General features: G+C 38.9%; 1 protein-coding gene across 1 annotated transcript; it reads left to right on the top strand.

Annotated features, from left to right (window-relative positions):
- The first annotated feature begins 32,234 nt into the window (after positions 1 to 32,234).
- KCNMB2 (potassium calcium-activated channel subfamily M regulatory beta subunit 2) lies at positions 32,235 to 62,428 on the top strand. Its single transcript, XM_082394250.1, has 4 exons — positions 32,235 to 32,353; positions 47,371 to 47,541; positions 49,937 to 50,132; positions 62,141 to 62,428. Exons 1-4 carry the CDS (start codon positions 32,298 to 32,300, stop codon positions 62,423 to 62,425), a joined length of 708 nt encoding a protein of 235 aa, XP_082250376.1. The 5' UTR covers positions 32,235 to 32,297; the 3' UTR covers positions 62,426 to 62,428.
- Positions 62,429 to 72,089: the final 9,661 nt, after the last annotated feature.

Below are 72,089 nucleotides of genomic sequence, written 5' to 3'. Positions count from 1 at the left end.
CTAGGGCTTGACCGCTGGAATCCACTCTTTCTTTCCTAAAGGGCACTGTTGTGGCTACTATAGCCCCTCACAAGTGTTATCAACCATACGCTGGAAAGAGATGCCTGCCATCTTCCAACGACTCTAGCCCCCTCCTTAAGAGAGGAGCTAAGAGGAGACTCGTCACAGCCTTGCTCATTTTCTGTTTTATAAAATAAAACCGCCTCCCATTTCTTGTAGACTTTTCACATTCTACCTTCTTTTATTTTTCTAAAGGGAGCATGAGACATGATAAGAAAAGGACATTTACTTTAGTAAACGGGATTCAGCTTGCCTCCTACACAACCTGTCGCCAATTCTTCTCCCACAACCCCACCTCCTTCCTCTTCAGCCGATGCCAGTCAGGCTTCTAGAACAGCTCTGCCAGAATCCGTTTGGTTGTGTGTTTGTGTGTGTGTGTGCCTGGGTTTGGCGGCACAAGGCTGAAACTATAGCCTTTCTGGTTTTGTACAAGGCAATGCTTTCATTAATCACTTGTCTGTTCCCTAGTCCCCAGAGAGAGCCCCTCAAAAATTCCTATTCTATACCTTCTCTCTGTTCGTCAGACCCTCAGTCCCATCTCTGCTCCCTTCACGCTTAATTAAATGCCCTTTCTCCTACTTCTATTGAGAAGATGGCAGTTCTAAGACACAGACTATCCTTATCCTTCCTACCCAAATATTCTATACTCTACCTTCCTTTGTCCCCTTCTCCTCCTTCCTTCTTTCTTCTCCAATACACCATCCCTACAATATACCTAATGTTTTTCTTCCTTTCCACATCTACCTCTGTATATCTTCACTCCTCTCTGCCTCTCCAAATGTTATTGAAACATAAAGATTCATCTCAAATCCCACCTCACATATAAAATCTTCCCTCACCTTCCCTGACATCACCCTCTTCTAGATTCCAATGAAAAATATTTTTTATAACAGTGATTTGGCAATTAATTTAACTGCCTTGTGACAACTGCACTATTATCTTGGAATGCTGTTTTATTTTCATATTTTGTTATTTTATTTTCATATTTTGTTATTTTATTTCTGCCATGTCTCTCCATATGTTGCAAAAAGAAATACAAACCAAAGTCTTAAAAAGTAATTATTTGTGTAAAACTCTTGAAGAAATGTCAAAGGTAGGAACTTACTGTACAAGGAGTCAGTGCCTCAAATATCCTCTTCATCCATCTACAACCCTTGTGAGTGGGACTAGAGATTAGGTCTTATTTTCAGATTTAGGATCAGGGGTCACAGCTAGGACCACTGTTCTCCATCCACCTTCTCTCCCTCCTCACCCACAAAATCTCAGTCAAGACCAAACTGATGATCTTTGACCCAGTGCCTAAGGCTGTATGCAGGTTTGTGCCTCTTTAGCCCTGAGAAGATGCACTCCTTACACACACACACACACACACACACACACACTCCACATTGGGCCAATCCATCAGACAAGGCTTTTGTCCAGACACTTTCTCCTTTGATCTGATCATTTGCCTCACCTCAGGCTGCAGTGTCCTCATTCAATTTGGCTGATGCCCAGTCTGGCTCTTGCCAAGTCTCTTTTCCCAGGGAGGATATCCTCCCCCATTATCCACTGCATGCAGATAGGAATCTAAGTACAGACAGATTCCCCCAGAACAATTTATTCAAAGATTCTTTCAGCAACCCTTTATTAAGCATCTGCTCTGTCCTGGACCTCAAACCTTGATGCCTGGGCCATCTTGCTTCCCTACGACCATGGCAGCCTCTCTCCTAAGCCCAGTTTTCCCCAATCCCTGTGCTGCCTTGGCTCATGAGTTTCTGCCTGACCCTGCTTCCTGTCCTTCACCAACTCCATAGATTGAGATCACCACACACATCGCAGACCAGTTTACTTGCCACCATTTTTTCCATCTTGCAAATTGCAGCACCCTTAAGAATTTTAAAGCCGTAAAATCTTGAGAGCAGTTTGAAGACTATACACTGTGCTCTAAACAGTGACCTCAAATTGAAGAAAGAATACATAAATGGTTCGAAAAAATGTATATTCGGTATTTGTTTTGTTTTGTTTTCTGTAATATACATTATCGAAAGTAGAACTTGACAGAATTTTCTCGGCTGTCAAGGTCTCTTGGGTTCCTGGACCCACTTTCCACATGGGGGAGTGGAGGGGGTTCCCACACAATGCCAAGCAGTTTTGGACACCAGCAGGGTGTCCCACAATTCAGCTCAATTCTGACACTATCTACCCGGAGATAGCATCAGATTCCACGGGTTAAGAGTTCAATCCTACAAGACTGCCCCCCACCTTCAGATGCCACTCACAAACCTCTGCTTCTGACAGACCAGCTACAGAATGGAGGTTCCAATGACCCCCCTCCTTGGCAACTCAATACAGACTCCAGTTGCAGGCTCAGGCTGTTACCTGTACTTCTGACTGACTGGCTATAAATCAGAGGTTCCCAAGACCCCCTCTGTGGGTTCATCAGAGAAACATTTTACTTACTAGATCACTAGTTTATTGTCAAAGGATATAACTCAGGAACAGCCAGATGGAAGAGATACATAGGGCAAGGTATGGGGAAAGGGCGTGGAGCTTCCATACCCTCTCCAGGCTTGCCACTCTCCCCAGTCTCCATGTGTTCACCAATCCAGCATTTCTCCAAACCCCGTTCTTTTGGGGTTTTATGGAGGCTTCGTTACATAGGCATGATTGATTAAATCATTGGCCATTGGCAACTGATCCAATCTCTAATCCCCTCTCTTCTCCCTGGAGGTCAGGGGGGTAGGACTGAAATTTCCAACCCTCTAATCACAGAGTTGGCAATCAGTCCCTATCCTTAGGGTGCTTTCTAAAAGTCATCTCGTTAACATAATGAGAAAACATAACATAACCCTTAGGAAATTCCAAGGGTTTTAGGAGCTCTGTGCCAGAACAGGAGGGAGATCATTTATCTGCTTTATATTATAAATCACAATATCACACAAGACTAGTCTGAAACAGAATGAAAAGCACTGCAGGAGGAATGGATTTTAAAAGGGCAAGAAGCACTGCTCTCAAGATACCTGCTTTGCCATTTTACTTCTCTAAAGGAGCTCTGCCTTTACTAGGGAGAAGCAATGAGCATGTACTTCTCAGGCAGCAGTTCTGCGTTTTCTCCTCACTTATCCCACTGACCTGTGTCTTAATTTCCCTCACATAAACAAGGAGAATAATAAAAGAGTCCCATCTCTAGCTCACAGAGCAAATAAAAAACTAAGCCAGACTCATCAATTCAGTGTTTCTAATTTTCACACATTTATTTTCGCACGAGTGAAGCCTGAAAGGGAAGGATGCCCAATGATGTACTAACATTGAACAGTAAAGTGACAGCAACATCCAAAATTTCCCAGAGGGACTCGCTAATGTTCAAAATAAAACAAACCCAACAACACCACCGATCCCTCCCCTTAGGAAGAAACCGTTATATTTACACGATCTGGGAACATTAAACAAACCCGCAGAAAAATGCTGAAAGGTAGCATGCCGCTTGCAGTGCAAAGACTCCTTCCGTTTTCCAAATGGGCCTTCCTTAATTGACCTTATCAATTTAGCTCTTCACCCCTGGCATGTATGGTCTCTAATCTACCTTGAATTCATTGGAACCATTTGATTTTTTGACCATTATTTTCCCATTACAGAATGTATCATGTAAATGCATTTTCAGGTTCACTAAGAGTAGAGAAGGCTTGCACTGCTTAATGAAAGTACATTTTACCATGTCTTGCATTTATCCCTGAATGTCCGTTTCTTATATCAGTTCATGGAGAGATGGAAATGTCCAGGGCCTCCCTGCTGGGGTGGGATAGAAACAGGGTCTGACCCAGCTGAAGACCCTGAAAGATGGTGCAGTTTATGCAAGGCATGAGATCCAGTATGTAGTGAAAATAATAACTATGGAGAGAGGCAACAAATACAACCAGTGGGATATCCCAAAATGTGAATAGAGCATGAGAATTACAAATCCATGGTTAGCAATGATACCTAGAATTCCAGGCAGGAAGGCAGGAAGTACAGAAACATTTGATTTGGTAAAAATGTTGTTTCTCCCCAAATTAATCCAAAAATTCAGAGAAATTCCTATCAAAATCCTAAGATTTTTTTTTTTAATCCTCAGATTCCTAAAACATAAATCTGGCAAGCTGTTTCTAAAGTTTATCTGGAAAAATAAATATTAAAGAATAGCCAAGAAATTTTTGGTGGGAAAAAAATTAATGTACTAGTTCTTGCACATATTAAAATATACTGTAAAGCTAATTTTCAAAACTTTATTGATGCCAGAATAAGAAAATTATATAAATGGACCAAACTACAATTTAGAAGCAGATCCATGTATTATATAAAATTTAGTCTCTGATCAATTAGCATTTAACAGAAAAACATCTGTCTGTAACTCAGTCGGTAGGTTATACAATTTATTGTCCAAATCAGGACAATTTGAGAGTGAAAGGAAGTACCAGTGAGATGCTGGGATGACCGCCAAAAATTGGACTGCCCTATGCAAATCCAGACACATGGTTATGGAGTTAAAGATAGGGTTGTCCCTGCATAATTATTAATAGCTCCCTATTCATTCTCAAAGGTGTTCCAATTTGGACAGTAAGTAATAAAAAAAAAATTTTTTTTAATAAATAAAAAATAAATTTTAAAAATCCTATGGCTGCTCTAGTTCTAGGGTCCTGGTCACCAGGCAGGTATTCAAGAACCAAGCTCCAGGTTCTGAGAGAAGCTGTGACAAGAAGAAGGCAGATCCCCAATTCTCATACAGGAACAAAAGGTAATATTTAGATTACATCTATAAGAATTGGGGGGTAGCAATCAAGGCAGAATTCTAGTTTTGATGACTTAGAAATACAGGAGACAGAGCACCAAGGATACTTGATATTGAATGCCAAAGTTCTGATCAGGAGGGGCTGCCTCAAGTCAGGAGACGCCAGAAGGTAAAGACCAAGGTTGGCATTGTGCAGGGCCTAGAACAGTTTTTACTTAATTACTTTTATTTACTTTATAAATATCACACATTTTTAGTGAAATTTTTGAGACAGATTGGCCATTATTTTTTTTTTCACACACACACACTGTATTTTATTTTTACAAGAGATAAATAGACTGACACTAAGCATTGTACATGGATGACCACAACAAAAGCAACAATGATTGCAATTACCAAACACGAAACACACTCATACTATGTCATAATATTCACATTCAGTCCAGTAATCCTCCACTGTAACAGCTCCTTGACTTTGCAGTGAAAATTGATTTGTATATTTTTTGCCTCTGAGTCCTCGTGGGATTTTTTTTTTTTATTCAAACAGAAAGTCACAAAAATTATAATCATCCTCATCAGTTCACTCAGTCCCATGTAATTAATTTTGTTTTTCATCTTGATCTTTTGTTAGCACTTTTATGAATTTATCAGTTTTCCATTAGAGTTCTGAAAATGCTTATTCATTCAGTTCAGCAGTATAGTCAGTTACCAGAAACCTGTACCTGTCAGAGTCTTTTCCATGAATACCTTGAAGATGAAACCCTTTTATAGGAACATTTTTGTGAAAGCATCAGAGTACACCCAGAACTGCCTGTAAATGACAAAAGTCTTGAAAATGACCACAGTTAAGACTTGATGAAAGTTCATAATAATGCAATTGACAAGGAAATTTAGTTATTTCTGAGATATACATTTTAAAGTAATAACTAGAATTATGACTTATAACATTATCCCAGAACATATAAAATTTTTAGAAATTTCATGTAATGTCTGAAACATTTATATTAACATATTTCCATACAAATAACCCAAAGAAAGTTTAGTATTCGTTGTTTTTTTTTGTTTTTTTATACTGCAGGTTCTTATTGGTCATCAATTTTATACACATCAGTGTATACATGTCAATCCCAATCGCCCAATTCAGCACACCACCATCCCCAACCCACCGTGGTTTTCCTCCCTTAGTGTCCATACGTTTGTTCTCTACATCTGTGTCTCAACTTCTGCCCTGCAAACTGGTTCATCTGTACCATTTTTCTAGGTTCCACATACATGTGTTAATATACGATATTTGTTTTTCTCTTTCTGACTTATTTCACTCTGTATGACAGTCTCTAGATCCATCCACATCTCAACAAATGACTCAATTTCATTCTTTTTTATGGCTGAGTAATATTCCATTGTATATATGTACCACAACTTCTTTATCCATTCGTCTGTCGATGGGCATTTAGGTTGCTTCCATGACATGGCTATTGTAAATAGTGCTGCAGTGAACATTCGGGTGCATGTGTCTTTTTGAATTATGGTTTTCTCTGGGTAAATGCCCAGTAGTGGGATTGCTGGGTCATACGGTAATTCTATTTTTTGTTTCTTAAGGAACCTCCATATTGTTCTCCATAGTGGCTGTATCAATTTACATTCCCACCAACAGTGCAAGAGGGTTCCCTTTTCTCCACATCCTCTCCAGCATTTGTTGTTTGTAGATTTTCTGATGATGCCCATTCTAACTGGTGTGAGGTGATACCTCATTGTAGTTTTGATTTGCATTTCTCTAATAATTAGTGATGTTGAGCATCTTTTCATGTGCTTCTTGGCCATCTGTATGTCTTCTTTGGAGAAATGTCTGTTTAGGTCTTCTGCCCATTTTTGGATTGGGGTGTTTGTTTCTTTAATATTGAGCTGAATGAGCTGTTTATATATTTTGGAGATTAATCCTTTGCCCGTTGATTCGTTTGCAAATATTTTCTCCCATTCTGAGGGTTGTCCTTTCGTCTTGTTTATGGTTTCCTTTGCTGTGCAAAACCTTTGAAGTTTCATTAGGTCCCATTTGTTTATTTTTGTTTTTATTTCCATTACTCTAGGAGGTGGATCAAAAAAGATCTTGCTGTGATTTATGTCCAAGAGTGTTCTTCCTATGTTTTCCTCCAAGAGTTTTATAGTGTCCAGTCTTACATTTAGGTCTCTAATCCATTTTGAGTTTATTTTTGTGTATGCTGTTAGGGAGTATTCTAATTTCATTCTTTTACATGTAGCTGTCCAGTTTTCCCAGCACCACTTATTGAAGAGACTGTCTTTTCTCCATTGTATATCCTTGCCTCCTTTGTCATAGATTAGTTGACCACAGGTGCATGGGTTTATCTCTGGGCTTTCTATCCTGTTCCATTGATCTATGTTTCTGTTTTTGGGCCAGTACCATATTGTCTTGATGACTGTAGCTTTGTAGCATAGTCTGAAGTCAGGGAGTCTGATTCCTCCAGCTCGGTTTTTTTCCCTCAAGACTGCTTTGGCTATTCGGGGTCTTTTGTGTCTCCATACAAATTTTAAGGTGATTTGTTCTAGCTCTGTAAAAAATGCCATTGGTAATTTGATAGGGATTGCATTGAATTTGTAGATTGCTTTGGGTAGTATAGTCATTTTCACAATATTGATTCTTCCAATTCAAGAACATGGTATATCTCTCCATCTGTTGGTATCATCTTTAATTTCTTTCAACAGTGTCTTATAGTTTTCTGCATACAGGTCTTTTGTCTCCCTAGGTAGGTTTATTCCTAGGTATTTTATTCTTTTTGTTGCAATGGTAAATGGGAGTGTTTCCATAATTTCTCTTTCAAATTATTCATCATTAGTGTATAGGAATGCAAAAGATTTCTGTGCATTAATTTTGTATCCTGCAACTTTACCATATTCATTAATTAGCTCTAGCAGTTTTCTGGTGGCAGTTTTAGGATTCTCTATGTATAGTATCATGTCATCTGCAAACAGTGACAGTTTTACTTCTTCTTTTCCAATTTGTATTCCTTTTATTTCTTTTTCTTCTCTGATTGTCGTGTCTAGGACTTCCAGAACTATGTTGAATAATAGTGGTGAGAGTGGACATCCTTGTCTCGTGCCTGATCTTAGAGGAAATGCTTTCAGTTTTTCACCATTGAGAATGATGTTTGCTGTGGGTTTGTCATATATGGCCTTTATTATGTTGAGGTAGGTTCCCTCTATGCCCACTTTCTGGAGAGTTTTTATCATAAATGGGTGTTGAATTTTGTCAAAAGCTTTTTCTGCATCTATTGAGATGATCATATGGTTTTTATTCTTCAATTTGTTAATATGGTGTATCACATTGATTGATTTGCCTATATTGAAGAATCCTTGCATCCTTGGGATAAATCCCACTTGATCGTGGTGTATGATCCTTTTAATGTGTTGTTGGATTCTGTTTGCTAGTATTTTGTTGAGGATTTTTGCATCTATATTCATCAGTGATATTGGTCTGTAATTTTCTTTTTTTGTAGTGTCTTTGTCTGGTTTTGGTATCAGGGTGATGGTGGTCTCATAGAATGAGTTTGGGAGTGTTCCTTCCTCTGCAATTTTTTGGAAGAGCTTGAGAAGGATAGGTGTTAGCTTTTCTCTAAATGTTTGATAGAATTCACCTGTGAAGCCATCTGGTCCTGGACTTTTGTTTGTTGGAAGATTTTTAATCACAGTTTCAATTTCATTACGTGTGATTGGTCTGTTCATATTTTCTGTTTCTTCCTGGTTCAGTCTTGGAAGGTTATACCTTTCTAAGAATTTGTCCATTTCTCCCAGGTTGTCCATTTTATTGGCATAGAGTTGCTTGTAGTAGTCTCTTAGGATGCTTTGTATTTCTGCGGTGTCTGTTGTAACTTCTCCTTTTTCATTTCTGATTTTATTGATTTGAGTCCTCTCCCCCTTTTTCTTGATGAGTCTGGCTAATGGCTTATCAATTTTGTTTATCTTCTCAAAGAACCAGCTTTTAGTTTTATTGATCTTTGCTATTGTTTTCTTTGTTTCTATTTCATTTATTTCTGCTCTGATCTTTATGATTTCTTTCCTTCTGCTAACTTTGTATTTTGTTTGTTCTTCTTTCTCCAGTTTCTTTAGGTGTAAGGTTAGATTGTTTACTTGAGATTTTTCTTGTTTCTTTAGGTAGGCTTCTATAGCTATAAACTTCCCTCTTAGAACTGCTTTTGCTGCATCCCATAGGTTTTGGGTCATCATGTTTTCATTGTCATTTGTCTCTAGGTATTTTTTGATTTCCTCTTTGATTTCTTCAGTGATCTCTTGGTTATTTAGTAACGTATTGTTTAGCCTTCTTGTGTTTGTGTTTTTTTACGTTTTTTTCCCTGTAATTGATTTCTAATCTTATAGCGTTGTGGTCAGAAAAGATGCTTGGTATGATTTCAATTTTCTTAAATTTACTGAAGCTTGATTTGTGACCCAAGATGTGATCTATCCTGGAGGATGTTCCGTGTGCACTTGAGAAGAAAGTGTAATCTGCTGTTTTTGGATGGAATGCCCTATAAATATCAATTAAATCTATCTGGTCTATTGTGTCATTTAAAGCATGTGTTTCCATATTAATTTTTTGTTTGGATGATCTGTCCATTGGTGTAAGTGAAGTGTTAAAGTCCCCCACTATTATTGTGATTTCCTCTTTTATAGCTGTTAGCAGTTGCCTTATGTATTGAGGTGCTCCTATGTTGGGTGCATATATATTTATAATTGTTATATCTTCTTCTTGGATTGATCCCTTGATCATTATGTAGTGTCCTTCCTTGTCTCTTGTAACATTCTTTATTTTAAAGTCTATTTTATCTGATATGAGTATAGCTACTCCAGCTTTCTTTTGATTTCCATTTGCATGGAATATCTTTTTCCATCCCCTCACTTTCAGTCTGAATGTGTCCCTAGGTCTGAAGTGGGTCTCTTGTAGACAGCATATATATGGGTCTTGTTTTTGTATCCATTCAGTGAGCCTGTGTCTTTTGGTTGGAGCATTTAATCCATTCACGTTTAAGGTAATTATCGATATGTATGTTCCTATGACCATTTTCTTAATTGTTTTGGGTTTGTTTTTGTAGTTCCTTTTCTTCTCTTGTGTTTCCCACTTAGAGAAGTTCCTTTAGCATTTGTTGTAGAGCTGGTTTGGTGGTGCTGAATTCTCTTAGCTTTTGCTTGTCTCTAAAGCTTTTGATTTCTCCATCAAATCTAAATGAGATCCTTGCCGGGTAGAATAATCTTGGTTGTAGGTTCTTCCCTTTCATCACTTTAAGTATATCATGCCACTCCCTTCTGGCTTGTAGATTTTCTGCTGAGAAATCAGCTGTTAACCTTATAGGAGTTCCCTTATATGTTATTTGCCGTTTTTCCCTTGCTGCTTTCAATAATTTTTCTTTGTCTTTAATTTTTGCCACTTTGATTACTATGTGTCTCGGCGTGTTTCTCCTTGGGTTTATCCTGTATGGGACTCTCTGCGCTTCCTGAACTTGGGTGGCTGTTTCCTTTCCCATGTTATGGAAGTTTTCGACTATAATCTCTTCAAATATTTTCTCGGGTCCTTTCTCTCTCTCTTCTCCTTCTGGGACCCCTATAATGCGAATGTTGTTGTGGTTAATGTTGTCCCAGAGGTCTCTTGGGCTGTCTTCATTTCTTTTCATTCTTTTTTCTTTAGTCTGTTCCGCAGCAGTGAATTCCACCATTCTGTCTTCCAGGTCACTTATCTGTTCTTCTGCCTCAGTTATTCTGCTATTGATTCCTTCTAGTGTAGTTTTCATTTCAGTTATTGTATTGGTCATCTGTTTGTTTGTTCTTTAATTCTTCTAGGTCTTTGTTAATCATTTCTTGCATCGTCTCAATCTTTGCCTCCATTCTTATTCCGAGGTCCTGGATCATCTTCACTATCATTATTCTGAATTCTTTTTCTGGAAGGTTGCCTATCTGCACTTCATTTAGTTGTTTTTCTGGGGTTTTTTCTTGTTCCTTCATCTGGTACATAGCCCTCTGCCTTTTCATCTTGTCTATCTTTCTGTAACTGTGGTTTTTGGTCCACAGGCTGCAGGATTTTAGTTTTTCTTGCTTCTGCTGTCTGCCCTCTGGTGGTTGAGGCTATCTAAGAGGCTTGATGGGAGGCTCTGATGGTGGGTAGAGCTGACTGTTGCTGTGGCGGTCAGAGCTCCGTAAAACTTTAATCCACTTGACTGTTGATGGGTGGGGCTGGGTTCCCTCCCTGTTGGTTGTTTGGCCTGAGGCAACCCAACACTGGAGCCTACCTGGGCTCTTTGGTGGGGTTAATGGCAGACTCTGGGAGGGCTCATGCCAAGGAGAACTTCCCAGAACCTCCGCTGCCAGTGTCCTTGTCCCCACGGTGAAACAGAGCCACCCCCTGCCTCTGCAGGAGACCCCCCAGCACCAGCAGGTAGGTCTGGTTCAGTCTCCCCCAGGGTCACTGGTCCTTCCCCTGGGTCCCGATGCGCACACTACTTTGTGTGTGCCCTCCAAGAGTGGGGTCTCTGTTTACCCCAGTCCTGTCAAAGTCCTGCAATCAATTCCCACTAGGCTTCAAAGTCTGATTCTCTAGGAATTCCTCCTCCCATTGCCAGACCCCCAGGTTGGGAAGCCTGACGTGGGGCTCAGAACCTTCACTCCAGTGGGTGGACTTCTGTGGTGTAAGTGTTCGCCAGTCTGTGAGTCACCCACCCAGCAGTTATGGGATTTGATTTTACTCTGATTGCGCCCCTCCTACCGTCTCACTGTGGCTTCTCCTCTGTCCTTGGACGTGGGGTATCCTCCTTGGTGAAGTCCAGTGTCTTCCTGTCGATGATTGTCCAGCAGCCAGTTGTGATTCTGGTGCTCTCGCAAGAGGGAGTGAGAGCACGTCCTTCTACTCTGCCATCTTGGTTAATCCCCCGGCCATTATTTTTATCAATAAAAAAAAAAAACCCTCCATAAAATGGTTCTCAGTTAAAAGCTACAGAGGTTAAAATAAGATAAAATATGTGAAGGGGTTGCAGAGGGCTGACAAGCTTTCCAAGAGTGGCCATACATGTGTTATTATCACTGAAATTTACAGGCAACATTTATTGCTAGACACTTTACATACATTACGTTATTTAGCCATAACCAGCACTCCAAGTTGATTTTGTTAGCTTCATCTAACAGAGTAAGCTAAGCCTTCCCGAAAAGATACCTCACACCATTGCTAAGTGGCAGAGTCAGAACCCAGTCTGTTTGGCTCTTATTGGTACCAAGGTTACTCTTTGGGTAGATAAACAGAGATGCCTAAAAACACAGGGAAAGTTCAACTGACACTTACTCTTGGAAAAAACAATTACACAAAATCTAGTCAGAGATTTTAAGAGCATAGATAGTCATTAAATTAGAATTATCTGTTTGCTTGATAATTTATGTGTTTACCTGTAAGAGCAAAATTGCATATTAATCTTAGAATCATCCTTGCCTCCTCTAGTTTCACACACTCTACAATCCACTCTCAGCAAATTCTGTCAGCTCTACCTTCAAAATATTTCCAGCCCCTCCACTGCTACCGTACTGGTCCATGAGTCTATCCTCTCTTGTCTCAACTGTTTCTACAACCTCAAAACAGGACTCCCTGCTTCAGTCCTTGCCCTCTGCAGTCTGTTCTCAACACAGCAGGCAGAGTGGTTCCAGTAAAGTCTACGTTAATCATGTCTCGCCAGTGCTCGAAGTCCTGTAATGACTCCCCATTTCACTCAGAGCAAAAGCCAAGTTCTGACCACTGCCTACAAGCCCCGTTGTGATCTGCTGCCTCTTAACTTTCTAACTCACCTCCAACCATATCCCCCTAACTCACTTTGTCTCCTCTCTGTTCCTCAAAAACAATAGTACACGATCACCTCGGCCTGTTTACACTTGCCATTCCCCTGCCTTGGCTGTGAAATCTCTTACCTCTCACCACTGGCTAAATCCTTTACCACCTCAAGTTTTCACCAACATGTCAGTTTATCAGTGAGGTTTCCCTGGCTGCTGTAAATAAGCTATCAACCTCCTCATCCCACAGCATCACCCGCCTTACCCTGCAGAACATTCTCCCAGGCTTTTATCACTGACATGATATAGGTACAGTCTTATTTATCTTACCTCTTTATCCCCATTTGAATGTATTAGGTTGAGTCATATGAAATTACCATTTGCATAGGTCAAAAATGATCAACTATCTACAATTTCATCTGGTTTAATTTAGTATCTTTATGAGGATCTGTTTTATCTCTTTTAAATTTCCTTATGCAGATAATAATGCCTTGCATATAAATAACAAGTGTTTTGATTTATTGTTTAAATCAAGCGTTTTGATTTATTGTTTAACAACAATAAATACTTGTCAAAAAATGATTTATTTGAGGCAAAATTTAAATAACTAGAGGATACAGGAGTACTCAAGTGTCTTATCTAGCTGGTAGTAATCACTTTCCATCTCAGCTCAGTTTGGTCCTCGGATACCATCTCATGTGCCCACCCAATCAGGGAGTTGGTCTGCCCTGAACTCCCCTCGTGGTTTCTTTGGAGCTCAAAGCCAGAGGCAGCCATACCACTTGCCTCTGTCACTTCAAAGACTTCAAAGCTCTGAGCTCTGCTGACAGTTTCAGAAAGAGAAGGTATCTATTACTTTTTGCTGCTGATTCCCCTTGGGTATTCTATACTTGCAAAAGGGAAACCTGGCATAGGCAAGGGCATCTCCAGGCTCCAGGCAGGCATCCAGATCAACCAGTCATGCCTGCTCTTCTGAGTTAGGAATAGGAACAAGATAAAAGGCCTAGAGTCTTCCATTTCTGCTCTCTTTGCTCAAGGCTTAGAGATTCCTGATTTCCAGTCTTAATACTTATGAAACACATTTTACTTCCTCTCTTATTTCCTTTTATTTATTCTCAGCAATTTACTCCTCTCTTTGCTTTCCTACTAGTCAATATGACCTTTACATATTTGCATGGGTGATTACTTCTTTACAGTAGTAAAAGCTCAATAATCTCAGCCCACTTTTCCCCCCTTTTTGAATTTGAGTTCAGAATAATTAAATAGGCTTCACCCCTTTGTTCAGGCAAATGTATTTTTAACAGAACAGAACACTCTTACATTCAGAACGTGATCATAACTGGATGCAGTGAGGAGAACGTGCATGTCTTGGAAATGACTACAATGCATGTTCACTGGCTTTTCCTCCTCACTCTTCTCACTAATCCAATCTCCAGACCAATTTCCCCTTTTGGGACTCTAGAAATTCACTGGGCACATTCGTCTGAAAGTTTATGATACCTCATTTTCTTTTACTGAAATAATTGTTGAGCTGCATGAGGTGAGGAGTTCCTCATTCGCCAGTTCTCGTTTACAGAGAGAAAGCCATCTTCATTTCAGCTGCAGAGCAAATGTTCAGTGTGCCCCTATTCAAAAATATTAACTCAGCTTTTTTAGGATAGGATTTTCTGCTTCAGTTATAGTCCTAGCCTTCACTGCTACACCTTTCCTTCAGACTGAGCCCTGGGAAGATAGAGTGCAAAAGACGTAAGGATGAGCAGGGTAAGAAACAGATCTCCAGAGCACTTACTATGTCTATCTTAGTCCATTCAGGCTGCTATAACAGAATACCACAAACTGAGTGGCTCATAAAGAACAGAAATTTATTTCTCATGTTCTGGAGGCTCGGAAGTCCAAGATCAAGGCGCCACCATATTCGGTGTCTAGTGAGGATCTGCTTCCTGATAAATAGATGGTCCATCTACTCATTGTGTCCCCACATAGCAGAAGAGTTGAGGGCATTCTCTAAGGTCTCTTTTGCAAGGGTACTAATTCCATTCATAAGGCCTCCACCCTATGACTTAATCACCTCCCAAAGGTCCCATCTCCTAATATCATCACCTTTAGAGTTAGGATTTCAAGTTATGAATGATAGGGGGACACTAACAGTCAAACCACAACAATGTCTCAGGTCCCTGTTCCATAGATCCCCTTGTTTCCATCTCACACTCTTGAGAAATTGGTTATATCTGGAGAGTCTGAGGAAGAAAAGACCTGGGGAATAAGATGGTTCAAGACAGTGGCTTTGTGAGAAGCTATACAGAGAGGAACTCTAATCCATTGTGGAACTGTAAGTCCTCTGCTCTCATTTATATTCCAGGAGCAGTGTGGGCAAGAATTACTTCTAGAAGCGCTAGAGCTTCCTTTTTCTCCACTCAAACTTGGAACAACTTTACCATCCTTCTCTCCCCCATTGTCATTAAGGGCATATCCAAAATCAGCAGACAGTAGGGATAATAGCTCACAACTATACCAACAGTTTGTCATTTTAAAACTTAGGGCAGTTTTAAAGGTCAAATGTGTGTTCCTTCTAACTACCATCTCAGTATTTTCCTTGTCTCTTTGACCTTAATTTTAACTAGAAGCTCTTCTCTAAGGTAACAAGATTTCAACTTCCAGAGGCTACAGGTCTTTCAGAACCATCCTCATACAAATGCAGGTAATAGCACTGCTTTCTGAACCAGGCTCACTTTTCTCTCTGCCATGTAATATTTACAGCCTGATTCCAGAAATGTATCCAAAGTTCAGAGACATATTGTAGCATATTTGACTTTCTGGAGCAAGAACTAATATGCAACTCACACAAGAACAAGCAGGCTATTAAAGATGGTCAGAAGTTCACCAATTAATATTTGTTGCCGGGGCTTCCCTGGTGGTGCAGTGGTTGAGAATCTGCCTGCCAATGTAGGGGACACGGGTTCGAGCCCTGGTCTGGGAAGATCCCACATGCCGCGGAGCAACTGGGCCCGTGAGCCACAACTACTGAGCCTGCGCGTCTGGAGCCTGTGCCCTGCAACAAGAGAGGCCGCGATAGTGAGAGGCCCGCGCACTGCGATGAAGAGTGGCCCCTGCTTGCCGCAACTAGAGAAAGCCCTCGCACAGAAACGAAGACCCAACACAGCTAAAAATAAATAAATAAATTTATTTTAAAAAAAAATTTGTTGCCAATTTACCAAGTTCATTGTTATGCTTAAGCACTTGATTTTTATTAAGACTTCCCATACTCCTAATACTGGTCAAAAACAGGGAATTAAGCTCTAACATTTAGTGTGGTATCTGATACCTAGTACATTCCTAACAAATATTTATAAATGAAGGTATCAATAAATGAAAAACTGTTTAAAAGATAAAGAAAAAGAGAATACCTTTTTAGAGAGGATGTTGAGGAGGAATGACCTAAGACTTATATACTAGATAAAACAGAACTTTTAACTCCTACTTTACTGAAACCTAAATTTCCTGTATTTCATACTAAAATATTAGATTCTTAAAATAGAAATTTTTTTTCTTGAGAGATAATCACTTACCATCATCAGACATATCATTTACACCAAATGGTCACCCTGCTAGAGTATTTGGGGAACATTTTGAAATGATGAATAAGGCTCTTGTCAAACATGTTATTCCTTAAGTAAATACAAATTCATTTATAATTGACAAGGTGATAAAGAAAATTAGAATCATTTTGCTTGAGTTTTGACACAGGCAGACATAAAGGGCAGCTCAGGGACTTTATCTTCCGGGGCTCCCAAGAACAAAAGCCAAACCTCAGCGTGTTGTCTACACCTGCCCTTCCTTCTGAGTCCTTGCACACATCCACTGTCTGCAGCCCTTTCCCCTGGGTGTTTTGCTTAGAGTTTTCTTTATCCTTCTCAATCCTTCTTCCCTCTCCCCCTAAATCCATTCGCCCCACCCCTGTCCCAGAGCACCACTCCTTTCACTATATTCCCCACTGCAGTTAATGATGCCACCATCCATACAGTCCCTAATGAGAAACCTGGACATTGTTTGCAAATCCTCTTACCATCACCTTTTCTCCCTTTAATCCAATCAGCCGTCAAATCCTGACCTCACATCTTCCAAACACTGCCTGGATCTCTTAATTCTCTGTTGTCCCCACTTCCTTCAGCTCTGGCTTGGATTATTGCCATCACCATCTAATTTCCTGCTTATTGTTTTGTCATGCTTAATTTAACCTCAACACTACCTTCAGAATAATATTTCAAATATATAAATATGATCATGTTGCTTGCTCTCTTGCTTAAAAAATGTACAATGAATTACAAAATTAAAAGATTTTTAAAATGCATATTAGGACTCCATCATCTTCAAGATAAAGCCCAGGACCTCTTCACGGCCTTTGCAAAGCAAGTGTGGAATTCCAGGATCTGACTTGACTTTCAATTTCCTATATGTACCACAGTCAACCAAACCAGCCACGAATGTTAATGTGATCTCGGGATACATAAGTGGAAGGAAGTTATAGTTTTGCCATCCTCAGCACTAATCAGATGACACTAGAAGTACTATATACAGAAAAACAGAATTTTACATTGTTTAAGAGTGCAGCCTCTGAATGTAGGCTGCCAGAAGTCATATCCTGTCTCCTCTACTTTCCAGTTCTGTGACTTTGGGCAAATTATTTAATGTCCTTATGCCTTAGTTTCCTCATCCGTAAGATAGGAATGATAACAGTACCTGTCTTACAGAGATTTTGTGGCAACTAAATTAATTAAAATATATAGAGCACTATTAAATAATAAATTTTACTAGTATTATGTCCATGGTACTTTAGGAGAGACATTAACCAACGGATCATGGCCTGAGGAAATGACTAGAATAAGAAAAGAAACTGAGATCATGTTATGTGAAGAACAGTTGGATAACATGTAGTTCGTAGTGAAGAAGTGTTGGCAGAATAATACAGCTGTGCTAAAACATCTGGAAAACAATCCAGAATGTAGAATCAGGAGCAATAGTGAAACTCTATGAAGATAGATTCCAGTTCAAATTATGGAAACACTTTCCGTTAGATAGAAACGTCCAAAAAGAGGAGGAGTTGTCTCCAGAGAAAGTAGATTCCCCACCACCAGAGTTGTTTAATCAATAGTTGGATAACTCCTTGTTTAGAATATTCTAAAGGGATTGAAGCACCAGATAGAAGGGAGAGGAATAATTTCTAAAGGTCTTATGAGTCCCAGATCACAAAGGGCTTAACCTGTCAATTGACAGTAAGTAGGTATTTCTAGTAATTGATTATTTCTGGTAAATTCTATAAAGCATAGATATTTGTAACACTAACATCCGCTTAGGTTGATTTGTCCGCCAGTTTCCCTCAATAAACAGTGCCATGTAAACTCAAGGTCTGGCATATACCCCAGCATCTGAAACAATCTTCCTGGCCCCATGATTCATGATGGACAATTCTAGCCAAATATCTTCAAGTGGCAGCTATCCCTAGCTATTGCAGCTGCATTTCCTTTTATTTATTACAAAGTTCCTTGAAAGAAACAATGACAATTTTCCTTTACTACAACTTGCTCGCAGTGCTTATTTTCATTCATTGACATGTTTTAAAAGCGATATGGCAAAGGTGAGTTTGAGAAGAGCTTTACTTTGACCTTATGTATCAGTTTAAATAAGGTGAGAAACTTCAGAAACAAAGAAATGGGTCATCTTTTGATGTTGACACAACTTGAAGCTTTGAGATAAATTCATTAAGAAGAGCTACTGGGTTAAGTTCCTTCTATGTGCCAATAGTTCCATTTTAAAAATAAAGAAACAGGCTAAGCTATGCTTAATTGCCAACTCAAAGCCATGTGATCAATAAGGAGGAAAGCAGAGAGTCACACAGTGACCAATAAAGATGGAATGCACTTGCTTCCAAGTCTGTCTCAGTTGTGCCACGACCCTCTCCTTACTTGTTTCAGGCTCATTCTCTGTATCATCAAGCCAAGCAAGTCTCAAATCCTCTCAAATCTTCAGAGTAGGGAAGGCCAGCTTGTTGTTCTCCATGGTCCTAAAGCACATTTCTCCCTTGGGAATACAGTGAGGCCAGTCCTTAAATCTGAATATAGACCTTGACGTTAGAGTTTGTACTTGCACTTCACTCTTTGACCTGGATTTGTCCACTGGCTCTGGACTAGCGAGTTAGGATGTCTCCCCCATATAGCTAGCACTCAAACTCAACTCCTGGCACCTGCCACTGGACTCTTCCTTACCAACACCATCACAAGAGGGGTGTTATAATTTAATCATTAGTTTTCAGCCAGCGTGACAAGACACATTATGCTGTGATTGATTATGAATGGCACAGTGTTAAAGTTGGTGCATAACTGGGAGTCTATGCTGCAGCCTGACCTTCAGAACTTGGTAATGCCCATGGAGTGGCGTGCAAGAAAATGTATGTCATGAAGGGGAAAGGACCAAGAATCACTGCTTTGAAAGAGAGGCTCATCTTATGTTGATACTTGAGAAGCGAAAGAAAAGTGCAATGATGAATCCCACTGTACCAGTTATCAACTCCTCCCAGATTTGGTTTTCACAGCTCTTCACACTACAGCTATATAACATGGACCCTCTACTTCAAGAACTTCCAATTTCTCACCCAACCACCACATACTAGGCTCACATCAGTGAGCCTATTCAATTGCCCTTTTCAGAAAGTCTTCCTAACATTCTTCCTCTTCTTTGGTTGTCAATTTCCCCTCCTCCAATTGTTGGAGGTAGATATTACAACCTTCATTTTTACAGATAAGGAAGTTGAGATTCAGAAGGGTTAATTAACTCATTCCACGTCACAGTGCAAGGAAGGAATGAAAGTGAGAGGTAAAAGCTGTTCCATCTGCCTCCTTGATCCATGCTGCCTCTTTCCAATTTAGGGATAGACAGGAGGGTTGAAGAATAAATAGGATTCCAAATTCTGTCAGTCACTCATCTTCTTAGGTGGTTTATCTTAGTCCCGTGCATTCTTAGTACCTAATGTAGAGCCCAAGATCTTATATGTTACAAAATGTAAGAGATGTGAGCTCTTTAATCAAACTCTTCCAAGGTATTTATATTATTTATGGGGTTTTCTCAGTAACTAAATCATCACCACATAAGGCATTTTCCAGATAATTGTGAAAACTTAGGTTTAAAAGAGGACTAAATATCTAGTTTAATATTTCTAAGAGTCTTTCACCATAGAATCCAAGCAGTTTGAATAGGTTTTTCTTCAACCTGTATCCATCAAAAAAGAATCACTATTCCTATTGCTGAAGTTTTTCTTTTTTCCTTTTATCTTTAAGTACAGGGCCTTCCACTAGGCCAAAGCAGGATTTAGAATTTAAAATATCTTTTCCTTTGCTTGCTTTGTGCCTTTTGCATTGTAAAAACTTACTTTTACAATTAGAGCCATTTGCCTTTTACCTGCAGCCTTAAAAACCTATCCAAGAAAACCAAAATACACAGTCTCAATATTGGCATATGACCTAGAATATCTCTGATAGCTCTTCCAGCTTTAAAATGCCAGTATTCAATGACTTCTCTGAATTCTGTCTCAAATCCCTTCAGTGAAAATAATGGCCTTAATTTGGCATATTAGATATTTTAGAATACATAAATAAATATTTATTTATAAACATATAAATAAATAGCTGCCAATAATGTCAAATTCATTATTTTAATTAACCCTCACAAAAAATTTTGAAGGTTGCGTTAATATTCCCACTTTATAGATAAGGAGATTGAGACTCAGAGAAGTTAATTAGCTTGCATCCAATGTAATACTGATAGAAAAAGAGCAGAAATGGAGCTTGAACTCAGTTTCTCCTGCTTCCAGAGTTCATGATTTCTTTTTTTTTTAAAGTTTGCTTTATATTCTTTTATTTTTTAAATTTTTACTGGAGTATAATTGATTTACAATCTTGTGTTAGTTTTGGGCATACAGCAAAGTGAATCAGTTATATATATATCCACTCTTTTTTTTCCTTCTGAATTTTTAATTTATTTTTAATGGATAAAACAGTTATGATCCAGGACTTCCCTGGTGGTCCAGTGGTTAAGACTTTGCCTTCCAATGCAGGGGGTGCAGATTCGATCCCTGGTTGGGGAGCTAAGATCCCACATGCCTCGTGACCAAAAAATCAAAACAGAAAACAGAAGCGATATTGTAACAAGTTCAATAAAGACTTTAAAAATGGTCCACATCAAAAAAAACCTTCAAAAATAAAAGAAAAATTTTTAAAGTTATGATCCAAAATTTTAAAAGTACAAAGCAGTACGTAGTGAAGAGTCCCCCACCGCAACACCCATCCCAGCTGCTCAATTCTCCTTCTCAGAATCAATGATCAATTCCTAGTATATTCTTCCATACATATTTTTATGCAACTACAAACAAATGCTTTACATTTTCCTTCTTTTAATTCAAATACTAACATACTGTTCAAACTCTTATGCACCTAAAATAGAGCTTGGAAGCAAATCTTAAAATTAAACACACATAAAAAAACAATGAAATAACTCTATCTCAGATTGCTATCATATCAGTACAGAGAAAGAAGGAATTTCACTAACTTATGAACCCAGTATATTCTGACCCTATACCCTTAGGGAGACATGTTTTAAGGATAAAAAGAACTGTAAAGAAATCAATTTTACTTATTTACTTGTTGTTTGGTAGTGGTACAGTGTAGTTATTCGGAAACTATTTTGAGAATATTGTGGAATAGAGAAAAACAGACAAATTGATGTAATTGGGAATCATGGGTTCTCATGTGAGAGAGGGAGATACAGATATGAGAAAAGTGAGAAAGAAAACACTGTGCTGCCGGATTAAAATGATATTATGGACTGAACGTTTGTGTCTCCCCCCTCATTTATATGTTAAACCTCTAACATTCAATGTGATGGTATTTGGAGGTATCCACTCTTTTTTTTAGATTCTTTTCCCATATAGGCCATTCTAGAGTATTGAGTCGAGTTCCCTGTGCTATACAGTAGGTCCTTATTAGTTATCTGTTTTATATATAGTAGTGTGTACATGTCAATCCCAATATCCAAGTTTATCCCTCCCCCCTTACTCCCTGGTAACCATAATTTTGTTTTCTACATCTGTGACTCTATTTCTGTTTTGAAAATAAGTTCATCTGTACCCTTTTTTTAGATTCCACATATAAGCGATATCATATGATATTTGTCTTTCAGAGTTCATGATTTCTTACCACTATTCCACTTGGCAATAAAAGATATAAATATATCAAAGGAATCTTTGTCCCCCTGGCAAAAACAAAGGGCTGGGCTACTACATTTGAGGCCGAGAACACTGAGTTCTGGATGCTGGTTTCCTCCAGGAGTAGAATCTTACACATATCATCAGTAGCCAGTTCAGAGCACCTACTGGGAAAGACAGTGGACAAATTTGATTATAGTTCACCCAAGACCTCCACAGTTAGACGGAGTAGGACCTATGAACCATACTTTCTTGCCCCTCAAATATCTCCCTCACCAATCTGCCACAGCACCTAAAATTTCCACTATCACAGCTCCCCTTTGAGATAGAGTGGTGGTTTTAACAACCAGGTTAGAGAAAGAAGGGGTTGGGGTGGCGGGGGGTGGGGGGCGAGCGCAGCATAGAGAGTGGGAGAAATCATGTAGAAGAGCCTGTTGGAATCCTGACAACAAAACAAGCTTTCTACCCAAGACATCTGGCTCTATAGCTGTGCCTAGATCTATAGAAATCCTTTCCAAGGATCGTTAGGAGGCTCTCATTTTGCCTTTCCACTGGGTGCTTACTCTCTCTCTACTTTACTAGATTTCCCATGAGCATTACTGAATACTGCATTTAAGACATGAGCAGAATGTAAAATAGAAAAAAATTACATCTAACCAGATACAAATTAGAAGTCAAGTAAGTCATGGGAACAGACCTTGATTACAATTTTCCAAAGCAGAACAAAATAAAATTTTTCAGATGAAAAGAATCTGAGAATCATCTCCGTCAATTCTCTCATGTTACATATGAGGAACTGGAGGCCAGAAGGCAAAGGGCCCCAGTTACAGATGAGTCAGTGATTCCATGGCTTACTCTTTTCTCCACTGTTCTTGCCACAGAAAATTAAAGATCACATTTATGAGTGTCTATTGAATATATTTAACTGTGTGGACTTTTATACAGATTCTATTATTTTCTATATTTAATGTATATTTAACTTATTCCCAAGAGGTAATAATAATAGCATATGCTTAATTCCTCCCATATTGTACTTTTCATATATTAACTCACATATATTAATGTCATATATATTCATATACTAACATAGATACATATATTAACTTGCATATGTTCATGTTATATATACAGTGTACTGATATAATATGTATGACATTATTACATTATAGTATCACAAAGCATATATCACCATGTATATTAACTCAATCTTCACAAAAACTCTATGAAGGATATACTATAATTACAATTCTCACTTCACAGAATAGAAAACAGAGGTGAAACGGTATTAGAAATTTGCCTAAGGCCACATAAATAATAAGGAGCAAAACCTGAGTTGGGGCCCACCTGTCCATGTTCTTACTATTATGTTTTGCTTTCTTGCCCTTTTCTCACACCTGCCATATTTTTCTACAAACTCTCATTTTCCCTCTCTTTGATGTGGGGAAGAATGTGGTACTCAAAGAAGAAATAAGTCAATGTTGCCACCATCATTTAGCACTCATTATGTATTTGATATGGATTTTTGCACTTGGTTTGCCTAGCAAAAACTGTACAGGTTGAGACAGCATGGAAGGCTTTTTCTTTGTGTGTTTTTTAAATTTTTTAATTTTTTAAATTAATTTTTATTGGAGTATAGTTGATTTACAGTGTTGTGTTAGTTTCTGCTGTATAGCAAAGTGAATCAATTATACATATACCTATATCCACTCTTTTTTAGATTCTATTCCCATATAGGCCATTACAGAGTATTGAGTAGAGTTCCCTGTGCTATACAGTAGGTTCCTATTAGTTATCTATTTTATATATAGTAGTGTGTATATGTCAATCCCAATCTCCCAATTTATCCCTCTCCCCCACTTTCCCCTTTGGTAACCATAAGTCTGTTTTCTACTTCTGTGACTCTATTTCTGTTTTGTAAATAGGTTCATTTGTACCATTTTTTTTAGATGAGAGCATGGGTTTTGGAGTTGCACAGGCTTGGGTTGAAATTCTGACTTCACCATTTAAGAGCTATGTGACCTCAGACAATTTACTTCCTTTTCTGAATATCAGTTTCCTCTCCTGGTAAATAGAGCTCTCATAAGGGTTACTGTCAGAATTAAATAAAGCAATGCATATAAATGCATTATTTATATAGGTCTAAAGAAATACTTCATACCTTTATGTTTATTATTAGCATTTTTAGTTCTTCTCTAGTAAAAACTTTTATTATAGTTTATCTCCCTTGATTTTCGACTGAAATGGAAGCAAGAATTGAACCACGTTCACCAAGGAGAGATAGATGGTTTCATCATAAATCTGTCATTTGTACCAATCTAGAAGGCACATGTGAGTTATGAGCAAGTCTTCTCACACCAGCTGTGTATGTGTGATGCCCAATAGAGTGAATGTTTAACAATTAAACTGGTTTTAAATATGCAGCATGAAGGGAATCAAACTGAACACCAGATGTGATTATCCACTTGAAAAGCTCATTAAGAAGCGAATTATGGAATAGTGGACTAATTAAGACCACGTAGAAATGTGTTTTCCATTTCTGCATAGAACTTTTAAAACAATGAATCAAACAGAAGGGCCATTGGTATGGCCAATTTGGAAAAAAAAATTTTTTTTCTCCTACTTCCTCCAAATGGAAAACACTAACATTTGCTGAGTGTCTACTCAATGCCATACATTATTTTAAATCATCAGTATAGCAGTTCTTTATGATATCTGTTATGACTTCGATTTTCTTTTATTTTTTTTAATAAATTTATTTATTTATTTTTGGCTGCATTGTGTCTTTGTTGCTGCACGCAGGCTTTCTCTAGTTGCTGCGAGCGGAGGGGCTACTCTTCGTTGCGGTGCATGGGCTTCTTATGGCGGTGGCTTCTCTTGTTGCAGAGCACAGGCTCTAGGTGCACGACCTTCAGTAGTTGTGGCTCGCGGGCTCCAGAGCGCAGGCTCAGTAGTTGTGGCACATGGGCTTTGTTGCTCCGCGGCAAGTGGGATCTTCCTGAACCAGAGCTTGAGCCCATGTCCCCTGCATTGGCAGGCGGATTCTCAACCACTGAGCCACCAGGGAAATCCCACTACTTAGATTTTCTTGATGAGAAACATGAGGCTCAGGGAAGTTTAACAGTGTATTTTGGTTATGTAATTAGTATATTGTGGAGCTGGAGTAATTATGAAGGGATTTCAACCTCAAACTAATTTGAATTTCTTTCAGTTAAGCCCTGAGATCATCATTTCTGATAGCTGTTATGACTGTAGCTGTGATGCAAAATTTACTTCATCTCATGCACATGCATAACAACCTTATATTAAAGCCCCCCATCCACACTTGTCTGACCAGTCTGTCTCTGGTCCAGATAGACCGTAAGCTCCGTAAGAGAAGGGTCATGCAGTTGTGTTCATCAATATATCCCCAACACCCAGGCTCAGTGCCTGCCACATAGTTACATCTTCAATAAGTACTTGTTGAATGAAGAAATGAATGCTGATTTAACTAAAAGAATAGAGTTCAGCTCCACAGTCATCCTTTCACAGGTGGCAACACTGCAGGAGGGTGTGGGTGTGCGTGGGAGGAAGGAGTGTTTTGTCTGCAGTTATGCAATTACTCAGTGACAGAATGGAATATTAGAAGCCCAGAGCCTCCAAACAGCTGAGTTCAATGAGCCAAGTTACTAGCAGGCTAAAGGACAGGTACATTATTTAACTTGAGTTGTGTCCTCCTGAAGCAGAAATCAAGCACATCACAATTACATGAACAACAGTTGGCCCACACATGTCACAGAAGTCATAGGTGCCTCCCACACCCGTCGCCAGCCACAGGAGTCCATACGTGGTCAACCCAGCTATTAAAAAGCAGTCTGAGGACAGGAATAAAGACGCAGACGCGGAGAATGGACTTGAGGACACGGGGAGGGGAAGGGTAAGCTGGGACAAAGTGAGAGAGTGGCATGGACATATATACACTACCAAATGTAAAATAGATACCTAGTGGGAAGCAGCTGCATCGCATGGCACAGGGAGATCAGCTCGGTGCTTTGTGACCACCTAGAGGGGTGGGATAGGGAGGGTGGGAGGGAGACGCAAGAGGGAGGGGATATGGGGATATATGTACACCTATAGCTGATTCACTTTGCTATACAGCAGAAACTAACACACCATTGTAAAGCAATTATACTCCAATAATGATGTAAAAAAAAAAGTAAAATAAAAAAAATAGAAAGCAGCCTGCACTAAAAATTCAGAGAATCATTCTTATTTGATTCTTCTCAAAGAGGCTATAATGTTCAGGGATACACTTCTTTACTTCTACAGGTGAAGAGCAAAGGGAACTATTCATTCTGTCTTCCAGGCATCAAATGGGGGAGAAAGGTATTACATTCCTGTTACGGCATTATCAAGCGACTATTCAGTAGCACGTGCTATTCCTCCAAATGATATCATTTAAGCGGTGGACAGAGAAACAGGAACCCAACAAAGAAATGGAATGAGCAGCTCAGGAGTGAGAAAGAGAACCAAGAGAGCATTGTTCTGTAAGTCAAGGTGGTAAAAGCAATTTTAGAAGAAGGAAACAACCAAAAATATCAAATTCTGCAAGCTGAGAGGCTAAATAAGGTGTGGAAAGACAAGAAGCTATTGGACATACCCACTGGGAAGTTGTAGCACCCTGAGAAAGAGCAGTTGTGGTATAGCGCAAATGTCGTTCATTATTTTGACTCTTCCATGAACTATCTTAGAAGCAGAAATGGGTGGCTTGGTGCCTGCACACAGAACACACATATAAATGCTGTCAAACGGACACCCGAATGACTTAATTAAAACAAAGTATAGTGGTTCATTGTGGAAGAAAACATCCCAAAGATATTTAAAACTGCTCTTAAGAAGTACCAATGTTTTCTAAATTCAATACCTAGGTCTAAAATTATCACCTTACTTTTGGCTTCTCCCTCCAAAGGCCCTGGAGCTGAAACAACTCAATTCCTAGGGAGAACATATAATTTGCCGTCTGCAAATGATAAAGTCTCAAGCATTAGAAGCATTCCTAAATTTCTGTGCTTTGAGTGGCCTTTTAAGTTGTTGCTGTGATGTCATTAGTGTTACAATTTTACACAAGATTAGACATGTAATTAGGTGTTAAATAGTTCCACTGGCTCCTGCTTGCTGTTTAATAAAGCAGAGTGAATTAAGAGTATCCCATATGCGCAGCTCAAGGCCACTGACACCAGAAAACCGCATCTACTTTGCTCTTTCCCTGCCTCGTATGCCACTTGTCCTTGCAGCTGTCACCTCGAAGCCTCAGCACCGATAGGAAATGAGAAGCCACTACACACAGTAGCACTCATAGAACTGTTACTCTCCAGCTGAAGCTTCTGGAAGCAGGGGGAGTCTCCATAAAGAACTCAAATGAAACCAGAACCTGAGAGTTTGTAGCAGTGTTTCCCACCTTGGCTGCACATCAGAGTCACCTGGGAAGCTTTTTTTTTTTTTTTAAAGAAGGGAGTCATTATTTTTTAAAGTATTTGTTTATTTATTTTTTTATGGCTGTGTTGGGTCTTCGTTTCTGTGTGAGGGCTTTCTCTAGGTGCGGCAAGTGGGGGCCACTCTTCATCGCGATGCGCAGGCCTCTCACTATTGCAGCCTCTCTTGTTGCGGAGCACAGGCTCCAGACGCGCAGGCTCAGTAGTTGTGGCTCACGGGCCCAGTTGCTCCGCGGCATGTGGGATCTTCCCAGACCAGGGCTCGAACCCGTGTCCTCTGCATTGGCAGGCGGATTCTCAACCACTGCGCCACCAGGGAAGCCCTGGGAAGCTTTTTTAAAAATTCCAATGCCAGGGACACACCCCCAGAGATTCTCACGGGTCTGGCTTGAGATCTAGGCCCCAGGATTTTTTTTAATTCTGCCTGATGATTATACTGTTCGGCCAGTGTGCAGAGTCACCGCATTTATGCTCCTCTTGCTCGGGATGGGTATCAAGGTGAATGAGGAAGTATTTCAGATGTCATTATCTCAATATCTCAGAAAACTGTTTTCTCTCTGCCACTGACCCATAAGAAAAAAAATCAATAGTCTCAATGTACAACTACAAAGCACCTTAACTGGATTTTTTTTTTTTACAAAAATATAAAATCCAATTCATTTGCTCTTAAAATTATTAACAAGGGGAAAAGAAGTAAACTAATGTTTAGCATGTGCCTTGATTTACCTTAGGTACTTTTGCATCTATTAACCCATTAATCTTCCAAGCAACCCAGAAAGGCAAGTATTATTATTCCCATTTTCACAGCTGGGGAAACTAAGACACAAAGATGTTAAACTGACTTGTCCAAAGTCACACAGTTGGTAGGTGGTGAGGCCAAGAGGCAAACAAAGAGTCCCCGTCTGACTCTCCTGCTCATATTCTCATTAGATCATGCTGCCCTTTCTAAAGAAAACCTTACTGAGTGATAATTCAGCAAGCAACAGAAACTTTCTGTCCAAGTCAATAAAAGAGACAGAGGGAGCAGGAAAATCAGGAGAAGGAAAGAGAGGAGGTGGGGAGCGGGAAGAAGGAACGGCATCCCGAACTAAGGAAAGGATCTGGAAGGAGAGGGTGGCTGCAGCCAGCAGCAGTGAGCCACAACACAGGAGGCCGACGTCAGTACCCATGGTCTTGTTACCAAGCAAGGGCTCGCTGCCCAAAGCCCATAAAAGCCAACACAATGGCAGCAGCTTTTGAGAAAAGAAAGAGCTTCACTGTGAGGTTGACCAACAAGAAGACAGGAAGCAAGGCTCTCAAATCTGTCTCCCAGATCCAGGGATCAAGGTGAAATTTAAAGGGTTAGAGGAATTTCAAACTTGGAAGCTGACTGACAAGTCTCGAATCAGTCCATATAAACTACTGGTGCTGCTGGAAGACAGATTTTTCTTATTGAAGGACTTCTCGCTTCATAAAGGTCTCTGGTGGCAAATGTCTATTCTTTGAGTTCCACAGACTGAAGATTCTTGGTCCAGGGTCATCCTGGAGACATGAGTTCCTGTCTTGCACACGCAGTGCTGTCTCTGTAAAATAACTCCAGGTCTGATTAATCAACAACATGTTTTAGGGAAACAAAACTAGTTTAAGCTGGTCAATGTTTTATGTATGCACTGTTTCAGTCATGCTTTCCAATAATAGACACTTATATGGTCAAGGCAGGCAGCAAACACAACCAGTGTGTCACTGTGTATCCCGCATTGCGCTAAAAGATGCATAAGACACAGCCCTGCCCTGGAATGCATTGCTCTAACAGAGGTAAGAACCAAGAATTGGAAGCAGAGCTGAGGAAGCTGTTTGTGTGGGTCAGAAAAGGCTTCACAGAAGAGATGACATCTGAGATGGCCTTGGAAACAGAGGTACGCACTCACCTGGCAGGAAAGGCAGGCAGAGAGAACGTGTGAACTGAGTCAGGGAGGTAGAAGCCCACCGAGGTGTGTGCCTGAGAAATGGAAAGGGGCCCTTTATCAACTCCTGAGGCAAAGACATTGTTACATTCTCCCTGACTCCTGCTTTCACTCAAGGCCGAGATTATCTCTTTTAGGACATCTAGTTTTCAAACTATACTCATCTGCAATCATATAGTCATGGCTCAGCCAGGTTCACCCCAGTTCCTAGGTCATTTAATGATGGAATTAGATCCAGGTCTCCTCCCCTTGCCCTCGGCCCTGGGCATCCACTAACATGGATCTCTTTTTCATGCTAAGATTCCAAATTACAAAATTTTATAAAGTGCTTTCTTTGTCTCTATATCACTTTTCTAATCACAATTCAAATGAGATGCTCCTTGTCTTATAAAGTGAGCAGAGTTGAGGTGATTACTTGAGGAGCTCAGGAGGGCTGCATTTGAGCTGAGGGAACCGCCAAACCAGCTCCCGTTAACATATTCTCAGTGTTTCTCTGAAGCCTGGAACTTTTTTCAACCTCCACAGAACCATTATAGTTTTATCCTTAAAGCAGCTACTCCTTTCAATTTTAATTAACAACAAACTTAGCAGGTTTTAAATAATGGTTTGTCTCTGTGAAAGAAAACTGGGGTGGAAAAACTCCAAATACACTTCTTAGGATAAGCTGAGGAGTCATTAAGTCCTTTCCAACAAATTTTAGACAGTTAATTAGAATAAGTATACCCTTCATCTCTTCCTTTCTGTATCATCTTCAAACAACAGAGCAAGGGTGCAATGCTGAAATAATGACACACAGTCTGAAGAGTATCCTAAGTATATTAAAATCACTGCAATCCCTTTCACTTTGAATGATTTCAAAGCATTTATAATATGGACTGTGTGTCTATTAAATGCTGGCTAATAACCAGTAACAGGACGGGAGCTCAGTAATTTATTGCTTTCCCTGAACTGAACGTGTGACACTTTTCTTTGTCTGCTCCAACCCAATCCTTGAGGAGTGACTAAAGTGATCAGAAGATGCCACCAGAGTCAATGTTGAAATAGCTTCCTGAAAGTTTAAGCCAATCCTCATTCTTATGAGGTAGTTCATCCAGCTTACATTAAAATCATTCTTATTTCCTGAAAACTGATTAGTTTTAACAACAAATTTAATTCCTATTCTATTTTATGTGTTTTAAAGATATTCAAAAGGAAACCTAAATAACTTTAAATATCCCACATCCAAGTCATTTAAAGAGCTAGCAGATTCAACTTCTAAATCTTTCTGAAAATGTCTAGGGCATCCATTCAGGTGTATCTTTTCATTCCGGTCATTCATCCTGGGAGACCAAGGTGGAAGTCTGACTTCTTACATCTATACTGGTTGTCAAACCCCAGCCATCTCCCATGGCCTCTGTTCCTTCTATCTCTGATGCTGACCCAAGGGTTACAGAAGGAGATCTACTTCCAGACCTATTTCCAGAAAGTCAGTAGACAGTGATTTAAAATACGCTTCCATTGATTTTTCAATTTACTGAGTCACAAAATTTTGGAGCTGAGAGGGATTTCAGATGTCATCAATTTCAAACTTTCCATGTTACAGATTAAAAACAACTAAGCCCTAGAAAAGATAAGTGACTTTCTCAAGGCCACACAGCTAGTTAGTTTAAAAAAAAAAAAATGGGGCCAATAACCAACTACTGACTCTGAGTACATGCTCTGAGCCCTAGCTGCTTAGTGTTTCCTGCAGACCAGCAATATCAGCATCACTGAGAGCTTGTTAGAAATGCAGAATCTTGGGCCCCCTCCCCGGACTCACTGAATCAGAATCTGCATGATCACAAGATCCCCAGGTAATTCGTATGCACATTGAGAATCACTGGGCTAGACCGTAATGTGTCTTTCCCCAGAAAGCATGAGGATTGGAGACAAGTAGACGTGGGTCCACCTTTTCTAAATCTCCTAGAAGCATCATTTTTAATCTAAAAATAATAGCATTATCTACCTGGCAGGGTTTTCATAATATGAGCATAACATAGATATAGGCATATACATTTCATGATATATACATAGATAATATATGCAAACTGTCTGGCATGTAGTATCTAATACAGTATATAGTAGTTAATATTATTTCCAATCTCATGCTTACCATTAATACTGTGCTCAACCAAAAGGAAAGCCACGAGCGACTATGCATCCATGAAGGAATCACCTTTCTTCCTTCCTTTGTTCTATTTGTTAAATATCATTTTAACTTTTATATGTAATTAAGATTTCTATGATATTTCATATTTATAACTTCAAGATGACAGAACTAATCCCCAAGCCAAGTCATGACCGAAAGAATACAACAGTCCTCTAGTATCTTGACTCTGGATCCTATAAACCTGGCCATTAGGAGCCAGAGAATACTGCTGCCGCTGCTGCCATGATTTTCTCCGAGACTCAACTGCCAAGGGATGAACCTACAGATTTGGCAACAATTGAACACATTTAAAAGATGATCTCTCGTCAGTAAGATGTCACATCTGTCAGCATCAAGGAAAACAGTTTGAAGAGGAACAGAGAAATAGAACAAAAATAGAACCAAACCTGAACCAAAATTTTGGAAAAATACAGAATAATAAACTGTACCAAATTATATTTTTGGAGGAGACATCTTAGAGGGAATATGGTAATAACATCAATTAGAAAACTGTGTTTCCCTAAGGCAGTGGCTCTTAATCCTAGCAGTGCATTAGAAACAACTAGGAGGCTTTAAAAAAAATTGAATGCACATTTCTGAGGGAGGGACCCAGGCTTCAGTGCTTTTTAAAAGATTCCCAGTTGATTTTAATGTGCAGCCAGGGTTGAGAACAACTGCCCTACAGCAACAGAAACCTGGTCTTATTTAACATGAGTTACTGGTTGCTACTGATACACAGTTCCCCAAACTTTAAGTACTGGATTTAACTTCAGTGTGTACCTCTTCTAGGTCTTTTCACCATTCTTCCAGGACTTCCACCATAAGGAAAGGAGCCCCTGGACCAACATCCTCTAAGATGTTTATATGGACCAGTGGCCGGACCTCTTCATCTTACAGACATGATGAGAAAAGGTAAATCACTGGGACTCTGGAGGCTTTTCAGAATCATTTAACCTGAATACCCAGAGAGTATGCCAAAGAGAAAGCATTAGGCAACTGAGCTTTATATTTTGCAAGTGTTAATGTGGGATGGGCTCTACATTGAGGGAATAGGGTTTTAGACACTTTGGCTGTCCTCCTCCTTGCATTCTCCTTGCTCACTCCTACCACGTAGCTTTACAAAGGCTGTTCCCTGTCAGAAATGCCCTTTACACATGCACATATACACACACTGGTCACTTAGCTAACTCCACCTCTGCCTTCAGATATCCATCCAATCAGAACTACCCACTATCCTCTTGACCATCACAGAATTTGTGTTTTACTCTCCCCTGAATTTTCACCTCCTACCACCATACCTGGCACACAGTAAGTGCTCAATAAATGCTGAACTGAAACAATGAAAATTGCATTTCAAGGCAGTGGACATATGGAAGGGAAGGAAAGCAAAAACTAAGAAAGAATGAAAAAAGGATAGAGAAGTCCATGGAGCCCTCAAACTCCTTGGAAGAATAGCCTGGGGTCAGGGAGAAATGGGGGAATAAGAAAAAAAATTAAAGGGCAAAAGCAGTGATAATGAAAGACAAAATGACAATTATGCAGCTCAACCCAGCCCTCCAACTTGGGAGTAAATACATTCATAAAATTCTCTGGCCATTTTTAACATTTGGTTTCTCTTTCTTTTTTTCTTCTGCATCTCTCTCTTTCTTATTGACCTGATACTATTATTTGGATTTGATGAAGCTAAATTTTAAACACAACTGCCTATACCAACATATTGCAGCTTAGGCAAGGCTCACCTGCCTGCAGAATCTGACAGAAATCAGGATTGATAAATGGTGTTGGGCACAAGAAGAAGGACCTGAGGGAGGTTTACTTGAGTGTAAATTTTACAGCTGGTACTTCTATTTTTCCTTTTAAAAATCTGTATTTCCCTACAGATAAAATCCTTTAAAAATTCTGAAGGCAAAATTGTTCTTCACAATAATTACATGTTACAGCAAAAATTTGGAAGCAACTTTAACATTCACAATAGAAAATCTGTTAAATAAATCATGGACTGTAATATATCACTTAGCAGTTAAAAATGTTTTGGCATAATATTAACTGACAAATCAAGTTGGAAAAGTGCATACATACTATAATTGCAGCCACAAAAAAAATATATACATAGGAAAAGGCGTGGAAGGAGAAGTATGCTTCTTACTCCTGCATTTTCCAAATGCTTTGTAATATGTTATATTATCTTAACTATGGAAAAAATAATGATATGTTGTTTAAGTAAAATTACAGCTCAGAAGGCAACTAGTGTTTGAACAAAGTCTTGGTACTCATCATGACACAAGCAGATCAACTGAAAATTTACTGTCTTTGTTCATCTCTAGGTTTTCACATGCTTTTTCTCAATGCTTAATCAAGTTACTTTTCATTTGCTTTCAAGCAACTAAGTTGAATCATCTTTCAGCAAGAGCTTTACTATAAGACTGAAATTTTGTGTCATTTTTAAATTCCATATTTTGTATGAAATTTCCTCATTTCTTTAAAAAAAAAAAAAAGGTCACTACCATTGATGGTGCAGAAAGGCAGAGATTTTGTTGCCCTACAGGAATAGTGTGACTGTCAATGGCCAGTCCTCCTTAGATTTTGAAGGTTTCATCAGAGCAGGTGAAGCATGATGTATTTGTTTCAACTTCTATTTATTCTCAATGAGTAATTTAATTAAATACATTTTTCTATATATATAAATTTTTTACATACAAAAGGATTAACATTTAAGAAGCAATTACTCTGCACTGCATGTTTTCATAAACTGTTCTCTTCTAATTTGTAAGATAAGGATTATTATGCCCATTTTACAGTTGGGAAAGCTGAGGCTTAGAGAGTTTAAGTAACTTCCAAGGGTGCAACAACTAGCCACTGATTGAATCAAGATTTAAACCCAAGGTTGTACTCTCTCCCCCGCACCCCATGGCTTACATAGGCCCTTGTCAAACGTGAGATATTTGGAGCAGCAGTGAACAACCAAGCCCACAGGGGGAAACTATGATAAAATAGAGTTGAAAATTGTATATCACAGGAGATAATAAATATGTGAATACGATATATTGGCAATATTTGTGGCATTAAAAGGAACAAATAATTAGCTTCATATCCTACACCAGTAAGACTCTATAAAACTCTTAAATTACTACTTTCATGTTTTTATTTTCAAAGCATGATTTCAGTTACTATGGGGTTTAAAATAATTAAAATATTGACTCTAAGTAAATCATTTTCAGCAAGTTTTATTTATGGGATGGGGATGCCAAGGCTTATGAAATCAATCTGCATGACTTTGGCCTACAAAATCAAAGACAAATGGAAAAACAGGCAAAGAATACAGCAATAGAATCTGACACTAAGCCAGTATCCTTAGTTTGATGTTGGTTCATTTGCCTGTACCTCTTTCTTAACCACATCTCTGTCTTCACCGCCTAATTCACAGACTCTTGTAGAACAAGGCTCAGATTTTAAAACTGACTTTAAATATCAGCTATTGCTCTGCTTAACACTCTTGGTGGCAGTAATCATGGCGATAAGGAAAGTAATGATGGTTGATAATAAATCTAGATAATTAAGGTCCTCAAGTTAATTATTTGCAAATAAATTAACTAGGTTGTCTGGAAGCACTGCCCAGAACTGCTGGTAATTGTTCCACCCTCAGTTTCTTATTCTACAAACCTGGCCTCTGTGTGTTCAGCTTCTCCAACTGTGTTCCCCCGGGCAATCCCAGAGGCCAGGCAGCCAAAAACCCTTGGCTCCACTCCACATTGCCTTACTCTGAGACCAGAGACAAACTTGTCAGGATGTCAGCTTCCCTAGGATTCCTCAAGAGATGCAACATCAAGAAATAAGCTTATAGACAGGCAGAGCGACTAAGTAGAAGTAAAAGTCCACTGAAAATTCTGAAACCTAATTTTTATGGCTCGAGGGAAGTTGAAGTCAACTTTACATTTTTTTCATTATTTTAATTCAAAGCCAGTCCTTTTTCTGATCATCTGCTATATGCAAAACACTGGTTTCTATCCTTATCCTCCATTCCACGTGCCCAGCAATGTGAAGGAATACTTTTTCTTCTCTGAACAAATTTCTTTGTTAGGTGAGCCAACGTTAATCTCTAAATCACAGGAGGCAAAATAAAACAAGAGCAGCAATAACTAATTTAAAAATTAAAGAGAGAGGTTATTAGCCAAGGACATTACCTCTGAGTGTTTATCAAATATTCTTTGGATTGTTTATATTAAATATTGAATTGGTATAAAGGAACATTTATCACATGTTAACATACAGAGAATGATGATATAATAAACATCTGAGTACCCTTCATTAAGCTTAAAAACTAAAACGATCAGAATTTTTGAAGCCCTTGAGGGCGCTTCCCTAAGAGCGTCCCCCTCCTTATCCCTGCCCCCACCCAGAGATAACCACCCTCCTGTTTATCATTCCCTTGCTTTTCTTCATGAGTTTGTCACATCTGAATGCTTAAACAATACATTGTTTACTTCTAAATGTTTGGAGACTTTAAATAAATTGAATCATACCATATGAATTGTTCTGCAACTCGCTGTTTTCACCAAACATGGTCCCATGATTTATCAATGCTGATGTGACTAGCTGTAGCTTATTTCGTTTGCTGTGTAGTACGCCATTATATGAATATACCACCATTTATTCATCCAGTCTGCTTCTCATAGACATTGGCGTTATTTCCAGTTCTTTTTGTACTGACAATGCTGCTATAATACTTTTTGTTCATGTCTCCTTGTACATACGTACAAACATTTCTTAGGTTTTACACCTAACTTGGGAATTGTTGATTCAAAAGTATGCACAGCTCCCACTTCACCAGGCAATGCCATTGCTTTCCAAAGCAGCTGTAGGTATGATTCCATTGCTCTAGAGTTTTAGGGGTTTTAATTTTCATCAGTCCAGAGGGTATTGTGCTTTCAATTCCCATTTTTCAGATTAGTAATAAGATTGAGTCTACGTCCCTAGTCCTTTTCTGTAAAGTGCCTGTTCTAACATGTGGCCCATTTTTAATTGGATTTTTGTCTTTTTCTTATTGACTTGTAGGAATTCTTTATAAAAGTCTGTTTTCTTTCATTTAAAAAATTTAATAGAAGATAGAAAGGTAACCATTGAGGATGGCTGAAAACAAAATGAGAGAACTGGAAGATAAAGTGAAAGAAATATCTCAAAATCCAGAGGAAAATTACAAAGAGATGGAAATCTTAAGAGGAAGGATCAGAAAGTTACATGTGAATGATAAGAGTTCCAGGAGAGGGGAAAGAGATGGAGGAGAGAAATAACAATGAGACTTCCTTTTCTGACAGTACAGTAGACCAAATACACCAACCCTCCTGCAGCAACAATTTAAAATGCTATATAAACTATTAAAAACTTTTATAAAAGTCTCTATTAACCCTTTTTCTGTCTATTGTGTGCAAACAGCTTCTCCCAGTTTACTTGTATTTTCACTTTCTTTATGATGTCTTTTCATAAACATGGTCTTAATTTTAATGTGTTCTCAGCAATTTTTCAACATTTTGAAATCCTTTCCTATCCCAAGTTCAAAAGGGTATGCTCTGGTACAGTTAATATTTTGTAGGTTTGCCTTTCACAATTAAGTCCTTAATCATCTGAAGTTTACTTTTGTGTGTGGTGTGAACTAGGCATCTATTTTTTTCTGTATAGATAACCAACTGTAGAGCACCTTTTGTTGGATAGTTTGTCCTTTCCTCAATGATCTAAAAGTACACATGTATCATATATTAGGTTTCCACATACACATGGATGTTTCTGGATCTCTACTCTGTCCCACTGGTCAATTTTGTCTACCTCAGACAAACACCAACCCTGAGCTTACAAACTTTAGCATTATAATGCATCATGATGTCTGGTATAAAAGTTGCCCACCTTGTTCTTTTGTAATCAGGATTGTATTTGCTATCCTTAGATGTTTGCACTCCCATAACTACTTTAGAATCAGCTTGTCCAGTCATGCCTACCCCACTTCCCAAAAAAGCTCTTGTGATTTTTACTGGAATTTTATGAAAGCTATTAATTAATTTGTGGTAAATTTGCATCTTTATGTCACCAAGTCTCTTCCTGAATATGATCCTCCAAATTATTTGTATACTCTAGGTAGAACTTACCTATAAATAATCAGAGCCTGGTATTTCCATTATGAGGATATTTTAAATTGATGATTCAATTTTTAATAATTTAGAACTATTTAGATTTTCTAGTTATTTCAAAGCAGTTTCAATAAGCCATACATTTGTAAGAATTTGCTATATATTTAAGTAAATCATATATCAAAGTTTTTAAATGTCTTGCTATAAAGTTGTTTCTAATATCTTCTATTATCTTTCTAATCTAACTGTATCTGTACTTATGGTTTTTAAATTCCTGATATTTATTTGAGTCTTCTCTAGTTTTTCTTAATCAGTCTCATCAGAGGTTTATCTATTTCATTAGTCTTTTCAAAAAACTAATCTTTGATCTCATTGATTCTTTAATACAGTACATCTTTTATTCCATTTATTTCTACTCATGTTTACTATTTCCTTCCTTACACTTTCTTTTAATATATTCTCTTAATCTTTTCGTAACTCCTTACGTTGGATACCTAGCACATTAATTTTCAGGCTTTCTTCCTAACTAATATAAACATTTAAGATTATTTAGTTCTATCTAATAGAACTAATAGAAGGTGAGGATGTACATACATCTCAAAAAACATAGACGACTTTGGTGGGCAGAAGGCAGAACAGTGGCTGTTTTAATCCATGCCACTCTCAGCTCTGCCATATGAGATAATGAGTTGAGTGCTCCTGGGGCAAAGATACATAGCAACTCTGCCTGTTTCAACTCAGCTGGCATTCAGCAATCCATTGCCCCACAGATTCACTTTGTAGGATCTAAGAGAAGGCACTTTTCCTTGAAGTCTGGAAACTAGAGCTCTCAGTGCCAGAAAAGCTTGAAATTTTCCTAGAAGGAATACTAAATGTATTAGTGGTAGAGTACAATGGGCACTGATAGGAAGAGAGAAGCCAGGAGTTTGTTCTAGCCATGGTTCTCTGATTTACTTGGTTTCACTTGGCCATTGAGCCTCCCTACCGGCTGCCTCAGTGTAGGGAGGCTCAATATTGAAGCCATTTCTAGCTCACATAAAGGAACATACTTTGTGAGCCTAATAAATGCAAGAGACTGGACCTACAAAGATGAATGCGGTCTGGCTCTAACTCCTGAGCCACTCAATATTCACTGGGCCAGAGAGGCATAAATATAAATATTTAGTATGTTAAGTATTATGGTTCCTATGGTTAGGTTTCTGAAGGGCCTCCCCAAGTTATGGCAAGTATACATAATTCTTTATTCACACCTTCCCTCCTCTTTCCTGCACCTGCCAGTGCCCCTCACCTCTCTGACTGCTTTGGGACCCTTTGCAGATCTGTCTTCTTGCCCTTTCCAAGTTCTAGTACCCTCGCTGAGTTTTGTTTCTCTGACTACCTAGGGAGTCTCATTAAAACCCACAGTGTTCATAGTTACTTCTGGACACAAATGATGCCCATATCTAAATTTTCATCTCCTCTACCACTGCTTTTTTTTCAACCCCTCTTTAACACCTGAAATGCTGGGAGAGTTTCAGCATCAGTCTCTTAGCCTCCAGGTACAAACCATTCCAAACAGCCAACCACACTAACGTGAGTGATCTTTCTAAAGTACAAAGCTAATTATATCACTTTCTTGCTTAAATTCTTTTAGTGGCTCCTCAGAAGACAATACAGCACCCTTTATCTCTGACCCCTGCCTATCTAACCAGCTCATTACCTGCCATCCCCCACTCACTGGATCCTGGAATCCAACCACTCTCAGCTACCCTATTCCCCTTATCAACTGTTTGCTCATTAGAGATTTAACTCAGTCTATTACTGAATCCTTTAACCATCACCACTTAAACTGTTATGGCCACCTTGGTTTAATTAAACATGAATTAAAACATTCATGTTCATAAATCAAGTCCTGAGTCAAGTTATCCATCACCAATCTACTGAATGCCCAGTTCAAGGAATGTCCAATACAGTGATAGCCAATTTGCCTGAAGCCAAATTGCCAAACACTAATCCATTTGCCAGTTGATCTTTTTGGTGAATTTATCAAATTTAGTTACTTACCAAACACTTTGTATAATCATTGTCACCCTCATAGTTCTATGGGTTAGTAGGAACCAAAAAGACTGCAGGGGACCCAGATGTGGGGCCTTGAGACTCTCCTCCTCTGCCTCTCAGTCTCTGCAGCCATTGTCCCTCTATCTCTCTGCCCCTCTGTCTTTCCCTCCCTGTGCTCCAGACACCCTCTGTCTTCAGGGTCCCCTGTTCTCAGGTCTTCCTCCCCTTCCCAACCCAGCCATGCCCTGCTGCTCTCTCCATTCTTTGTTTCCTCTCCTCTCTGCCCCTGGGTTTCCCCCTCTCTAGGATCAGCAGGCCAGGCTGCATTGTGCTGGTTCTGCTCTTCAACTTTCCCCCAGCAGAGGGCCCCACCAATGTTGTCCAGATCCCTCCTGTTCCAATAACAGGACAAGAGCAAAGACAAATTCAACATTTTGTTATAAGGACAAAATAAAACTGTTCAAATAAAACTTAGCAGAAACTTCAAAAAGCTGTTAAAAATTCCCACCCAAAATCAATTACCATAATCTTATGAACAGTTAAAAGAAACAAATTTTGGTTAATTGATAAAGTTGCCAAATCTATCAAAGTCATGAAATTTGCACAAGAATCTCAGTGATGCTAAAATGTTAGCAAAACAGCAAATAACTCTAAAAAGAACTTGAGGGCTTCCCTGGTGGCGCAGTGGTTGAGAATCTGCCTGCTAATGGAGGGGACACGGGTTCGAGCCCTGGTCTGGGAAGATCCCACATGCCGCGGAGCAACTGGGCCCGTGAGCCACAATTACTGAGCCTGCGCGTCTGGAGCCTGTGCTCCGCAACGAAAGGCCACGATAGTGAGGCCCGCGCACCGCAATGAAGAGTGGCCCCCGCTTGCCGCAACTGGAGAAAGCCCTCGCACAAAAACGAAGACCCAACACAGCCAATAAATAAATAAATAAATAAATAAATAAATAAATAATTTAAAACAAAAAAGGACTTGAAAAAAATCATTATAAATGGAAAGGCTCCCATATGAAATGCTACATTTTTACTATATCTATTAGAAGAATATATTCATACACATATTCAAAAAATATATATCTATGAATATATTCATAAGAATATATTTATAAAGAGACTAAACCTCCCTCAGAAACTTACTTAGTTTTAAAAAAAAAAAACAAACAGATCTTAAAATACTGCTAAAAAGAACATATTCATATGAAGAATATAATTGAATGTATTTTTAAAATATCATCTTAAAATAGTCATAAGACAATACATTCATATCAATTTACTATACTTAAAACAATGCTCCTTAAAATAAGTCTTTGTTAAATCTGTGATTAAGTGGGCAAATTATTCATCTGGCAAAGTGATTCTTCAATAAATTGGCAAATTGGCTAATCATGGTGCATTAGCCATTCAGTAACTGAACCTTTGGCAAATCAGCCCCCAGCATATTGACTTGCTTCCTTTCTGTACTCATTACAATAAGTCTCCTTACAATACACTGTAATGATTGGTATCTCACCCAGCTCCCTCAGGACATGCATGTCTTATTCACTTTGTACTCCCCAGAACTTGGCACAGTATGTTTCATCTTATGAAGACTTTAAAATGTTGACAAATGAATAAACAAATGAATTAATAAATGACATTTACCCTGCCTTAACATGAATAGTTTTCTTCCTGCAGGCTAAATACCAAGGGAATCTGAATTTAAATGAGTGAAGCCCAAGGAAAAATTTTTTTCTTGCACATTTTACTCTTTATATCCATGTTTGTATATGTACAGCCTCATAAATAATTTGCTTATGAACGATAGGACTACTATCAAACTTTAAGAAACTATCCAAATATGGAGTTTGAAATAAAATTGTATTGTGTTGACTATGGCTTGAGGTAAATATAAAGCTTTATAGGACAATTAAAATTTTTTATACAAAATATTTTGTTATACTTCAATTTGCCTTGTAGTTTTATTAATAACTCACATTCTTCAAAAGGATTTGGGCAGAATGCTCCCTGTATATGTAGAAAAGACTGCACACACGTACTATTTGTTATTGCCAACATGTATAAATGCTGATTTGTATCCACCATATTGATTCATGGTTCACCATGAACCATGAAGCCACAGCTGCTCCAACAGAGCTTAAACATACTGCTTCGCCAGTATACACCAAGGCTAGATCTGCTTCAGACTTATAAATCCAAATTCCTGCTCTATACCTACGGTTGAATATCCCCCATATTCGAAACTTATTTTGTAGTCATGCCCCAGAGTCATTATTCCTCCTGAGAGCTCTACTTCAATGAACTATTCCAGCCTTCATTCCCTTATTTCTCCCCCTACACCTTTTAAGAAGATTCCACAGAGAATAGACACAAAGAGCCAAAAAGAGATGAACTGTCCACTCTGTTAGTAGTGGCAGAGTAACCCCCAAAGTACAAGGCTTCCTAGTTTGAAGGATGATGTTTAGGCCTGAGGCCCAAAATATAGCATCATGCTCATTCCCCCGGCTTTGAAGACAACTTGGCATGGGAGGGGCATCTCACTAATCCACTTAGTCTCAGGCTATGGACACTCCCTTCGCCACCTGGGGCTTACTACATAGAGATAGCGAGGCCAAGGCACACCAGGCCTGAACAAAGGTAAGTCCAAAAGGATGAGAAAAAAATTGTGCCACTCATAAACAGTGATCTTCAGTCTCACCCAAAACGTAGACAGGGCCTCTGACTGTCAGGCCTATCTCTGGCCTATCTCACCAATCAGATTAGTCAATCATCACCTGAGCTCAGGACACTACGTTTGTGGGGGAGAGAATCTATAAATGAACAATCAGCCTCTCCCTTCTTAGCCAGGGCAGCAAAAACACCCTCTTTGGAACCTTGAAGAATAGCAAAATAAGGACCCCTGCTTTAACACCTTCTACTATTTCCCCAGTCGTCCAAGTTAAGTTCTTGGGCATAAATCTAAACTATATCCTTTTTCTCACTTCCTCATCATCCCCTATATTCTATGAGTCACCAAATCCTGAAGTTTTATCTCCTAAATATTTCTCCATACATCCTTTACTCTCCATCTATCCTACCTCGATCCTAGATCCAGCCCTCATCATCCTTTGCCAACACTATAGTAACAATCCCCTAATTCTTCTTTCTGATTTAAGTCTGGTTCCATCGTTAATCTAATCTCCACCCTGAAGCCAGAGTGATCATTCTGAAACTCAGTTCTGATCATGTCACCCTCTGCCACCTTCCCATTAACTACGGGATAAAGGCCAAGTTCCTTAAATGACTTACAAAAACTCTTTATAACCTACTACCTCTCCAAACTCATCTGCCCCATTTCCCCTGTCCCACACTCATCCGAGTAATAATAAAATTTGTGTAGTTTCTGACAGTCAGCATGTAGTTGCAAATCTCCATCCTTTGTTCATGTGATTCTTTCTGTCTGAAATGCCCTTGATTCCCTGTCTCATTTGGTTAACTTGGATTCAATCTTGAAGATTCTGTTTAAGGCATTTCTCCTCCAGGATGCCTTCCCTAACCTTAATCCTTGCTCCCTGTCCTGCTCCCTCAGGCTGGGAAAATTACTCCTCTTCTATACTCATGCTGTGAATGGCTCCATCATTGAATTTACTACCCTACATTGATATTTTGTTTTCATGTTGGTCTTCCTGTTGGGTAGGGGCCACATACAATAACTAGAGGTTACCAGCATTCAAAATAAGTTTGTAGACTTTAACTGAATCTTTATTCCTCCAAATTATTCATTCATTCCTTAACTTATCCATTAATTCAATTATCACTTATTGATGAATTTCATGAGTATGTCCCACCTCACTCATCCACTTTCATTTTGCTGAGTAATATCCTGATTTCCCAGATGTGTTTAGCCTGCGTGGAAACCAATCATTTTCCCTCTTCTCTACACATCCCAGAGAACGTGAAGAACATTTGTTAACCATTTCCAAATTGTGATTTGTTTTTAAATTACCCATTTGAATCATTTTTGTACTCTTCTTGTTCTAGTAACATAACTGACTGATTACACTGCATCTCTTTTATGGGTATAGACTGATGTAAGTGATGCAGTGTGACAGCCTACTACTCTGGACCTGAGACTATTGCTCCCTCCTTGCTGGCTTCCACCTGCAGGAAATCCACATCTTAATGCAGCCATTAGAATTAAATACATTTTGATAAATAACAACAGGAAAGTAACAAAAGATGATTATTTTACAGCAGGCCTTTGAAGCCACTCAGACTCAGCCTGTCTCTTCTTGCTTCAGAAGTCTGGCTTTAACTGAATGGGCACTGATTTTTTTTTTTTTTTCATTCAGGTTCATAGAGGATCAAGTTTAAGAGCTTTGATATAAATCCTACATTTTCCAAAGAAAATCTCACAAAAGAATGGGGAAACTTAGAGGATGGGTGGTGGTTAGCCTGAGGAAGTCAAAAGCCTGCAAGCTGGCCAGCCAGCTAGCTAGTCCAGAGGCACTGGGCTTGGGAGCTGGAGAGTAATAAAAAAGATGGGCTCTCAGAGCTTCTGGCCATGAGGAGAATGAGTGGCCATGAGTGAGTGCTGGTGGGAAAGAGGCAGGAAGGACACGGTCATGAAAAGATGAGGAACAAAGGCCTCTATTTAGCTATGATTCTCCTACTATAAAGGGCCCACTCCTCAAGGAAAGAGTAAGATTTATATAAACTACCTCATGAAGAGAACTTTTAAATAATAGTAATAGTGATAACAAACTAATCCATTAATTTTATACTCTAATAACCAGATTAACATATAGTCTTCCTTAAAACCTTTTGGAAATATACTAAGTACATACATGTTCTCACACTTCTATAGGGAATCAAAATATCTAACAACCAGTCCAGAATGAACCAGCGCCCCAGAATGTATGCCAGCCATAAACACCAGTAAGGCCATCCTGGAGCATGAAGCTGAATAGAAGCCCTGAATATACACACAATTATACAAATAACAGGCACCTCTTTCCTCCTCTGCAAAGTTCCACACTGGATTCTAGTTCTTTTTCAACCAACGAGAGTGACTAGTGATGAAAATTTAAAAAGAAAATCTGAAGTCTGTCTCATGTATGTTGGCTTTTTGTCTGAAGCTTAAAATAAAAATAGCATAAGAGCTTCTTTCTCCATTTTCAGCATTCTATGTGTCCTCCTCTCTGTCCCCAAGCCCTAAAAGCCAGCAACTTCCCCACTCCCACAGCCGTGCAATCCAAAGCTCCCTTCTCCGTGGCTTCTTGCTTGCCTGTGTTTCCAGAATCCTTGAGCATTGCCTTCCTTTCCATATTTCTCACATATCTCTCCAACCAGCCAGCACCCCCAGAAATTTCTCACTTCTTTTCTGCCTTCTCTGCCAGACCTTATTTCAAATCCAACCCTCCACTCATAAGCTTTCTACACTATTCACTGCCTTGACATTCTGTCCTTTAGAAATTCTTCGGAGAAGAACAGCAATTTGGGGAAGTTCTGATGCCCATGTCATAAAGCTGTAGCTCCCCACACCATTTTTATTTTTATTTTTTTGAATTTTATTTTATTTATTTTTTTATACAACAGGTTCTTATTAGTCGTCAACTTTATACACATCAGTGTGTACATGTCAATCCCAATCGCCCAATTCATCACACCACCACCACCACCCTGCCACTTTCCCCGCTTGGTGTCCATACGTTTGTTCTCTACATCTGTGTCTCAATTTCTGCCTTGCAAACCAGTTCATCTGTACCATTTTTCTAGGTTCCACATACATGAGTTAATATACGATATTTGTTTTTCTCTTTCTGACTTACTTCACTCTGTATGACAGTCTCTAGATCCATCCACATCTCAACAAATGACTCAATTTCGTTCCTTTTTATGGCTGAGTAGTATTCCATTGTATATATGCACCACATCTTCTTTATCCATTCATCTGTCGATGGACATTTAGGTTGCTTCCATGACCTGGCTATTGTAAACAGTGCTGCAATGAACACTGGGGTGCATGTGTCTTTTTGAATTATGGTTTTCTCTGGGTATATGCCCAGTAGTGGGATTGCTGGATCATATGGTACTTCTATTTTTAGTTTTTTAAGGAACCTCCATACTGTTCTCCATAGTGGCTGTATCAATTTACATTCCCACCAACAGTGTAAGAGGATTCCCTTTTCTCCACACCCTCTCCAGCATTTGTTGTTTGTAGATTTTCTGATGATGCCCATTCTAACTGGTGTGAGGTGATACCTCATTGTAGTTTTGATTTGCATTTCTCTAATAATTAGTGATGTTGAGCAGGTTTTCATGTGCTTCTTGGCCATCTGTATGTCTTCTTTGGAGAAATGTCTATTTAGGTCTTCTGCCCATTTTGGATTGGGTTGTTTTTTTTAATATTGAGCTGCATGAGCTGTTTATATATTTTGGAGATTAATCCTTTGTCCGTTGATTCGTTTGCAAATATTTTCTCCCATTCTGAGGGTTGTCTTTTCATCTTGTTTATGGTTTCCTTTGCTGTGCAAAAGCTTTGAAGTTTCACTAGGTCTCATTTGTTTATTTTTGTTTTTATTTCCATTATTCTAGGAGGTGGATCAAAAAAGATCTTGCTGTGATTTATGTCAAAGAGTGTTCTTCCTGTGTTTTCCTCTAAGAGTTTTATGGTGTCCGGTCTTACATTTAGGTCTCTAATCCATTCTGAGTTTATTTTTGTGTATGGTGTTAGGGAGTGATCTAATTTCATTCTTTTACATGTAGCTGTCCAGTTTTCCCAGCACCACTTATTGAAGAGACTGTCTTTTCTCCATTGTATATCCTTGCTTCCTTTGTCATAGATTAGCTGACCATAGGTGCATTCCCCACACCATTTTAAAATGGGAACATTTATTAAATACTTCATGTCAGTCATTCTCCTGGATAATCTACTTATGTGTCATCTCATTTAACCGTAACAATGTAGTTACACATTATTTCCACTTTGCAAGGAACTGAGCATTAGAAAGGCTGAGGAAGTTGTAGAGATCACACAGCTGGTAAGCCATGAAATCAGGTTTTGAACTAGGAGACAGTTTGACTCCAATCTGTTTTTTTCTTACCGTAGGTTGCTGCTCAAAAATTTTTAAAAATACTAATAAAACTATCCAAACTTATGGAGTCTGGCCTTGATTTGACTGACATTTTTGTAAACTCACTCAAATGTTTACAGTACAGGAAAAGAAGTCTGGGTCACCACTGGACACCTCTACATTTCTTATAAATCTCAAGTCAACAGAGCCCTAAGCAACCCTAAGCCTGAGAAAAATGTTAACCAGGATAAATTCTATCACTACCGAGGGGAAATAAGATATTAAGTTGATAGATTCCTGATATATGTTGCCATTTATTTGAATTAATGCTCCATTAGGTATTCAGAGAGTACAGAAAGATCAATGATGATCAGCTGGGGGTTGGCAAAGGAAAACAAACCCAAAGCATTATTTTAAGGGCTGAGGGGATTGCTTTCTTTCTTCAGACTTAGAGAAAAGGCAAAAGTATTGACAGCTAGATATGGGCCCCAAGGAAAGAAGGGAGACTTGTCTCTGCTCAGGGTTGGGGTGTGTGCATGCGTGTGCACGTGTGTGTTGGAAGGCAATAGTCACATGCTGGGATCCAATTGCACTCAGGCGGGTTTGGAGGACCCCTCTCGGCCTCTCTGCCTTAGGAAGGCCTGAGCAGCGACTTACTCTTTAGGGGTGTGTTGATTAACCGTGGACTTCAAGTAAAACTGTATTATGTTCAACCTCAGAAACATTTACCAAAAAATCAGGGACCATGACCTCCTGGACAAAAGGAAAACTGTCACAGCACTGAAAGCAGGAGAGGACCGGGCCATTCTCCTGGGACTGGCCATGATGGTGTGCTCCATCATGATGTACTTTCTGCTGGGAATCACACTCCTGCGCTCATACATGCAGAGGTAAAGCCATTGGGTGCTTGGGACTGTCTTTTGTCTCCCTTCTCCCTCCTCCCACACAGCTTATCAATCTTGAGGTCCTCTTCCTTACCTTCTTTCCTAAAAAGAACTTTGAGCAGTGCCTGGCACATACTATTTGTCAATAATGTTATCTAACAATAATGATAAAAATAGTTCTATGTATAAACTGCTTACTATGTGCCAGGGGCTTGCCATACACTACTTTTTTAATTTCCACAACTATTCTATAAGTATGAATATACTCATAAAAATGGCAAAACTGAGGCTCAAGATAGATATAATTTGCCCAGTGTCATACAGCTTTAGTGCTCGGCAGAGCCAAGATTCAAAACCACATCCTGTTAATTCCAGCATCCCTATTCTTGCCTCTTCACACCTCTGTCCATTCTCCACCTGCATTCCTTTCCACCACACCCCGCTCTTCCATCACCCCACACATTAGTGGTTCTCAACCACACATTTCAACTTCCTGAGAAACTTTTAAGAATACTGACACCCAGGCCCCACCACAGTCATGCCACAGGGTCAGATTTAGTAGGTCTGGAGTGGGACCCATTCACCAGTATCTTTTAAAGTTCCCCAGGTGATTCTAATAGGTTGAAAAACACTACTATGCACTAGCTTTTTAAATTAAAGATTTTGAACCCTTCTTATTTAAATATTTGCCCTAGGTTTACTGAATAGATAGAGAGGCAATTGAATACTGAGTTGTCAAGCGCGTTCCCCCTGAGTAAGCCACATGATAAACCTCCACAGTATCTCTAGCTAACTGTTGTCCATAAATTGGACACTTTGAGCACAGGAAAGCCCAGCATTGCTATAACTAATGGGGAAGGTCTCAGAGTGCTTCAGCTTAAAGAAACGAGGCCCTTTCAAATGAAAAATTGAGGTTTCAGTCCAAAAGAGAATCAAACCATTTTGTGGCATTCATTTCCCCACCTAAATTAATACTTTCATTTTAGAAGGAAAATCTAGCTGAAACACAGTAATCTGCTAAAATTAAGGCATCAACTTTCCCATTTGTGGCTGCTCTGCTCTGTTTCTGTGATGCCTTCAGCTGTGCTCCTTCTCAGTGAAAGCTCTGATGCCTCAGGCCTCAAGAGTTCACTGACTCCAAAACCGCTTTCAGATCCTCACATCTGCTTAGAACCATCTAAGACTTTTTTCCTCCTTGTATAAGCAAAATCTGACCACTCATGTCCCAGGAAAGTACAAATTGCCACACCAGAGGGGGTCAGTGCTAGTATCCTGGCTCTAGTATGAAACTGGACATGGAAAGGGGGCCCTGTCAACACATGTCCAGCAAAAAGAAGGGCTATTAATCTGCAAAGAAACTGTCTTCTGATCACTCTGGTAATCAGCTTATATCCAGAAGCAAAACATTGATTCTGGGTGTGTTACTTCCTAATCACAAATATTACCCTTGATCATAAAATTATAAACGTTTTAGAATGAAAAGCTGACCAATGGGCAGCTGGAAGGTTGGTTTGTTTGTTTGTTTAATCTTTCTAATTGAGAGGTCCCAGGGCACTGATAAGAACCCATTAATCTGCATATAACAACAGCCTCTTTTCCACTGTTTGTGGGGAAGAAGGGCAGCACCATGGAATGAGCCCAGGCAGTAGAGAAATAGAGGATTGGATGGAATTACAATTTCCATCACTTACTAGCTGTGTGTCCTTGCATGTATTTGATTTCTCTGTCAATTCACTCAGCTTTAAAAGGAATTAGTACCTAACCTATAGGGTTATTGGGAAAACAAAGAAGACAATGTATGTAAAGCACCAGTTAGGGTGAAGGGGGATGCAATAAGTGATTGCTCTTGGTATAATCAAAAGGTGGGGTTATCTTTTCTCCCTTATTAGAAAGACCTTAAAGAAATATATCACTGTCTTTTCATCTGTCACATTGGACCTCAAGCCCCTCCACCCTTTCACCATCTCTCCTCCCCTTCTCCCTTACCCCTCCTCTGCCTACAAACTGGGCAGACATTGCGAGGTAAGGACCAAGGCATGGCAGGAAGCAGCTTAAAATGCAGAAATGCAGGGTGAGTACAGGTTGTGATGTAAAAAGATGCTGCCTTATGCTTACCAGTGAATTTGATAAGGAAAAATATCTAACTTAAATCAAGCATTGGAAAAGATGATACTATATCTGATGGAAATCATTGACAAAGTTCTCAGATGCCAGGCAAAGTTTGTCTGTGTTTATATTATAGTTAGCCTAAAGCTGCTCTATTTAAAAACATACACATTAACAAATAGGTTGTATTATAGATCTGGAAGATTCTTCAGGTCAAGGAGCTGACAAATGTTCACCTCTGATTACACCTTCTTTGCCCTTGGCATTTGTGCTTATTCTCCTCCTCTCTGTGTAGTGTGTGGACCGAGGAGGCTCAGTGCACCTTGCTGAATGCATCCATCACGGAAACATTTAACTGCTCCTTCAGCTGTGGTCCGGACTGCTGGAAACTCTCTCAGTACCCCTGTCTCCAGGTGTACGTTAACCTGACTTCTTCTGGAGAGAAGCTCCTTCTCTACCACACGGAAGAGACAATGAAAATCAATCAGAAGGTAGGAGCTGGACGCACACTGCATCTCGTTCACCCCCACACAGCTCCTCACCGTTCCATCTCTCTCTCTCAAGTTCCCCTGCGCCAGCACTTCAAAGGAAAATGCCACTAGGAAGCAGGCCCTTCCTCATCCAGTCACAGAACTCACTACACTACTTGACTCTCTTTATTTTCTGTGCAAGTGGTGGTCAAATCATTCCCCATTTTGGAATAGTGAAGATTTAGCCTTTACTTTCATTTAGAAGGGTAAACATTATATCCTTATTGATAACACAAATAGACTTAGTCTTTCAAAGCAAATGTGCAGTTTAGTCAGAGTTGTACAAGCCAAGAAAACAAGATATTTGTCATATACCTGGGAACCACGGGGTAAAACTATATTTTGCTTTTCCACGGTCACTGTCACTTCGTTCCGTGGTCTTGGAGATGTAACTTAAGCTCTCTGAGCCTCAGTATCCTTTTCTCTAGAAATTTCATAACAATGACCATCTTGCAAGGTCATTCACTGTGAGGATTAGAACAGAGTATGGAGAGTGCTGAGCAGAGCACAGGTGAGACCTTCTACCCATGGTCACAGTATGTGTGCCTGTGCATATTTCTTCACATGTGTTATGTTCATAGAGGCTGAATTTTCCAGCACTAACATATTCAAGTCCACATGGTGGATGCTCAATATGTATTGTATTAAAGCTGCACATAAAATTTGCATTTAAAAGGTCTGGGATGACTAGTAAAGTGTCAGTAGAACCAACCTGCCATTATCAATTTTAAGTTAAATACATTGTGTTTTGGATTTATGGTAGCAATTTAGATGGCCAGAGTACTTTCATATGCCAAGACAACCTGATACCATTCTCCAACAGGACAATTGGCTCTCGTCACCAGGATGCAATTCTCACAACTCTAGCCTTTCTTGTAAAAACTTTTCATTACAATTATCAGCACTTAAATGATACAGATTATATGTATTGAAAAAAATGCAGTAGCTGCAAAGCTTGACACTAGAACATAGGATTCGTTTTGTGATATATTAACAAAAAGTAAGTAAACCCACCTTACATTTTGGTTACAGTAACTTAAAAGAATTCTTGCAAATATCTCTGAGGACACGATGTCTGCTCTGATTTCCTTTTGTTTGTGGTACCCACAAACAATACCAGTCCTAATCCTATTCTACAAATATACATAGCTTAGTTCTCCCACAAAGTATACGTTTTTCAAGATCCCTGAAGTCAAGTTTTTAAATCAAAACTGACCTGTAATGATGAATGTCTGTAAAACTCTCAAATCTCCAAGGAATTGGAAATTGGCCAAAATTGAATAGGCATCAAAAAGTGGGACATATTTCCATTTTCTCGTTTTGACATTTTATCACTACATTATGAATGCAGTATGAATGAATGCAGTATGTAAGCTATAAACCCTATGAATGCAGTATGTAAGCTATAAATTGGGAGTGAACCTACCATGGAAAATCTCAGTTAAAATTTTAGGACCAGTATTCTGTCTGCTGTCAGTATGATACTAGGTCATTGTTTGGTTTATTTACCTTGTTTTTAACTGTAAAACATGCAAGAAATGAAAAAGTACAGCTCAAGCACTTGTTATAGAGATTCCCCCACATAACCACCATGAAAGCAAAGAAATAAAACATACCCTGCACTGCAGGAAATCAGAACCTTGCAGTTCTGGTGACTAATGTTATTAAGTACATTTTCATTTATTTATTGGCATTTTGAATATCCTTTTTTTTTATAATGTCTGTTGAAGTCCCTTGTTTTCTATTGAATTGATTCTATTGGATGGTTTCTTCTTAGTATTCATTGTAGGAATTCTTTAAATCTAGATATGAACCTTCCTCAATTGTTGTGTTGCAAATACCTTCTCCTGAAATGAAAGGTGGCCTTTTCACTCTCTTAATGATGTATTTGAATGAAAGAAGTCTCTAATTCCAGTGCAACCAAACCTTGTCAATATTTTTCTCTTTTCTCTTTTTTTCTTTTTCCTTTCTTTCTCTTCTTCTTCCTTTCTTTCGTTTTCTTTTCTTTCTTTTTTTCAAACGTTTGGTTGCCCTGCTGTCTGTTTAAAAAGTCTTCACCTACCCTGAGATCATGAAGTCATTCTCCCAAATTATCTTCTAGAAATGTTATTGTTTCTCCTTTCACATTTAGAGTACAATCTGCCTGGAATTGATTTTTATGCAAGAGTCAAGTTTCTAGATTTCTTTTTTATTCACATGGACAATCATCTGTCCAAGTCCATGTATGAAAATACCACCCTTTCTTCACTGGATTATTTTTATGATCCCATTTTCCCCTCTATTTTCTTGGAAGTTATGTGTTCTGTCACTATTCTTTTAGTGTTTAACTAGTGATTACAACTTGCAATCTTGACTAATCAAGGATATTAAAACATTTTAACTCCATTTATTCTCTTCTCAAGTTATATATTATCATCATTTTTATTCGATATATACTTTAAGCCCATGAAGATATTATTATTGTTTTTGTATATAGTAGCTATCTATTTAGATGTGTCCACATCATTTTCCATTTTCTTATTCTTCATTCCTTCCTTTATCCTTGGTCCAGGTTCACTTTTTCCTACTTCCTGAAGAACACTCTTTAATTATTCAGTGCAATATCTGCTCTAAAGAAATCTCTAAGCATTCATTTGTCTGAAAATATTTTCATTTTCATTCTCAAAGTATATATTCACTGAGTATATAATTCTAAGTTGGCTGTTGTTTTATTTCTGTACATTGAAAGCATTCCATTTTCTTCTGGTGAGCATTGCTACTATTTGGAAATCAGCTCTCAGTCTAATTGCTACTTCTTTGAAGGTAATTTTGGTCTACTTTAAAGATTATTTTCTTTGGTTTTCTACAGTTGAACTACTATATGCCAAAGTAAACATTTATTTCTATTTAGCCTGCTTAGTGTTGCCAGGGCCTCTCTCCCTCTTCCTTGATGTTCTTTGTCAGTTTTAGAAGGTTCTCAGTCATTATCTCATCAAATATTATCTCTGCTCTCATTCTTTCCCTCATCTCCTTTTTGAACTCCTACGAACTATATGTTAGGTATCTCATTGTATCCCCTGTGTGTCTTCCCGTCTCTTTTGTATTCAATATTTTCCCTCCTTTTGTCTCTCTGTGCTTCATTCTAGGTATTGACCTACCTTCTGATTCACAGTTCTTTCCTCAGCTCTGACAAATCTGTTAAACCCATCCATTGAGTTCTTAATTTCTCTTATTGTATTTTTCATTTCTAGAATATCCATTTGGATCTTATTTATAATTTCTAGTTTTCTGCAGTATTCTAATTCTTCTCTTTTAAATTCTTCAACATAAAAGTAAAATTGTAGTTATTTTAAAGTTTATTTTGATGACTACAATATCTGAAGCCCCTATGTGCCTGTTCTATTTTTTTTTTTCTTAATTGTTTTCATGTTGCATTGTAATGTCTGGTTATTTTTTATTAGTTGTCAAACATCATATCTGCAAAATTATTTATAAAAACAATTTTAAGCCTAGGTTGATGTCATGATGTCATCTTTTCCAAAAATTATTTCCATTTGCTTCTGCAAGGCCCCTAGGTGCCATTCATGATCACCTTATTCTGACTACATAAATTGAGATATTCAAGTTTGAACTTAAGTCCCTTTGAGGACCTATCTTCTTCAGGTTGACCATTACTCCTAGGATGCAGCCCTTAACAGTCCCAGCCCAAAGGAAATAGGGGGTCATCAGGGCCCCCACTTGATAGGTTGTTAATGATAATTCCTGCCCCTAGCTCTGCAAGGCTGTCAAAAATTCCATCCAACCTTCTAGGATCTCAGCCCCCTTCTAGAATCAACAGACACTTCCAGGGGAAAGAAAACACTAAACAGCAGGATCACCTTCCTGGCCCAGTAGTTCTTCACTCGCTGGTTAGCTGTCCTCTGCCTTTAATCAGAAGTAATACGTGGAAAATACAGTTATCGCCATGTCAAAAGGTCACTAAACCATGATCTTAATGTAGCATGAGAAATATACAGGATATTCCTGGGGAGAAAAATTAAAATATTCTCTATCTTGACCTCTCCTTCTTGTTACTATTCCCCAAGCTCACCAAAAATAGTAGTCTTCCCCATAGTTACCAATGAATGGGCATGGTTTTACTGAGATACATAAGGCACTACTGACAATGTTTGATTTGGGACAACAGGAGGCAAAGGTATATCAGTCAAGCTGTCTGCTTCTTTGTAGAAAGATATCCAAAAGGATTTTATTTTTAAATTTTCACACTCTCTCATATATTATTTTTCTTTGGCTTTTAAACTCAGTGACCAACCTCTTGTCCATATTACAACTGAAGCTGCTTCAGCTGATAAGCTGGCATGCTCTTGCGGAGCAACTGGCTGACTAACAGTCTCTAGGAGCTGCAAGCAGGCTCAAGGGCCCCTGCCTCTTCTGGCTACAAGGCTGTCACAGGAATCATAAACTGTGGCTGAGTATTAATTCACTATGGTTGTTAAATTTCTCAATGCTGATCTCCTTTGAGAGTTTAAAACCTTGTTTACCCACCAGGGATCCCCAAAACATGCCCATCTGATTTAAGAGAGCATTAAAAATGAATCTTTGTGCAAAACCAGAAAGTATATCCATTTTTGGTATGTAGTATACTACCATATATGTGGTATTTTATATATCGCTGTCATGAGGAAGACAGCTATTTTGGATGGAGGGTAAATTCTATAAATTAACCAATTATTTATAACTCCAGACTCAGCATCACCCCTCATTTTGTCACCATTCTGAAGCCTTCTGAGCTCTGCACATCCAGAGAGTATACATATCTGGACTAGAATTTCTCAGCCTCGAGGCTATTAACATTTGGGGTGGAATATTCCTTTGTTGTCTGTGAGGGTAGGGTGGAGACTTGTTCTGTACACTGTAGGATCTTTAGCAGCATCCCTGGCCTTTACCCACTAGATGACTAGCATCATCTTCCCTCCAAGTGTGACAACTAAAAATGTCTCCAGACAGTGGCAAAACCACTGCTCCAGATTTTATTTAGCTTTTAGCTTGAATGCTGGGAGATTCTATAATTTTAATCAAAGCTTGTAAACACTGAGTTCCTTTGCACAGCATTTGGTAGGGTAAGGATAAAAGGGAAGAAAATAAAGTGAAGTTGAGAATCTAAATGGGAAAGAAAGAGGGGCCCACATTTATTAAGTATCTACTATATACTATATGCCCAGCACTATACCAAGAACTTTATAAAAATCATCTCATTTAATCCTGACTAAAACCCTACTCCTAAAGTAGTAACAGCCAAATTTTATCAAGAGCTTAAAATGTGCCAGGCACTGTATAATACTAAATATTTTACATGAACTCATTTGTTTAATTACAGCATCAATCTCACATATTAGGTACCACTGTTATCTCCACTTCACAATAATGAAGCTAAGCTCAGAAAATGAAATAATTTTCCCAAAGTCACACATTCACTAATTAGGTCTGAATTAAAATCTAAGTCTCTTTACCTAAACATGCTCTCTCTTAAAAAGCAAAACATTAGCGTATCCTCTTGAGAGAGTAAAGATAAGAACTTTAAAAAACTCTAAATTCTAAGAAATATTTTCCTTCTGATGGTATATTTTAGTGAATAGGTGAGAATCCATGCCATTTCATCATACTCCAAGAGGTGATTAGGATCAAGTAAAAGGCCATGAACTATCAGTGATCCATAGGAACAGTCAAGGTTGTATATTCAACACCAGTTTACACAGAATGGATATTAGATAGAAGTGCACCCTGAAAAGATGGGAAAAAACATGCCCAGAAATTTGACATATGACATCCCCATAATCAGCACCTTAAATTTAGGGATATTTAAATTAGAAATTTCCTGAAACTGCCTATGGACCATAGATTCAGAAATGCTTCTGTGATTGACAAAGTTTAGTCACTGCTCACCAAAACTCAATTATGGCACAGTTAAGGGCATCTTTGTGCAGAAATGAAGGGAAGAATGTGTCCCAAAACAGCTTGCACTGAGCATCAAGAAGAAAAGCATGGGGGCTTCCCTGGTGGCGCAGTGGTTGAGAATCTGCCTGCCAATGCAGGGGACACGGGTTCGAGCCCTGGTCTGGGAAGATCCCACATGCCACAGAGCAACTAGGCCCGTGAGCCACAATTACTGAGCCTGCGCGTCTGGAGCCTGTGCTCCGCAATGAGAGGCCGCGATAATGAGAGGCCTGCGCACCGCGATGAAGAGTGGCCCCCACTTGCCACAACTAGAGAAAGCCCTCACACAGAAACGAAGACCCAACACAGCCATAAATGAATAAATAAATAAAAATTTTAAAAAAAGAAGAAAAGCATGGAAAATGAACCTACTCCTTTCCATTGCTGAGAAAGAGGATCATGGTGAAGGGCAAGGTCAAATTAGATATCTAACTTACTCAAGGGCTAACTGGATACATCGTGGACCTGAGGGCTCCATGGCTTAAGCTATTGTGGGTATTGACTAATCCTGTAGCTCCACATGGCTTCTATTTCATTAGTGGATTTCCTAGGTCTTTCAAGCTTCTCCTCTACTCCACATCAAGCAGTAATGCCACAATAAATGTGAAAGCTCTGGGAAACACAGAAAAGGAAAACCTCTCTGGAGGAATCTGTGTCTCGATACTGCAGGAAACTATGGTACATAGCAGAGTGTGAATACTGTTTTCGTCTCCTCTACCAAACATTTCAAACAGTCCCACTTGCCAAAATCAAGCAGATATTAGAAGTGCAAACTAAAATAGTCTAAATTTTGTGGGATTCGCTTTTTTAAAAGTGATGGTAAGGAGCAGGAAGTCTCAAACAAGAATGAAAATACCATCCCAGTTTACTCTCTCACCTCCTCTGTCCATCACTAATGTTCAAAGAACTCAAAAGTTTAGAGTACTCCAAGACTGCCAGCTGGGGATCTCTACATCCTTTGAATGTAGGGATTATATCTCCTTCTCCAGCACAGAACACAAAGCCTGGCACGTCATACATGCTTAATAAACATGTACACAATACTCATTGTTTGCGGACACTGAAGAAGTCCCATCTGACTTTGGAACCAAGATATTTATGCTTCAATGAGCAGTGCTTTTGTTTTTATCTCGTAGGCATTGTGGACTAGGATGCCCTGGATACCACAGAGTTCTGACAAATTTGTGGCCCACCTCTGTGAAGTGTAGAGCCTTTACTAAGAGCCTTTCCAGCCTCACTGCTGGTCCCATTTCATCACTCCCACCACCCTTGTCCTGTTTCTCTCTAATGATCTGTTTTAAATTGTTTATGTTTTTCATGCCTATACCCAGCATTCAACTTGGTACTTTAGAGACACTCAAAACATATTGATTAGATTTCACCAAACTTAACCCCTCTCTGAAATAAGACACTGCCCTTTTAATAAAAGAACAAATGAAGAACAAACCCTTCCCCTGAGGTGATCCTGAGAATTAATAGTTCCCTTCCTACCATCATAAGGAAAAGGAGGCTGACCAGTGAGGTTATCCAGCCAAATATACCCCTCCTACTGCCCCCACTCCTCCCCACAGCTTTTATTTTTAGGGTGAAGGCCTGTCACTTTTTGCTTCACACATGCCTAGTGAAGCATGGTTAAGCAAAAGCCCAACAGGTACTTTCTCAAAACGTCTGTCCATCACGAGAATAAAAATAACTCTATTGATGTGAAAGATTCTGGAAGAGAGGCTAAGAAAACTTTCAGTTGCTTTCCAAAGAACTGGAGAGAAGATGCAATTGCTAGATCTTTGTGGTAAGGGAAAGGACAGTCAGGAGAAGGTGACAGGATGCAGGTTTTCTCAGCTGGGGAGACGAAGGGTCACATTGTGGGGCCATCTCTGTATTTTCAATACTAAAGAGAATTTAAGGGAGTTGGGAAAGCACAAAGGTTTATTAACAAAATTCAGGATTAAGAAGAGAGATGTGAGGGCTTCCCTGGTGGCACAGTGGTTGGGAGTCCGCCTGCCAATGCAGGGGACACGGGTTTGAACCCTGGTCTGGGAAGATCCCACATGCCGCGGAGCAACTAAGCCCGTGCGCCACAACTGCTGAGCCTGTGCTCTGGAGCCCGCGAGCCACAGCTACTGAAGCCCGCGTGCCTAGAGCCCATGCTCCTCAACAAGAGAAGCCACCGCAGTGAGAAGCCTGCGCACCACAATGAAGAGTAGCCCCCGCTCTTTGCAACTAGAGGAAGCCCACTTGCAGCAACGAAGACCCAGTGCAGCCAAAAATTAATTAATTAATTAAAATTAATTAAAAATAAAAAATTAAAATTAAAAAAAGAAAGAGAAGAGAGATGAGGGTCTAAATCTTCCCCTGAATGGCTGCCTCAGAGTTTTGCTAGGTTTCTATATCCATATGTTAGGCACAAAAGAAAGAAGGACCTATAGCCATGGTAATATAAATATATATAAACAAATTTTGAGTGGCATTTAAGTGTCTTGTGTATATAAAATTATTATTCATATGTTCCTTTTGTTAAATATCATGCAGTCTAAAAGTTAAATCTTTCCTAGCCCATACCTCCTACCAAGAAAAGAATGATCTAAAAACACAAGGATTTTTACCTTTTCAATCTACATTTCATTTTTCCAACTAAGTGTTGATCACTTACTAAAGTTTTCATTTGTTGAAATGCACTCTCCAAACATGTGATAAAATCATAAGATCACTAAATCTTTACCCCAAATTCATACCAGCCTCAGAAACATACACATGGCTATAGTTTGAAACAAAAACTTAGAATCCTAATGTAGGATTCAGCATAATGTCAAATCTCTTTGGACACAAAAACAAGGAACATGTGACAAGAGCCATCAAATAGGACTCTTCCTGTGAAAACCACATAACTAGTAATTTTACCCTCCTTAAAGTTTTAGCAGTTTAGTATGTGGCACTTGTTTAAAGACTTTAGATCGTATGGACAAATGTGATATTCCAATAAAAAATATGCTAAAGAAAATTTATTGATGCTTTATGCATATTCATAATTTAATCTTCACACACCCTGCCAGGAAGGCTCTATTAACCCTACTATATAAAAAAGTTGATTCTGAGAAGCCAAGTAACTTGCTTATAGAAACACAGTAACCAGACCTCTTGAAGACATGTCAGGGGCTTGTGATATTACCTTATATATTCATTAGCACAAAAGAAGGACCCATCAATAATAAAAGTAAATGAATGATTGACATATTATGATAGAATTTTCAAGGATAATAATAGTCTAGTGGGAGCCAGTTTATGTGTGTTGAAAGGTTGTGGGTGGCAAGGTTAGAAAAAGCTAAAAACACAAGGGCAGAGAAATCTTTTCTCTACCAGTAACGTGGAGTTGCATTTCTAAGTGCCTGGCCCTGAGGACCCACACCCGATCATGTATGGCACACACCTCATCTGGCCAGTCCAAACGTGTGCATTTGAGACCCTGATGACTAGAAGCTTTAATAAAGCAGCTCCCTTATTACAACCTTGCTAGATGGTCTCAAAAGTAATGTATATCGCATTGTACTTGGAAGAATCTTATATAGTGACAAAATTATTGTCACTGGCTGATAAATGTTTCTCCAAAAAAAATTTAAAAGCCAAATCAATTCACAAGAGCATAAGAAAAGAAAAAACTCCATTTTTAATGGAATTCCATTTTTATTGAGACCATTTCAATAACAGTACTGTTAGCCACTAAAACTACTACTATAAACTTTCTTGGCACCAAAATATAAAGAACCCTGATGCATTCATACGCTAAATTGGCTCTTTTTTAATACAACCACAAATGACTTCTTTAAATTTTTTTAATGTTTTTTGAATCAAAGCATTAAAAAAAATTATAGACATGATCTGAGCAGTGCTGAAGAAGGAAAAATATAAAGGTATCCCCTTACTGCTTTAAACTCTTTCAATCCAGCATCCAACCAGTAGAAAATGTATCATGGCAGTCATAGACCAATTTTCATACTAAGTTATAACTCACTGAGAAATTCTGCTTTCTTGGAGATACTTTCAGACCCTTAATGTTGTGCTAGTACCAGCTCTCGGCACTAACCACATTTATGAGTGTACTCACATTTATTCTTAGCTGATTAAATATGAGGGTGTCAACCAGCCCTTGTATGAGAATATTAAGCCTTGTTTATGATAAATGTCAGCATGCTCATCCTCCATTCTTAACTAATTGAAGGATCTTCCTGCTGTTTATAAACAAATAATCCAGTGATTACAGCACACTGAAAAAAAGCAAGTGCCAGTATACCCACTAATAAAGTCAGGGGAAAGAGTCATTCAAACATACTCCATTAGCAAAACTCATTCCATTTCTTTTATATTTTCTTCCTGTGAAATATACAAATCTAAATTGGTTCTGGAATTCCAGGGACCTACCCCTAAGCTCCCATCAGTATAGCTCAAAGTTCACCAACAGCCCACCTCATCTGTATCTCTACATACAGTTGCGTGAGTTGTGTACTGTACAATCCTAGGGGTACCAGTGACATTGTAAAACTCATAGATGTCAATATTTAAATCACAACTTATAAACTGGTAATAGCAGTAAAATATGTGGGGGTTTTTTCATAAAATCAGTGTATTATGACAATTTTTCAACAGAGAATAATACTGTTTTGATGAGGGGGCATAGTTTTCTAATTCACATTAAAACACGAGATTAGCGGTGATCTTGTCACAAACCATTTTAACTCAGGTAAATCAATTAACCATTTGATAATGTGTATAACAAAGGATAGGAATTTTTTTCCTATTGGGAGGCACCTTACCATAAAGAGGGCAAAGACTTAACCAAGGGCCCACACATCTCCCAGAGAAGTGATTTAAATCACTTTCTTCCTAACTTTTTAAAAAGTTAAATGCATTGTTATATCAGTTTTGTCACTGTTCATATACAGACCAAGGAAGAGGTTCACAGAGATTTCATCTCCTCAAAGACTGCTCTATAAATTAGGAAAATATATGCAAAAACATATCCAATAAGTAATAAAAAGAAAAACTACAAAGTTCTTTAATTCCATCTCTATCCAGAGAAGAGGGAGGGAGAAGAGAAGGAGAAAGGAGAACAGGAAGAGGGAATAGAGGGGAAAATATCATAGAGAGGTGAGGGCTGGCGGGCAGGGCAGGGCAGGGAAGGAAAAGAGAGATACAAAGAAAGAAATCAGAGGATGTAAGTGTGTAGGAAAAAAAAGGAGAGGCATATAGAAGAGATATAGCAAGAAAGATAGCAGGTGAAAAAATCAAAGAAAAGTTATTGTAAATTCTCAGATGAGTGCTGGTTTAAGAGTAAACTGAATTGATTCTGCTTTATGTTTCCTTGCTTTATGGAAAAAGTTACCTTGTCAACACTAACTGGGCATGAACCATTTATCACAGCTCTTTATTCAATATCCCTACACTTTCTGAGATTCTTTTTTAGCAGCTCACCAGGGGTATAGCTGTCTTCTTGACTAGTAGCAAGGTGACCAAGGTGATTTGGCTGAAAAAAATGAAGCCAAGCTGAAAAGATAAGAGTTCCCTGAGATAACTGGCAGCTTTTGATATTACATAAACAGCTGTGGACAGATACAAGACAGAAAGGTTGACACTCTGATTCCACGGAAAAGTATGTTCAATGGAGAATAATGAACACTCACCATGCTTAGCTGTGAGAAAAGGAATCCACTGGAGTTATCCAATTGTTTTTTGGAGTCACCTAATTTTAATCAATATTTAACCTATATGAGTGAGCTATCAAAGTACATCTTGGTTGGATACCTAAAAACATTGTTTTAATCAGTGTGTGAGTTCTTAGGGTTTCTAGAGGCACTAGTTTGAATATGAAAAGAAAAACCATCATGGTTATTTCACAGATCATTAAGTTGGTCTCAATACTCCTCCTAGTACCACACACACACACACACACATACACACACACACACAGAGTATCTTCTGGTGACAGTTTATCTCATTTTCCACAGTGCTCCTATATACCTAAGTGTGGAAAAAATTTTGAAGAATCCATGTCCCTGGTGAATGTTGTCATGGAAAACTTCAGAAAGTACCAACACTTCTCCTGCTATTCTGACCCGGAAGGAAACCAGAAGAGTGTCATCCTAACCAAACTCTACAGTTCCAACGTGCTGTTCCATTCACTCTTTTGGCCAACGTGTATGATGGCTGGGGGCGTGGCTATCGTTGCCATGGTGAAACTCACACAGTACCTCTCCCTGCTCTGTGAGAGGATTCAACAGATCAATAGATAAAAGCAAAGTGGATGAGATCATTTTCTTTAAAGCTCAAATACTGTTTTCTTTCATTCTTCACCAAAGAACCTTAAGTTTGTAATGTGCAGTCTGTTATGAGTTCCTTAATATATTCTTATACGTAGAGCAATAACGCAAAAGCTGTTCTATATGCAAACATGATGTCTTTATTATTCAGGAGAAGAAATAACTGTTTTTTGTTGGTTGGGTTTTTTTCATAATCTTGGTTCAATGCTGGAACTAGTACTTCCTTCTCTCCTTCCGCCAAAATTGGGCTCAGTTATTCATTTGCCAAGCTTCGTGGAGGAATATAGACAATATCAATGTGATAAGGTCTGTGCTCAGAGTTGTCAGATCTCTTGAAGATATTTCTGCAATATTTTTCATCATTCATTGTTTACTAAAGCTACAGCCAAAAATATTTTTTTTCCTTACTCTAAACTGAGCCCTGTAGCAAGTGAAGGTACCAGATTTCCTTTAGGACTTTATGCATTTTCCTTGTATTTCTACCATATCACTGTAGAGAAGGGGGGAAACCCAGCCAGCTATTTTTCTTTTATTACTTTATACTCATAACTTTAGATTTTTTAACTGATTTCCAAAAAATAAGCTGTTTTCCTTAACCAATTCTATAATCTCTTCCTGTGCTTTAAATAGAAAGTGAACAGAGCCCTTTTCCATGTAAGACCCTGCTACTGTGTGAGGAGATAACATTTACAAGGAGTTTCATTACCTGTGAACTGACAATGTTGAATAGATGCTCCGTTACAATCTGGGAAAGTCTATGTTACTCAGATATTTGTGTTAAAATCTTTATTTCATTTCAATTGAACTGTTAGATGGTAAAATTAAGATCCTACTTTCTGGTCAAGACTGGTGGACTGATTTCAATGGGTAAATCTATCATGGCAAATTAACATGTTGGAATATTGCTTTTGGGAATTTATGTTTAAATTAATGAGTATGTAGTCTCTCTTTCTGACAAGTATTCCCCAATGGGATTTTAGAGCTATATGCACAGAATATTTGTCTCCTCTACATGTTTTACTTTTCTATTTACAGTTACCTTTTTTGTTGTTAGATTTTATACACACTTTTTTTTCCTGACACACACTTGAACTGAATAACAGATTTAAAGGAAGCCTTTGTTCACACTGACATTCACTTCTTGTGTTTGGGGTGGGGGCAGGGGTGGGGGAATGAGGAATTGGTTTTAAACAAAAACATTCCGTCTTTTATTTAACATCAATATCAGAAGAAGAAGACAAACATCTATCTTTCTCATCTAGTTAAGTACCTTTTTATAATGTAGTATCAAGGTTTTCTAGGTATTGCAGAATTTTACAAATCATATTTGTGGAATGAATGGTGAAACTAATCTGATGTAGTAGAAAGTATTCTGCAATATTGTAATACATAGTTTGACTTTTCATAAACAAATAAATCCATAGGGTATAATCAGGACTTCAAATGTGTAATTAAAACTTTAAAAAAAATCCATTATATCAGCAAGATTTGAATACCTCTTGCATTCTAAGCCGGCAAGCCCATGGCAGGCCAAAAACCTATGATTCACTATTTTTAAGCTTATTTAAAGAGATTATAAAGAAAGTTCCCTTTTTAACACCCAAACACATACACACAATATTATGAATACTTGGAAAATATGATGGAAAACTCAATTCTTACTCCACCTTAAAAACATAATTCTGAAGATGATAGAGAAATCTTTGTGACTACAGAGCTAAAAATTTACAACCTTTGGGGCTTCCCTGGTGGCGCAGTGGTTGAGAATCTGCCTGCCAATGCAGGGGACACGGATTCGAGCCCTGGTCTGGGAGGATCCCACATGCTGCGGAGCAACTGGGCCCGTGAGCCACAATTACTGAGCTTGCGCATCTGGAGCCTGTGCTCCGCAATAAGAGAGGCCGCGATAGTGAGAGGCCCGCGCACCGCGATGAAGAGTGGCACCCGCTTGCCACAACTGGAGAAAGCCCTCGCACAGAAACGAAGACCCAACACAGCCATAAATAAATTAAAAAAAAAAAAAAAAAATTTACAACCTTTAATGTTCCTTGGGCTTCCTTCAAGTAATCCAAGGGTGAAACACATGCAAGTGTTATTATATGAGTTACTTTTTATTTTCCTCTGGATTTTTAATTAAAGATTCCCAACTGATGTATCAGATAAGATTGTAGAAATCTCAAAATAATGACACCAAAAAGAAGTTAATTAGTGCCTTCTTGAATTCCAATAAAGCAACAGCCCCTTAAAGTAATTTAAATGTATATGCAATTAAATACTCATTATTAAAGGAGAAAGAACTGGGGCTAGTAATGTTTTAAATGCTTTGCATGTGTTAACTAACTTAATCTTTATAACAATCCTATTAGAGGGAGCACTACTATTATCCTATCCTACAGCTGAGAATGTTGAAGCTCAGAGATTTTAACCTTCCCCAAGGTTACACAGACACTAAGATGACAGAGAGCTGAGAAAGTACCCAGCTTGTGCTTTCCCATTGTGGTAACCATTTACAGGGCTTTGGGGTCTTTCAGATAACTCTGATGAGGTCTGGAAGGGAAGCAGGACTGAGCAGACAATTTTTAAGCTGAATCTGTTCCACCCTTTCACATTTGCAGGAACTATAAGGAATAATACAAAGTATACCACTGACTTCTCTCTTAAGAATGAATTTGTAATCTACTGGAAGGGTTGAGATAATACATACGAAAAAATAGAGAACAGCTTGGTCTTTAATCCACATCAATGCGGATAATATCTACAGAGGGTTGGTATGAGGCTTAACTGGGAGGTATTAAGTAAAATGCCTAGCACTGTATATAGCATATAATAGATGCCTACCAAGTGGCAATTATTACTATTAATAGTAAAATGTATAAGTCATATTAATAGTATTAGTATAACCACTAGTAGTATATGGTCTCTTGGAGCTAGAATAGCTTAAAACATCATTTTGCCCAAAATTCACACCAATGCATAAATCCCTTCTAATCCTTAGCAGGGATCATCTAGCCATAGGGACAGTTACTACTTGAATCCTACCAGAAGTGAGACAGGTTACCAGTTAATAAAACAATGCTAAAAATTTTCCTGATAACAATTTGAAATCTGCCTCCCTATATCTACTCACTAAATCCACACAAAACCAGATCAATACTCTTGTCACTAACTTATTCTATTAGTGTTATTTTATTTAAAAATGGAGGGAGGGTAGGGAAAGAGCAACTTCCATTTGTTTAGAATATAAGACCATAGAAAATAACTCATTCAGCCAGAATTATGACATAAATGAAAATTTATAAAGGTAGCATAAATGACATCAACTTTAAAAGGTTAATAATATAATCGTTAGAACTTAAACATTCATGAATGAATTAAATTGATAAGTTAGCTAAACCTTTTAATGCCCATGTGAATTTTATTCTTGCACCACCTCTCAAGTATGATTTGGCCTTCTGGAAAGTAACACTAACTGAAATTTTACATTATGTCCTTATTCAACTTTATGACAACAAACTAAGTTGTCTGACTAAGTAACCAGATTACTTAGGAGCATAGATGTTTTCCTAACAAAATGTTGCTACAATTGTGCCATGGGTTCGTCTTGGCTAAGGTACCATTCTCCAGTGCAATGCCAAGGAACTGGAAGGAAATGTCATTCTGTGCATTCTTGTAGTGATTTTATGAGCAAATGTTTCATTTAGGTAGGAAGCGAAGTTGTTCTCTCAAACAATATAATCACTTAATTAGGGCTTCCAGACCTGTCCTTCAGCCAACTTCTTCTAAAACAAATTTAATCCCCAAGCCCTTGCAAACTGTAATATGACTTGTTACCAACATAGTATGAGATCAGGCTATGGAGAAAGCTTCAAGGTTCTCTCCCCAATCCCACTACCTATTAGCACAATTAGCAGTACCAGAAGTTTTCGTAGGCAGAAGTCACAATATCTCTTCATAAAAATCTCTCCTCCCCCTCCTTGGTGTCTCTCTGTCTCTCTCCACCCCCCTTTCTCTTAGCTCTATTTCTTCTCTTGTTTAAACTCCATACACCAGCAAAGATGATCCCCAGCCATTACATGTTCACGAAATCCCTTGTGTCTATAATCAAAACAGGAGAAAAACCCAACATTCATATCAGTCCTCAAAAATGCCAGTTTTCTTTGTATCACTTGTACACTACTGGGCCCATCCCCGTAATGACGGAGAGCAGGGCACGTTATCTGCAGGCCCACCAGGTGGGGGTCAAATAATTCCCCAGATGTAAACACATGTGTGTGAAATAAGAGAGGAAGGGGTGCTGGGCAAGCAAAAACAACAGATGCCCACTATAGGCAACTTGGACAAACTCATACCAGATTCTTCTGCCAACACAGCTTTGGGTTGGAGAAAAAGTGCAACACATATGGGAAGGAAAAACTAGTGTTACTGAGAGAGTAAAGGAACAAAAAGAACTGGCGCTCAAATTTTACCTTGCAATTTTTCTATGAATCCTCTAGTCATCTCATAAAATTTTTTAAATTCTGGTTTTCACTCAATGAGAGATGCAGGAATATTTTGGTTTCAGTCAGAGAGGTTCCCTTAGGGTCAACTGACACCATGCTAAGAGGAAAGAATTGATAGGAAACAGAAACGAGTTTAAAAGAAGGGAGGGTAGTGATAATATATGGGGAAAGGATTTGGAATTAGAAAATCTAATTTAAGCAACTATTGCTATTCATCAGTTACTAGAGAATTTCTCTGTGTTTTTCTTAAGGGCCTTCTCCTTCAAGGTTAATAAATACCTATTTAGACTAGCACAGATTCTATTGTCCCATTTATTGCTTGTTTTGGAGTAAATTCATTTAAGGAGCATGTGAAGAGATGAATGGGTAGGTTCTCCCTACCCCTTAGGTTTTTCACACATCATAACATTTAAGAAAACGGTTCCTTCTTAGACCATGCAGTGAGAGAGCTGGTCACAGAGACAGCAACAGGAAGCATCACTCACCACCTGCAATACTATGGTGACTTCAACATCTAGACATCCATATAATACCCTCAACTTAGGTCTGTCCAAACTCGTCAGGCTCGTCCAGTTAGAGAATCATCAAAGCTCTGCTCTTTTATTTGCTGCACTAAAAATCCAGCAGTTTGTAAGGCAGCTGCAAACCCTGACACTTAGCTCCTTCCCATGGTGAGCAAACAAACAGACTGTCCTGGTGCCATCCTTGAGCATGACAGAAGTATCATTTCAGAACAATTAACAGTATCTGTCTCTAACCAAAAGCATTCAGCTGCTGTAGCTGACATCTAGCAATGCTGAGAAGAAAGCAGTGATTGGGGACTCATACTACCTGTAAAATATATTCCTTCCTTTGCAACAGTTGTGACAGATACAGAATTTGGTGCAAATACTACACTTAGGTCCATCTCTAAAAAGTCATAATCAGCTGGGAAATTTCAGCTTTTCTAGAAAAAGAGAGTGCCCTAAATACAGCTTGGGCAACTGTCAATGGAAATCCCAGGAGCCAGGTCCAGCTCAGCCAGTCGAGGCCACGCAAAACAAACTGGTTTGTTACTAACACCAATAAAGAGGCCTTCCAATTCTCAATTTCTTTGAAAATGTCATACTATCTGGCTGAATAAATAACGCTCGAATTCTAACAACACTCAAGTTATCCTGGCAAACATCCAGGACTATTTAGAAGATTCTACTTGGTGTGTGTGAGAAGTCACATGTCCAACTCATCCAACAGTGGATATCAGCAACTGTCTCCGCTTCTAAGAATGAGGTAGTTTAATAGCTGAGTAGCCTCAGAAACTGCCAGCATGTACCACTAAATTCAAAAAACCCACTGAGACTGGTACAAAGGGGCCCTTTGGAAGACCAGGTAAAGCCAGCAGTTTACTTTACCTCTGATATCAGTGTGGTTTGTGGTCCCTGAACAGCAGCCACTGGGCAAACTACAAGCTACCTTCACATGGTCATTCCCCCCATTTCCACTTCTATTTTGTGTAAAGTAGGAAATCAAACCCAAAGCAACCCTGACATTGGTAGGCATCAAGGCCTGCTAAAAGGAAGACGCTTTCATTCAGCAATAGACGTAGACCAGCCTGATGTTCTGCCTTTATTTAGGAAAATTTACATCCCAAGACCTAGTAACAGTTTGCTGCTGCAAATGACTTGGATCATGGAGTGAAATGGCCCTTCAAGTCTCTTTCCCACTGTCATCCCCACACCTCTTATGCTTCAGCCATCTAATTAATCAGTGGTCATCCCTAATGTTCTAAATTTTTTCTCACTTCTGGGCTTTTGCATTTACTGTCTCCTCTGCCTGAGACTCCTTTCTCTGATCTCTCTTCTATTCATCCGGCTAACTCATACTCATTCTTCAAGATTTAGCTCAAACTTCGTCTGCACCAGATGATTCAGGTCCAGAGTAGATGCCTATCTTCTGTGCTTCAATAACATCCCATTGCACCCTTCTATAAAAACACTTATCACACCACATGATAGTCGTGGTTTATTTCTCTAGTAGTCCTACAAGTTTCTTGAAGACATGGATTTATTTTATTCATCTTCATTTTATTATGTGTGTATATTCTCAGCCCCTAGTACAATACAATTCCTGGCGTATAGGAGGGCTCAATAAATGTTACTCAAATGAATAAACAAATAATTGAATTACTAATAAAAAGTAGGCAAGTTAAGCAGATTTCTCTGTATTTTGACTTGAAGATCTTCCCAAAGAACAAAATACCTGAAAAGCCACCAGAAGAGATCAGTACCTTTTAGTGCAGATTCTTGTGACCTGACAGTAAAAGTGCAGATGGCCCTGAGCAATGCTGGCTTTCTCAGCCAATAATTCCTCATCACACTAAAGTACCCTATAACCATCCATCACCCCAGAAACGTAAGAGCGGAGCTATAGAAGAACATAAAAGGTAAATTCTGATAAGAGACAATTGGAGTCTTAAATTTACAGAATGGAATAATGCCCAAGAGGGGGAAGGTCTAAATACATGATTAGCACACAGGCTTTGGGAACATTCAGACCTGAGTTTGAATCCTGGTTCCACTACTCACTAGCTGTGAGATTCGGGAAAATGTATTTAACTTACCGTGCATCAGTTTCCTCATCTGGAACACAGGAATAGTAACACACAAACCATAAGATTAAATGAGATAATATATAAAATGCTTATCAAAATGTCTAGCACATAATAAACACTCATGAAATGACAGCAATTGTTTTATGATGATTAATAATAAAAGGCAGGGGACTTCCCTGGTGGCGCAGTGGTTAAGAATCTGCCTGCCAATGCAGGAGACATGGGTTCGAGCCCTGGTTCTGGGAAGATCCCACATGCCACGGAGCAACTAAGCCCGTGCACCACAACTACTGAGCCTGCGCTCTACAGCCCGCGAGCCACAACTACTGAGCCCGTGTGCCACAACTACTGAAGCCCACGTGCCTAGAGCCCGTACTCCGCAACAAGAGAAGCCACTGCAATGAAAAGTCCATGTACCGCAATGAAGAGTAGCCCCCGCTCTCTGCAACTTAGAGAAGGCCCGCGCACAGCAAGGAAGACCCAACGCAGCCAAAACTAAATACATAAATAAATAAACTTTTTAAAAAATAATAATAATAGTAAAAGGCAGAGACTATTATCATTTTTACGACCAGGAACTGGAAGTTTTGAGGCAAAGAATCGAAAAATGGATGCAAGTTGGGTAATAAAGATTAAGACAAGCTTCATCCCTCCTACAATTTTTCCGAGGACTGGCCCCAGCCTCAGCACTTCCAAATGAAACCTCATAACTAAGGTCAGTTCCTGGGACATTTGAAAGCATTCCTGTCAACAGAGGAACGTAGATGGGGAGTCAAGAGATTGATTTGAGATATTATATCACATGCTCCCTAGTTTCTTCGGAGGAGAAACCTCTGAAGAAGATTCTGTTCACTCCCCCGAAGTGGTAAGAAAAGGGATTCAGTCCTCATATAGAACCTCATCTAGGCAGTGTGTGAAATTCCAGAAAACTTCTTTAAAATGGAGGCATAAGAGGCTGAGTGAGCAAGCATCTGAGTTTAAGGGCTCCAGAGAGCCACCCATAAAGGAAACAAGGGGTGCAGGGAGAGACTCAGAGGAGGAGGAAAAAGTGAATGTATACACTTAAAGCAGAGGCACTAAGACCAAGGCTACATTCAAGGAATGCCAGCACTCAATCCAATTCCTGTTTCTTGCTAGAAAAGAATGGAGAAACTGACTCTGATTAACCACACACCTTATCCAAGTATATTGACATTTTTACACAAAGGATTACCAGGCACTTACTTTAACTTGAGACTAAGGACATAAACATGAACTATCAACTCAGAAAACGAAAATGTTTATCCCTTACTTTCTAGCTCCAATTTCCAGCAAACTGGAAAGAGTAAGAAGAAAATGACCTAATATGTGTCTAAATAGCATCACACTGGAAACATTTTTATTCTCCACCCCACCCCCCAAAAAAGGATGGTTATAAGTGGAACACTTCGGGCCCTCAAAAAAAATAATGTGTATACTCAGGAGATCTGGTGTGTCAGGAAAGGACCACAGTGCTTAAGATGTCTACACACAAACATACACATTCGCCCTTCTGGAAGAAATAGCTTATTCAAGTTTTTTACCAGGCAGGGCTCATCTGCTTCCTAACTGAGTCATTATCATGTAGTGGCTCTGTTCTAGAAATTTTAAAGGGAAGAAAGTGGGGAGAAGGTAGAGGACAGAAGTTCCAGAAACTGTTTCTTCTCACAAATAAATTATAACCTGATTTCTATCGCAATTAAGCCAGAATAGCTAACTGGTGTTCAGAGAAAAGGTGATGTTTTTCTGCCTAAAATAAAACCACTAATATAACCAGACATCAGCGTAATTGACTGGAAATTAGTTAAAACAGCAGAGAGCTGAAAAACACACAACACAGAGGGTGTCCTGCCATCATCTGGGATCATTTTTCCCCCATCACTTACCACATGCTTAAAGAGGTGGGAAAGCAAATTGCCAACTACAGCAGAACATGACAAGCCCCCTGCTGCTCTCTGTGTCCACGAGCTGCTCCTTCAGTCTGTTCAACCAAGTTCTGGCTGCAGCTGCCCCAGGGATATTACAAGGGCTTGACTCATTTATACGTATGTCACGTTGTCAGGGTTTTCTCCCAAACAGGTAAAATATACCACAAATCGTGTAATAAAACATGTCACAATTTGTCACACTTGCAACATTTCCAAATGTCAGTGTCATCTCCCTGGCAAATAAGAGAGGGAAGAGGGTTTTTTAAAAATCTGGCCAAAAATGGTTGTGCTCTCTGTATTAAGAGGTTGTTCTGTGGCAGGGTCCTTTCCTGGCATAACTTACAGTGCTGTTTGGGGAGTGCTCTCCCCAGAGCATAAAAGGAGGAAGAGAAAAACCTCAGGAAGATTCGCTGTAGGCATTGAAGATGTCCAGTGAATAAATGTGAATTATTACTGCCTAAAACTTAATTTTACAGAGTTAGGTTGGATGCTTAGCACATGGTCAAAAATAATGAAAAGGGAGACGACCATAGTGACAGGTGATGCAGAAATGAAAGGATCGAGAGAAATGACCAGGCAGTAGCAGAGCCTCTGAGAATTCA

Source organism: Balaenoptera borealis (genome assembly GCF_965194805.1).
Source record: "Balaenoptera borealis genome assembly, chromosome: 5".
NCBI classification, from domain to species: Eukaryota; Metazoa; Chordata; class Mammalia; order Artiodactyla; family Balaenopteridae; genus Balaenoptera; species Balaenoptera borealis.
The sequence above is the reverse complement of the archived record's forward strand: the minus strand, read 5'-3'. Positions and strand labels throughout refer to the sequence as shown.

Bases quoted from the DNA above. Each gene is read 5' to 3' on its own strand.
- KCNMB2 (XM_082394250.1), top strand. From the start codon at position 32,298: ATGTTTATATGGACCAGTGGCCGGACCTCTTCATCTTACAGACATGAT. The intron at 32,354-47,370 runs GTAAATCACTGG...GTTCAACCTCAG, and splicing joins TACAGACATGATGAGAAAAG to AAACATTTACCAAAAAATCA. The intron at 50,133-62,140 runs GTAGGAGCTGGA...CATTTTCCACAG, and splicing joins CAATGAAAATCAATCAGAAG to TGCTCCTATATACCTAAGTG.